At 32.1% G+C, this 72089-nt stretch overlaps 1 long non-coding RNA gene and 1 pseudogene across 1 annotated transcript; one reads left to right on the forward strand and one right to left on the reverse strand.

The window, feature by feature from the left end:
• Window positions 1–6851: 6851 nt before the first annotated feature.
• Window positions 6852–49802, reverse strand: LOC129939069 (uncharacterized). The gene is made up of 2 exons (XR_008780502.1): window positions 48200–49802; window positions 6852–10305 (listed from the first exon to the last, which is right to left on the reverse strand). It is a non-coding gene; the product is annotated as an uncharacterized LOC129939069 (long non-coding RNA).
• LOC129939068 (protein disulfide-isomerase A3-like) lies at window positions 11057–14508 on the forward strand (annotated as a pseudogene).
• Window positions 49803–72089: the final 22287 nt, after the last annotated feature.

Here is a 72089-nt window from a genome sequence, read left to right on the forward strand (position 1 = left end):
TGGTCCAAACATGTCCGGTCTGTATAAAGGGATGTAACAGCAAATTCTTCTGACGAATAAAACGTTAAAATCTGCTCTTCAAAATGATAATATGATAAAATTATTCTCAGATAAACGGTGGGAAGCTCATGTTGCAGCTACTTTGTTCCATCATTAAATCATGTAATAAGTTATTAGATACTTTAAACGACATTTCTGAAGATTTCTAGGAGGGAAGCTGGTGATGTACTAAACAAAATGAATAAACTAGAATTTGCTTTAATGCTTGTGATTTGGAACGATATTTTACAAAGTTTTCAAAAAGTCAGTAAGGTTTTGCAAAGGGAATACTTAACACTTCTGATATGCACGAATATATATATAGATCATTGTTCGATCAACTGGAGAAAATGCGTGATAATATCGACACTATTGAAATGCCTCAAAGGAACTTCTACCTCATGGCAGCTACATGATTACACAAAAACAAATTCGCAAAAAAAAAAATGGGTAACGACGGTAATGCTCCCGATGTAGACTTAAGTCCGAAGGATAAGTTTCGAATAAACGCTTTTTATATTATTATCGATGAGTTAAGAATACAAATGGATTCCACAGGTCAAATATATAAGGACATTTCTGAACGATTTGATTTTCTTTGCACAAGCATTGAAAAAGTCAACGTTTTAGCATGTGCCCAGCGTTTGGTGTTATTCTTGTAACTACCAATATAAATAAAATTAATTTTAGTTTTATCGAATCCGTCGTAATTTGTTTTCTTAAGTAGGTATTTAATTTTGTATGAAGTAAGCCATACAGTATAAGACAATATATGCGATGGATGCACCATTTACTCTTCAAGCCTATCGCCCAAAAAAGCTAAATCCGGCGCTGGGCACAACGCACCACACATAAGAATTGTTAAATATAAACTACGTCGATATCAGGAGTTAGGACTGTCTTACGACAGCCCACACAACAACTGAAACCAGCTGACCATTTATAACGTCTTAAATACGTCAAATGGGTGCTTGAACAACAGGAACCAAATTTTCTCCAGCGACGATCTTAATAAACAAAATTGTCGAGTTTGGGGTTCTGAGAATCTTCAAGTAATTGAGGAGAGGCCATTACACCCCAACAAAATTCACTGTTTTGGGCGCTCTTTGGTCCGGAGGTGTGATTGGACCTTACTTCTTCGAAAATGACGATGGAACGAATGTCACCGTCAATTTGGAGTGCTATGGTCATATGAATATACTTGTTTGGTATCACGTTACAACATTTACTATAAAATTTAATTCAAGTCTCTAGCGTTTCTGGTTCATGAGATGTTTAGGGTTAACTAATATGTTCACCTTTTTTTTTAAACTGCTATGGTAAAAAAAACCACCTATGCAATTTTCTTGAGAGCCCTCTCTGCATCTTTCTGCATTATTCTCTGTATAACAAAATTTATTTGAAGTCGATATCTCTTCTGGTGCTTGAGCTATAGACGACGAAAAAAACGTCGGTACACACGCACGCATAGACATCTTTCTAAAAATCTTTTACTTCGACTTTAGGGGTCTTGAAACGTAGAGAAATGTCAAAATTTTCAATTTGAAAATTTATTTGAAGTCGATATCTCTTCTGGTGCTTGAGCTATAGACGACGAAAAAAACGTCGGTACACACGCACGCATAGACATCTTTCTAAAAATCTTTTACTTCGACTTTAGGGGTCTTGAAACGTAGAGAAATGTCAAAATTTTCAATTTGAAAATTTATTTGAAGTCGATATCTCTTCTGGTGCTTGAGCTATAGACGACGAAAAAAACGTCGGTACACACGCACGCATAGACATCTTTCTAAAAATCTTTTACTTCGACTTTAGGGGTCTTGAAACGTAGAGAAATGTCAAAATTTTCAATTTGACAAATCGGACCCATTACAATAACTTCCTATGCGAAGTTAATAAAACTTTAAATATACCTTTCTACACAGATAAATCAATGTTTTACACAGAAATGTCTCTACACAGAAAAATTTTGTTTTAATAATTTTTGTGTTATGATTTTTTAAAATAAGGAAGTAACCACGCCCCACCTTGTACTTCAAGAAACCTTTGCTTTGTTACTAAGCAACATTATGTGTACCTAATCGGAAATAATAATAATACTAAATTTATACCGATTCCTTTTTCAATTATTAATAACGGATTACTTTTGTTTGTTTAAAGTATATTTTATGCAAAAGTGTAGGTCTTTTTTTATCAATTCAAGTGGTACGAAGTCGTACTTTTTTGATACTGGCGAAAATCATCGTTAACTGCAACAAATCAATTAAAAAAACGATTTGTTCCAAGTTTTAGCGTTATTAAAAACAGCCTTTGTTTTGAGTATTACACTAAGCATTATGCAAGTATACGTTTATTCAAAAAACAATTTCTTATCCAATTGGTTATGACTCTAAGTCATAATAACTTCATTTTAATTGCAAGTTCAATTCAATTCATTATTCAAATTTCTGTATATGCGTTTATAAGTATCTAATATTATGTAATTTTGTATCTGTTGTAAATGCTTTAGAGGTATATTAACTATTTTATTAAATTTTCAACAACAAACGCTTAGATAAATTATACTCAAATACGAACTAAGTTATTATATAACGAAAGGTTAAAGTTCATATCATCAACTTTAACTGAGTATATTTTTAGTATAATTAATTTCAAAGCATAGCGAGTATGTAAATAGTGATGTCAGATACATATTAAATCTAAGAAACTACACTATCTAACTAAAGACTTATTAACATTCATAATTTCATCATAAAAATTAAAGCTCATTTAAAAAATATTCATTAAACGTCAGTTTTATGATAAAAAATGTATGACTATGTGATTTTTTCCTTAAATAGCACTGCATTTTAATAAACTATAGAAGAGTGCAGATTTTTCTTTGTTTAATAATTTAAATATCTAATGTGAAATTTATGTTTAAAAAATGAACAACAACAAAAAAGAAACAAATAAATTAAATAAAATAAAAATATAATTTAAATTTTTAATCGCAGAATATTTGAATAATTTGTTTAAACAAATTTTCTCAACTGTGTGTAGCTAATTTTATGTTAATAATATAATAATAATAAATATAAAATAATTATGTAAGTAAATTCTTAAAATCCTTTGTCCAATGATGTAGCTCAAAGGTATCTTTTTGTTTTGCATAATTTTACTTTTCGCAGCTTGAAGCTAAAAACAGAATAAAGCAATAATATTTAATTTAGGTAAATATATAAATAATTTTATATTTTTTTTTTTTGTTTGGTTGGTTTTGCATGAATATAGTTTTAAAAATATAAAAATACTAATCTAGATGATTGATTTCTTATTTCTCATTTAAAGTATCTTGTACATAATTAAATTTCTATGTAGTTTTTTTTTTTTAATTTTTATAAATTTTGTCTGCAACTGCAATAATAATTTAGCTAAAGCAATTTAAAAATGTAAGTATGAAAAATATAATAAATCAATGTAGATTTATATGTATGTATAAGAACATGTATAAATTGATATAGAAAAAAAGTATATTATTCAGACTTACCCGTGCACAAAAAGCTCTTTTTGTTGAGTGAGTGTGTTTTGGCTGAGCTCACCTTTTTTTAAAAATAAAGCAGCTTTTGAAACGACCTTGAAGTTGAATTGTATGCAACTGCAACTGAGATACCACCAGCTGTGTTCACTAGAAAAATAGCAAAGTGACCACAGGGTGTATCCCGGTAATAGATGCACAGATTTTGTGTTGGATTTTTATTGGTCTTTAATTTTTCTTTTTTATAATTTATTTTTGTAAAAATGGTTGTGTTCTTTGATTGTAGCTTTTATGCAGCTTTTGTATTGTTCTTAGTTTAGAACTTTACCAAATTTATTACAGTAATGTGTAATATTTTGTATTCACTTTTGTTTTAAGTAAACATTTTAAAGAAAAAATGTAATAATAAACACTTTTTTTTTGGCTCTATTAAATTATAGTGATATTAAACTTAATAGAATTTTTGGTTTGAATAAAATGAAGAAATTAACTCCATTTAAATACAAATTTAACTTAAAGAACTTTTTACTTCTATAAAACTTATTACTTTTATTATAAAAAAAAATTCAATCTTTCAATGTACCTCTTTTAATAAAGAAAAGTTGTTTTTATGACCTTTAAACAAATGCTTAAAACAACTAAAAGCGGGGTTTTTAAGCGTAAGTTAAAACTTAAAATACCTTTTGACAGTAAATTGTAAGATGATTTTGAAAAGAATACATCTTTCTCCTTTACATACAATTTAAAGCATTTTAGTATCATACTTTGTTTCTGAAAATTCTCATTATTTATGAGTTTTTATTTAAATCTGTATGAAGTTTCGAGAAAAACTTAAATTTGATACTTGGAAAATAAGTTTTGGGCTTAATTTTTTAGTGCTGATTTAAAATAGAAACTCTAATTTTTAATATATGCTCAATTTATAAAAATACCATATTTCAACATTATTTTTATATTATTTAATAGATTTCAAAAACTTGATGTAATAGAATTGTTTAGACACCAGAATCATTACATGAACCAAAGTTACTCTTAAACCAGCTTGGCTTTTTCTGTTGGAAATTATTTTATTTTTAATATTCCTTTTATAATTGCGTTTTTTTCGTAATGTAAATATTTCAACTGAAAATTGAAGAAAAGTATTATAGATATTGAAAGTCAACACGGATTTTATAAAAAAAACTACATCATAAATGTATTATATACGTTTTTTTTCGAATTTTAAAACTGGATATCTAACGAACCTGACGTGATACATTCATTTTGAAGACAGATTTGAATTAAGGCCGCCAAAACCTATTAAAAAAGCACGATTGCAATACAAGTAAGAAAATCTTGTCGACAAGCGATATGATTAAGGAAGTTGAGATTCAAAAATCTGGATAGTGTGATTAACGGAAAAGTTTAAGTGAGACCATTAAGATTAAAATTCGGAATCTATGTTAAGTATATGGACATTTTGAATTAACACATTTTGGAAATTTGTATAAGCTTCCTTATAGAACATACTGCACTTTTATTTTTTGGAATTCAAGAATGGCAAAATGCTACTATGCGTCAATTCAAAAAAAAAAAAAATTCAAAATTCTAGGTTTATAACCATGGTTTATGGAAACCATAAGAAAGGTTTTTTGATACACTTTTCAAAAATGTATGATCATTAATTTGTGAGTTTAGTCATTAATTTGTTAATATAGCTAAATATAGAACGCACACGAAATGATATATTTTCTTTGAAAACAGTAACTCATTATTGAGTTTAGGACTTAGTCTATAATTATAAAGAATACTACCTTTCAAATGGCAGCTTTGGGAAGTTGTTTATTTACGTTTTAAGGTTTTTAATGGGAGTAGAGTTTGGCTTTATTATTTGTCTTAAAAAGTAGTAATATAAAACTAAATGACTAGAAAAAAAAATCGGTCTCGTCTTGTTGAAACCACACATCGTTTTTATTTGCAAGCCGGTCAAAAAAAAGTCGATAAATTGGGTTCATCAGCAACACTCGCACTTGCATCGGAAATATTTTGTAGAAAAGGTGTCTACGATAATGCAGATGTTGTACAGCTTTAGTAACGCTTCCAAAACTCTTCACAATTTCAAAGATTACTTGAATAAGCCTTTTAGAAAACAGCTGAATTTTTGAATGCTTGTATTGTTATAGCTATTAAAACTTTTAAGAATACTTGTTTTGTCAAAAAGTTTGCAGTGGGTCTGCTTATGACGAAAAACGATAAATTAAAGATCTTTTACACGTACGTAAGTCTTATGTAGAATGCAGAAAAGGTCAAAGTCACAAGCTACAATAGATTTGAATGATTATAACACGAGTCAACAATAACAATGTGATTGTTGGTGGGATTCAAATTAAACTTTTTTTAAGGGTTTTTGATGTCTTTAGTTAGAATGCGAATTTAAAATGAATCTATTACGCAACGTTTATGAGATACAACCTTTTCGAAATGACATTATACGAGATTTTTTAAGGATATGTCAATTCATGAAGTACTATTTTTTCACTACAATTCATGATGGTTTTTAAGACCTTAAATCCTTTCCATTTTAAAATTTTCAGTATCTTACTTATTTTTCAAAAAATTAGTTGTAAGTCTTCACCTGCCCTACTTTTAACTCAAATTAACGCTGTGGCATAAATGATTTAAGGGTTTTTATTAGAAAAAGGGCATGTGATAAGTTTTTTTTTAACCTTATTACGAAATATTTTTATTAAAGTTGTAACATAAAGTTCATGGAGTATATCTATTAAAAGAAATATTTATAAACATAATGTTAAATACGGGTAAGTTTGAGCACATATAACTAAAATCCATGTTTAGATTCTTAATAAGAACTAAAAATGTACTAAAAAAATCACGGTTTTTTAAACTTTAGACAAATTGAAATAAAGACCCGTAATTCAGCTTATAACTAATGAGAAATTGCTAATACTAAATGAGATACTAATATCATTTAAACTGTAAAGAAAAAGAATTGTAATTTTCAAAATTATGATACAATTTATTATTAAGTGATATATAGTATTTTGAATGAGGCTTTTAAACCCCGATTTTGTCTGTCTTTGGCATTATAGAACAATTTAAATATGAGATAAAAACTTATTTTATCCACAAGAAATTGTTCTCAATATTATCTTAAAGACTATTTTTCGTTTCTAACAGAATTGTAACTCAAAGTTATTTAAATAATTAAAATGTTCAGGAAAACTTTTGAACGCTCTAAATTATTATTTGTATATGTACACAAAGGCATTTGAAGCTATATGAATTTTTTATAAAAATATCAAAGTCCAGAATTTCGCACGATCTGTCGCTTCTTTATTCGTAAGTAAACTTCAAAACTAAATTTTTGTACTTAAATTTCGATTTTATTTATCATGACTTTATGCATTACAAGAAAACAAGACAGTAATTATTAAATGGAAATAGTCACTATTTTAAAAGATTTCTCAATCTTCCTATCGGGCTTTTAAAAGAATCCAAATTAAGTCATATAACTTCAATATTCAAAATTGCATTCATTCAATTCCCCTAATGATTGGCATTTTAAAATTTACAATCTCCAATCATTTGATCTTAAAAAGACTGCAATCATTTTAACTTCCAATCATTTGACTGCAATCAATTGATTGCATTCATTTGAGGCTTCATGCATTCACTTGAAGTCATTGCATTTATTTGAAGTCTTTGTTTTTATTTGAAGTCTTTGCATTCTTAAGTAAAATTTCCCTACACACTTTTGAAATATTGATTGCAATCTCTTGGTGTCTGACATCGAAATTCTGTGTAAAATTTGTTTTGACATTTAAGAATACAAAGACTTCAAGTGAATTAAAAGACTTTAAGAGATCGTAAGGATCTAAATGAACGCAAAGACGTCAAGTGAATGCATAAAAATGCATGAATTCTCAAAATGATTACAATCAATTTTTTGCAGATAAAATGATTGCAGTCTTTTTAAGGCCAAATAATTGATGATTGCATAGTTTTGAAGACCCATTCTTATATTGAAATCAATGAATGCAATTGTAAAATTGGATTCAATATATGATTTATAATGACTGAATTCTTCAAATGATTGCATTCTTTTACAAGTCTGCTACCTAAATACATACATACAAAGTTCTTAAATGTTGAAGCAATAAAATTGATTAAAGTTTTAATTTTTCAAAATGCTTTATTCATATTATCACTTCATAAAATATTATAGCTTTAATAAATTTAGATAAAAAACTAAATAAAAAAAGAGTTATATGCACGCCACCATATGTATGCAGGTGTATTATCAATTAACTTTAAAGAAAAGTTCATCAACAGATGATGTTAACGATTAACCTCTGTATCTATGCACACGTTTATCACAAACTTAAAAGCACTTTTTCTACCTTCAGGTAGCTATAAGTCCAAAGGTACAAATTACTTTCAGCTTATTTCATGGAATTCTTTTTAAAAAAAACTTACATATGTATCTATTCAATGCTCTTTGATTGTTAACATTTTTCATTCAAACCTAGGTACCTATGTACATATCTCACTTTTAAAATAAAAAGTTCAAAGTTAAACGATAATCAAAAATGTCATTAACAGCTTTAAGTAAGTATACGTGACAATTCATAATTCAATTTAAAAACAAGAAATATCACACATAATTCAATAGAACCAACATTTTAAATACCAAACAACATATGTTAAGTTCAAATATAAAATAAATAACACTTTGTTTTAAATCAAATTCTCGCACATAAATAAATTTATATCCTAAACACAAAAAAACTTACCAAAGTTAGATTCAATTAAAAAGTGTAATTTAAAAAAAAAAGAAAAACACTTCTTTTAATTTGTTTTATATTTATATTGAAATCAGCACTTTTCACACGCATTCGTTCGTTCTTCAGACACTTTCATCCGGAAGTAAAAATAGACACTTGTGCAGACATAAAAGTGCAATTCAAACTTGCGACGTGATGATAGAGGAGCAAAGAGCGAGAGGGAGAGAGTGAGAGGCGTGAGATAGAGAGAGAGACGAGAGAGGAAAAACGCAATACAAGGCAGCTTTATCAAAATATGGATATCTACATAAATCAACTTTTTCAGGCAATTTTAGATACTTTTTGTTCACACGAAAACAACAACAACTCGAAAAAATGTACTTGAGAATGAACTTGCAACATTTTCTTAAATGTCAATTTGTATTCTTCTTTGTGAAAAGGATATTTGAAAAAGATTCTCTTAGATACTATTCGATTATTCAATCTCATAAATAGACAGAGATGAGCACTTTTTTCAATTCTAATCATCATACCGACCGACCGACGAAACACCTTTACCGGACCACCGAACAACTGACAAAAAAGATGTTAAGGACAAGGCACAGCAAATAAGGCCCAATGCCATGCAGCACAAGTTGTGTGACTTGTGATTGTGATACTTAAACTTCAGAGAGCCAAACCACCTACGCAAAACCTAACCTATACATTTCATTTTTGGTTCGTAAAAATGGAATGGAGAAGTTTTCAATGTTGTTTTGTATTCAAAAAATGATGAGGAAAGTGTACAAGCTGCTCCTAGAACCAAGATAAAAGCTGTTGTCAAGATATGACATACATTTTTGGTCAGCCTTAGAGCTTTGTTTGCTTTGAACTGAAAAGCTTATTCAATATGGATACACATAAGAAGAAAGTGTGGGTGTTGTGAGACTTATACACTGGAAACCGAAAGGAAAAAGTGTACCTAGGTATTGAAAAAGAATATTTTTAACCCTCACTATTCACAGTGAAGAAGTGAGAGGGGTTTCCATAAAACTTTTGCTTTTCAAAAGCTTAACATACCAAAGAAAAAGCTTTTCTAGACGTTCTCCACTCTCTACAGAAAAACAAAAGCCACTCAGCTGAGTGTAGTTTTTGTTGTTTTGTTCTCCAACACAATCAAAAGTACACAATATAATCTCCTCTCGCTATGTACTACTCACAGTGCACACTAATACACACTAACACTCGCTTTACTTTATAAAAAAAAGTGCCTATTTGATTTATTTGGAGGAAGGTTTAATCTGAAAGTGAAGCGTTTTATTGATTTTACTTTTGTGTAGCCTCACTTACCTACCACCATACATATTAAGAATGGAATTTTCAAGTTCAAGTTGAACGTTGATGCGCATGACTTCCTTTTCCGCTGATGAAGCACCACATTCAGTTCTTTTCGATTTGTTTTCTTTTTTTCGTTTTCATTTTCGTTTTTGTTCATTTTTCCATTTTCTACTGATGAAGCACTGGGACTAAAGTAACTGCGCCGTGGGTCGTTCGATTGGACGTTTGTGACACATAATTCAGTTTTTCTGTCTTTTATTTTGTCATTTTATTGAAACGAAATGAAAATCAAAATTGAGTTTCATTGAGTTTGCTTTTGTGAGAGTGTATAGGTTCTCAGTTTGCTGCATCAATCTAAAGCACCCCATCCACTAAAAACGACGTGTTCACCCAACCAACAACCCAACCACCCACAACTTCCGCTTTAGCAGAACAGAGGGCGCTTTTGAGACACGCGTCATCTTTTGTTTGCTGCTGCTGCTTGCCTTGCACATTGGGTACGGTACGTAGGTTAGGTACCTATGTAGGTATAGGTAGATGCATCCTTTGACGTGAATAGCAGCCTTGAAATGTTTGGTTAGGTATGTTTCGTTCTGATTATAGAGATTTTGTGTATGCTTCTTTGTTTGTGTAGGTATACGTTTTGATCTGAAAAAGATATAAAATAGCATGATTGGCATTATAAATAAATAAATAGTTTTCTTTTGCTACAATGTTGCAGAATGCAGATTTTATACAATTAAGCAGGTATTTGTTTTGATTTTGTTATATAAAAATAGTTTTTTCTTTTTGAAATAGAAAATTGCAGATGTTATAACATTGAGGGGGTTGTGGATATTTTTATGAAGTGCACCTGAGGTATTTTTCTTTTAGTTTGTCTCTGTAAGGCACTATAAATAGGTGGGTAATTTTTATACTAGCTAGACTGGCAGGCGTTGTTCTGACCTTTCACGAAAGTACCTACCGTGTAAATGTGACGTTGGTAAATTTAAAAAAGGGAATAATTTTGTTGTTTTTGTTGAGATTTGTCAAATTGAAAATTTTGACATTTCTAGAGGTTTCAAGGACCCTAGTACCTCGTTGCTTCTGTTCGCTGAGACTGGTGAATTTTGTTGGAAGTTTACTGCTCCCCAGTTTAAATGTCAGAAGAGCGTTTTTTTTTAATAAACGGGCACTCAATAGGTTATTAATACCCTTACCATGCTTAAAGTTTAAACACAGTGCGAGCTTTAGGAAAATATTGAAGGATTAAAGAGGATATACCGATGCACATTAGTCTTAAAGTTTTGAATATCAAAATTATAGGGAAAAACAGAGCTGGGTAAAGCATTCCACATTCTTGATGTGCGGTTAATATCTCTATACTTGGCAGTACGTCTGAAATTGAGCTCAAGGTTAAACTGATGTGCATTCCTAGAAGTACGAGTATTACTGCTGAATTGTTTGAGGGGGGAATGCAACTGGTTAATTCAACAGAGCAGTGTTTATAAAAATATCGGTAGAACAACGAAAGGAATGAAACATTGTGGCGGTGTTCAAGTGACGTAATTGCTTCGGTTATAGTTCTATCGCCTATCATTTTCAAAGCTCTGTTTTGGATCCTGTCCAAAATACTTTAACTTGTTTCAAGGGCGCCTGGCCAAATATGAGAGTTATATTCGAATTTTGGACGTTACATTTTTTAAATTACAGCCACATTAGAAGGGATGACAAACTTCTTGCACCGTCGGAGAAATCCTAAGCACTTAGCAGCATTTTTGGCTATATCGAATATGTGATCATTCCATAGGAGGTGATCTGTGATATACATACCAAGAACTGAAAGTTGATTAGTTTCCTGGTTGCAAGTGCCACTCATGGATAGCGGCATCGGGATTGGGTTATGCTTTAACAGCATTGAGTTTTCGAAGCATTAAATTCTACACGGTTTTTGATTCCCCATTGTACAATGCTGTCGAGATCAGAATTTAATAAGCTTATCATACGCTGCTGAAGTTCCACATCCGAAGGACAAGGATGAGAATCTAAAAACGAATTTGAAAAGCTGAGGGTACTGTCATCCGCGAAACAATTTAGTTTAAAAAAATAACACAATTGATTTGTGTTTCAGTTTATTTTAAAAAATATTACTGAAATTGCAATTTGACACAAAATGTCGCTGAAATAAGCAGCCACTTTTTGGCACTCCTTTTCCTTGTTTGCAATGTTGGTTATGCTCTATGCACCATAGTGTGGCCTCTGCAAAAGACTGAAACCCACGAATATGCCAAAGCTGCTGAGCTACTTCGCTGTCACGATCCACCAATTGCTCTTGCTAAAGTCGACTGTAACGAAGGTGGAAAGGAATCTTGTAATAAGTTCTAGGTCAGTGGGAATCCAAATCTAAAAATATTAAGAAATGGAGAAGTTTCTGAAGACTATAATGGTCCACGTGAAGCGGCTCATTGGGACCAGGTAGGCGCAAAAAAAGAAGAAAACAAGAGATCCAAAGGCGTTTTCGCGATAAACTTGGCTTTGATGTGGATAAACAAAAGCAATGGTTTGAAAACACTAATGACGGAAACACAGCAAGAAGATTTTTTGAACAGTCAGATGAAACCGCTCGATTAACTGGAGTTAGTGGAGAAGTTATAATGAGGATAAAAGTAGTATTGAACGTTTTGAGTTGCAGAGAAGTAGTAAATGCAGTTAAATTTGAGCAGTATACTAAGAAAACGGCAGAGCTTTTTGCATGCATTTTATTTTAAAAAACAATCTGTGTTTGTCCTTGTGCCAACTCGTTACTTTTTAGCACTAACAACATGCATTAATAATTCTCCGACAATTGTTAAATACTCTAATCGTATGATCTTTCCGCAAGCTATGTTTTACATAGCTTATTTGAAGCTATATTTACAGTCTTTGCTCAATATTTGTTCTCTTTCATCGAATAAAACTGAACTGGAACAACCTCGAATAAAATGTTTTAATCGTTTGCCTAAGATTATTCCCTACATTTTAAAACTATAGTATCCTGAAAAACTACTCACACCTACTCTACTCAAAATATGGGTTCATTGTCAAAATATCATTGAATATCAATCACTACCACTTGGAGAACTGTCAGAATGAGCCCAGAAATACTAAAATAAAGACTACAAGAAATATCGATTTCAGATTACGTGTAAAGTTTCAAAGATTCGGGAGAATGAGGACCTATTAAACATGCTTGCAAACTCTTCGGATCTACTTATTTCTTCCTTAAGGCATGTGAGAAATTTCCTTGAAGATAATACAAAAATTAAAGCCATATCTTTATTCGTTTAGGAGATATGATTTTTGAAACCAAAAAAGTCAAAACGGGCCACTGTCGGCTCGTCTTGCTAAGTTCATGCGAACACAAGTTAACCCAGCATCAAAGGAAAGAATTAGTGTTAAAAGATTCGACAAATTCTTGGCCGCAAAGGAAGCCGAAATATTTGGTTTCTTCGAACTAGACTTAAATGTGAAGAATGTATGTTCACTAAATTTGCTGACAAGATAACGAAGATGTACCATTTTAGACATTCTATAGCAAATACAGTTCTAAAGAAACGAGGCGAAACTGAAGCCACATTTGAAAAACAAATTCGAAGCATCCTCTGTTAAATTTTATGGATCTTTTGAGTTGGATCTAATACACTTTATCAAAGCTAATTTCCACAGTTAAGTTGGCCACTATACACAAGATGTAGCGAGTGACTTCAAGAAGCCCGTTTTCACTGCCTACTATTCTTTCGACTATGCCAAAAACCCCAAGGGAACCAACCACTGGAGGAATGGTGTTTTCAAAAGTTGCCAAGGAGTTTGTTGGACAACTTCAATCTGACATTGCCGCTAAGGATGAATTCCAACACTAATTGACTTTGTTGGAGATAAACCAGTCTTTGTAGCTCGTGACGAGAAGGGCTTACAATAAACCATGAAGGAAGAGTAAGTGAAAAATCTGATAAAGCCCAAGTCGATAAACATTTTGCAAAACAGGACGTACACTTTTTTTGGGAGCATGAAAAAACCAAGTTGAACTCTCTTGGACCTCCGTCTAAAGAAGCATTCATTAGGAACTTACAAGTGTTTGCCTAAAAAAAATTGATGGAGAATTGGAACCCAATATAAAGTCAGAAAGAACCAATCTCAAAGAGCAATGATGCAGCATTAAAGTTTGCCGTAGCAAAGAACTTTGACGAATCTGTAATCAATAAGAATACAAATATAGACTCATTGAGTTCTAGGCACCATGGTGTGAGCACAGAATTAAGCTCACTCAAATCTTGCAATCAACAAAGTACTTGCCGATAAACTGCAAGGCGAAGAAGTTGCCATTGTTATGATGGATAATTTATACCACTGCTAACGATGTTCCATCAACATTTTTTGTCCGTGGCAGTAAAGTTCCACAAATCGAGTGCAGTAGCATTCTTTTCTATTAACCCGCTCATTCAAAAAAGATAACATATAGTCAAGTCAGTTCTCATTAAGTTTCAATTTTTTTTTTAATTTTCGATAAATTTCGATTTTCTATAACAAAATTCAAACAAACAAAAATTTCAAAAGTTGGAAAAAATTGATTGTTGGTCATCTTGGCAAAATTTAAAGATATTTCGCCCTATCACAAATTTCATCGTTTTTGAAAAAGTGCTACGAATCACGAAAAATATATAATCTAATACGAATTTTGAAATTTGTGGAATTCGGTATCATCGATTCCGAATGAATCGGAAATATAATGTCCTAAAGTGGAAAACGGCTTGTTTTTAATTCAAAACACTTTGTTTAAAATGACAAAAACAAAAAATTATAGCCAATATGAAAGACTTTTTGAACTTTTATGTGAAAACCTGATATAGCCCAAGTCTACACAAATTTAGCAAAACGTAAAAACGGAGTCGAGCTCTCTTCGACATCCTTCTAAAGAATCATTTTTTTGAAGAAAGGTATGCATACATATAAGTTGACTAAATCATTTAATTTATTTTTTTTTTCTAATCCAGACTTGTTTGGATTGGAAAGCATATGCACATAAAACGAAAGTTAGTTTAAACCAAAAAAGAGAGGTGAAGAGTTCGAGAAATACCATATTTCCAAAGAAGAAGAAGGAGTTATTCAACTGACAAGGCTGCAACCTGCAAACCTTTTCAAAAAACACGATTTAATTTGGTTGTGAAGTCCCACAGCTGACAAAAAATAACATAGGCTCGAAATCAAAACGTTGAATTTTTTAAAAATACATATCTGATCCATCCCTATAAGTGTAGTTGTTTTCAGAACGTGGGATTCGACCAAATATCTTATCAACTTCTCGGAAAGCCATTCCACAACATTTTACGAATGGATTTCGTGATAGAGCTGATTGGCTTCAAACTAATTTCATCTTATAAAGAATATTAAGCTTGGTTCTACATTTCACTTTCACTCGAAATGAAATTGAAATTAATTCAGAATATAAATTGGATTTCTGAAATTTACTTTCGCTTTTTTTTTCAAAGTAAATTTCCTGGTTCTACATTTCGATACTTGCGATGATTTTCAAGTGATTTAAATTCGACCAGAATAAGTTGGTGTAAATTGAATACAAGAGGAAATTGTAGTATTTTCACTTAAGTGAAATAAACCTTAACTTCTTTTTGTAATACACTTGGTTTTTAAAAATTTGAATCTTCACTTTGCAGTTGAGCCAATGGGCAAAGCATTTAAAATGATTTTTCGGGAAGTTTCGAGTGAAACAATGTTTTTTAAAAACCGACACATTAAAAAACAAAGTTTGTACACCAGAGTTTTTCCAAAACTATAGTTTTGGAAAGTTCTTATCGCAAAGATAAATGTTCATAAAAATTAATGTTCGATTCTCGATGTCTCGTCAATAAATGAAGGAATTCTTATTAACTTCCCATAAGAAGTTATTGTAATGGGTCCAATTTGTCAAATTGAAAATTTTGGCAATTCTCGACGTTCCAAGGACCCTAGAGTCGAAAAAAAACCAATAATAAGGCAGAAAGATGCAGAAAGAAAGAATTTCGATTCAAATATCTTTTCAAAACTTTTTGATATTGGCTTTTAAATACTTTTATCTTTTTAAATATATTGTTATCAACATTCAGTAAAATTTTGAGAAAAATCGAATTGATAGTTTTTTTTACAAAAAATAAAAGGCTAACAATACTAAAACTTGGTAAAAATTTGCTTTCGACTGAATAGTTTTTCAAAAATTAAAAATATTGGCTTCAAACTTCTTTAATTTCACAGAAAATATTTTATTGATATTCTGTAGTTTTTTATAAAAATCCAACAGTCCGTTTTTTCATAAAAAATTAAATCTTCAAGAAATAGGACGTAAATTTGGTAAAAATTAATGTTCGGTTCTTGATCTCTTTTAAGAAATGTCATGGAAATTGGTGAAAATTTGTTTTCGACTAAAATTCTATTTAACAAAACTAGAATTTCAAACTAAACTATTTTCTTATATGAAAAATATTGTTGGTAATTTTAATTCTTTTAAGAATAATTCAACTGACAACCCAACACGAAAACCTACAAAATTTAAGCAAGACAAATCGACAGGCGGGAAGTTATGCAAAAATAACCAGAATTAAAAAAATCTAATTTTTGAGGAAGCTTTAAACTAAAAATATTAAACAAATTGGCCAACTACTGACTCCATCACCCTAATTGAATTAAAATTCCCGATCTTTCTTCCATCTCTAAACCACTACCTTTAACAAGGCTCAAGTAGGTACTTAAATACATACATGCTCCAAGGTTAAGACATGCTATGCATTTAATATTATGTAACTTTTTATATCTCTTTCATATGATTAAGCTGCATTTCGATAAAAGTGCACCATAAAACAACATTAATAAAACCTAAACAATTTATAGTCAAACAAGTTGCATGTACAAAAGCCTACCTTACCTATCCAATCGAAAACCTTAACCAGTGATATCAAAAGCATAATCAACATACATAAATAAAAATAAAAAAAAAACTGGAAAATAAAAAATAAAAAAGTGAAAACGAAAGAAGTGGGCAATTAAAAAAAAAAACAATAAATAAACAACGAAAAGAAAAAAAAGAGGTTAGGTAGCTTCGAGTAAGTAAGTTCAAGTTCAAGGTAAAGAAGCATTTTTATTTTGCCTCACCGAAACAGCTCTCGTGAGCCACCACCCCTCCTGCTTCGCCCCGAGTCCGTCTTGAGAAGAACCAACCGGCGCAACCCGAACCCAATCACACTAGAACGAGTTTTAGTGCTTTGTAGTTTTTATTTATTTTTTTTTTAACATAAATACAGGGATGGCTACTCTTTTTGCGAATGTCGTACTTAATTGATTCTTTTTTAAACTCTTAGTTTCAATAAATAAGAAATTATAATTAATAACAAACTAAATGTATTACAAAATGAAATTTTTGAAGACTTTGGAGCGAACAATTTTAAAGGAGCTATTGTTAAGGGCCTAACTGATTTCTTAATAATTTTGTAACCCTTTCTCTTGGTTTTGCTAACTAGTAAATTGCTTATTGCCCTTTATTAAAAACGAGCACGTAAACATTTCTAAAAAGTGACAGTTCGTGAAAATAAACAAAGCAACTACGCTTAAACGGACCTATTAATTGCAATTCCCAACTCCTCCTATAAGAATAATTCTACAGATGTCATATGGATTTATGAAATTTCTAAACGTTAAATGTTTACTTTTTTATGATTTTAACTTGAGCAAATTGTTAAGAGAAGTAAGATGTTAAAATCGTTTAAAATTAGCTAAATCACTTTTTAGCCAAGTGAAATGTGAAAAATGGATTGAACACTTTATTAAATCGTTTAAAATATTGGACCTTTTTTAGAATTTCATTAAAAAATACAACAGAAATCCTTGAAATATTCCAAGACATTTCTTTGAAGTTTACATTTTTTACATAATTGTGATTGGAATTATAATAAATGCCATAATGCAAAGCTCATAATAGGATGTTTTTTTTTTAAGTAAGAAATACAGCATGGGGGTTAGTACGTAGGAGTGTCAAGCTACAAAACTTGGGTTCAATCCATGTCTCTGTTTTTTTCACAGGTATTGGCTTTTGCGTGAAATTGGCAAATCCTCTAAGAGCAATTCTTGTCATGAAAAGTACTTTCTCAAATTAGTACTTCGGATTCACTTTAAGACTGTAGGTCCCCTCAATCCCTGACAGCATTTCTAGCAAAAAGAAAACGTTGTAAGGCCCTAGTTCTCAAAGGACTGTAGTGTCACCTGCTTCTAAGTTATTTATTTTATAAATGGTATAGTTAAATCCTGCTACGGATAGAGATTTGGCTTTTATATGAGCATCGGAAACAATATTTTGAAGTATAACATTTTTAGATGTTGGTACGTTTGATACCTCCTTGATCTTTGAGTAATGTGTTCGTAGAATAGTGTCCAACATACAAAACACTATGGCATCATTTTAAGACTTAAGATGAACTCTAATATTTTAATTTATTTTGAATAATGTTTCCTAATTTAATTATTTGTTCCTGTTTTCAAAATAAGCTAACAATTAAAAATGTATTTATTCTCTTTTGTCAATGCATGTTTTCAATTTTTGTATAGCTTTTCAGAATAAAACCTAAAAATTATCTTGACAAGATGAAACGCAAAGTTAGACCAAATCTACAAACAAACCCTTTTCCTTCAGTTCTTATTTTATTTACAAAATAGAAAACATGAAAACAAATTAATTATAAATTATTCGTGTTATTTTCTGAACACATACTTCTAACAATTGTTTATTAAAATAAGTTGACATTAAATATCTCAAGTACTAATAAAGCTAGCGTCTTGAATTAAATTGTATATAATGTAATGTGACGCGATACTAATTAAGTATAATTTTGAGAAAAATTCAACTATCGGTTTGCTTCATAAATCAAAAATTTGAAAAAAAAAACATTTCTTAAATCGAATATTTTTCAAACACGAAATTTCAATAATTTTAAACTAATTTTAAACACAAAGAACAACATTTTTAACATCTGATAACATTTTTAGAAAAATTACTTTATTTACAAAATTGCTAACAATTTATTTCCATTTAAATATCTAGGGAATAAATAATTGTGTTACCTTCGAAATAACTTAATTTTATACAAGATATTGTATTTAAATAAAACCCAACTGACAGTTTTCTTATAAAAATAAAAATCTTCCAAAGATACAAGTTAAATTTGGTAAATAATATCTCGACGAAAAATTATTCTTTTTATTTCAAAATTGTTTTATTCTGCACAGATTATTGTTATTGACCTGTATTAAATTTTTGGTAAAAAGTCAAAACCTCCGAAAAACCACTAACAATTGTTAAAATATTATTTTCGAGTCAAGAATCGTGATAAAAAAGAAAAATACGGAATTCAAACCCTCTGCATTTTAGAAAAATTAAGGCTATAACCAATTGAGAATAACTTCTGAGTTTTTCCATGCCATAGAAATATTTTTGTTAATAATTTGTGATATTTAAAGACATTGATTTTCTATAAAAATGTATTGATTTAACTTCTCGAATACATCTTTGCATAAAACAGCTTAAACCTAAGTTTTTTTATTTATTCTTTTAATAATTTCCTATAGTAATAAAATGGTCTTGTTACAAAAAATACCATTTGCATTGAATTTCACTGATGTATTCATTAAAGATTAAATCAAGTACTTTTTTAATACCAATATACTCCTTCATAGTAGCAAGGTAGCACCCCTGTCTTTTTTCTTATTTTTATTCAAAGAATTCCCATTTATTTATTATACCTTTTATGATTTTGTTAATTTTGCTTTTTTTTCTTGCTTTCTTATATTGCCAGCTGGTGTGAATGTAGATTATAGGGGCTTTACTTAAGGTAGGTTTATGTGGAAGCTATAGTGGTTTGGTAGCTTTGTAATAATTTACCAAGTACAAGGAAGATGTATAGAGAGGCACACAGAGCCTATGCTTTCGGTGGATAGTGGTAGCGATTTTTTAGCATTCAGGTTTTTAGTAGTCCACTTTTTGTACGATCTTTCTTAAGCCGGTTTATTGTACATACCTTTCATACATAAATATTTCTTTTTTATATTTTATATAAAGATGTATTGTATATAGAATTTTTCAAATGCGAATGTGACGCTATTTCATAATCAAACAAATAAGTTGTTTGATTGGAGGGGAAATCAAAACGATAGAATTTATTAAGTCGTGTGTAAAAGAATTTCTAATTTTTATTTTTTCTTGAGGCAGGTACAATAATTTTTAATAAGGTAAGGTATGTACATAAGTATGTAGTAAGGCATACAAAAAATGTGCGAAAAACAAGTTCATCTCAATCACTTATAGGTACCTATGTATGTAGTACCTATAAAAACAAGACTTTTGGGAATATTGCTACTAAGAGAATTCTAAGTATAGGTAGCTATGAAAACATTATGTATACTCAGAAAATATTAATCTGGAAATTGTTTGAAAATGGTTAATTTTATACGACCATTTTCACATTTAAACCTTTTGATGTGAATTATTTCCTTAAGGATACAAAATTATCTTGGGGCTGAAAATTGACAACGGATTTTTGTCAAATGAAACATTTTTTTACTATCTATGTCTTGGGACGACTTTCCACAAAAGCCACTTAAATGGACAAACAAAAAATTAGCTGGGATGCGACCCACACTGATCATCCGTACCGTGTGTAGATTATTTCTAAAACTAACTAACAAAATCACACATTTGTGTTCTTCAACGCAGGCAAAACCACTTCGTAAGCTTTTTCATCTTTTCTGCTCTACAGGATTCTTCCCGAGTCCCTTCCTCCAAGATCATGTAAACGCTGATCAATTTTAGCTAGAAGCACGAAATCTTTTTAATAACCAGCAGTATAGCTTAGTATGCAATAGGCCCATCGGTGATTTGATTTATCTAACCGAACAATGGAACAAATTTTTACATCGGTTTCGAGAAAGTATGATGATTGCACTTGATATTTCAAAGGCATTTGATAGACATTGGAACGAATCTCTCTCTTATCGAAAATGCGTGCATTTGGCACTGTTGGGTTAGAAATTATATTTCGGACTGTTCAATGCAAGTAGTATTAGGCTGGTGCAAATCTCATATCTACAAAAAAAAAAACGCTGGTGTGCCCCAGGGCTCCGTTTTGTCTCCGATACTCTTCCTTATTTTTAAAAACGATCTTTTGTCTGAAACTTCTAATCCACTAAATTGTTTCGCTGATAATAGTACTCTCAGATTTTCATATTTGTTGGAAATTATTAAACGTGTAGAATTGAATGCTTCAAAAACTCAATTCTATCTCCTGTCGGTAAAACGTAACCAACCCCAGATGCCGCTATCCGTGAGTGGCACAAATGTAAACAACTAATCAACTTTTAGTACTTGGTATCTATGCATGTGACAGATCGCCCCTTATGGAATGATCATATATTCGACATTGCCAAAAATGCTACTAGGTGCTTAGGATTCCCCCGACGCGACGGTGCAAGAACGCTATAATTTACAAAGCCTTCATTCGTCGTAAACTTTAATATAACTCGCATTTCGAGGAAGGTGCCCCAAAAACAAGTTTAAATCTCTTTGTGGCTGCAATGTTTCATGCCTCCCGGTGTTATACCGATATTTTTAAAAGTATAGAGATTCTTTCTTAAACCACACATCGAGAATGTACACACGCACGAACAGACTTCTTTCTAAAAATCTTTTATTTGGACTCTAGGGACCTTGAAACGTCGAGAAATATCAACATTTTCAAATTGACAAATCCGACCCATTATAATAACTTCCTATGGGAAGTTAATAGTCAAAGTTGAAAACATGTAGTAAAATGGTAAACACAGTAGGTATACGAAAAGATCATATTTGTAAATTTTAAAACTTATAATACTAAAAAAAAGTAGTACCCCTGGCGTGATCGTTAATCATGCTGACTGCCATGCCAGAGTTCTTGGGTTTGATTACTGCCTCTGTTTTTTTTTGTTCACGGATACTACCTCTTGCGAGGAATTGACAAGTCCTCCAAAATTAATTCTTGTCATGAAAATTGCTTTCTAAAATTAGCCGGTTAGATTCGGCTGAAAAGAGTAGGTCCCCTCCACCAGGAATGGTTGAGAGTTCTAAGTCACTAGTCCCTAGTTCTCAACGGACTGTTTCGCCACCTAATTTATTTATTTAATACTAAACAAAATTCTTAACTACAATTGAATTCAATTCCTGATATAAAATCAAGTAAACGCACGTGTGCCCACTTAATTTCTCAAGATTTTCATTGTTTTTTAAAACTTTATTTCAACGTTTTCATTGTAGCAATATTTTATCATGGAAATGCACACATTCAATTAAATTGTGAATTTTTATAAACAAACTCTCTGCTTACGTTGGCAGGTACCTAACCTAAACATACATATGTATATCGAATGTACCTAGGTACTTATAATATAAAACAATTATATTAAATAGAGGTGCAGCGATCCATGAACTTATAATAAGTATCTATAACTAACATTATGTGTGCTGATGATGTTTCTGACGTATTGAAACCTAACTAAGCTCTGGAAACTATTATTATTTTTTATTACCTTCAGATTTTAAATGTACATAATGTATATACAATGCTTTGTAGATACTTTTCCATGTAACTAAATTGAATGCGTCACGTTTATACTTATATATAGGTACCTATGGAGTATAAGTTAGGGTGTCTCATACTTTTTTTTTAATTTCTTTTATTTATGTTCACTTTAAACTTTCTTTGTTTTTTAAAACGACTAAGCTGATTTTGATGAATTTTTCAACGTAAGTTTTTGTTTTTGAATTTTAGTTAAACCCAGTTTGAACATCATTTTATAGGATTTCAAGACAATGAGAGTTGAGAAGTCATCTCTAAGTGAATGAAGATTCAAAGTCTAAAGCTTTCAAAATGAAAAGAAATTGTTGGAAATTTTGTGGGTTCTTTTCCTTAAACTAGATAGCAGACCATATTTGCTACTCCAATAGTCGGTCACTAACTCTTAAATTTAAGGTTTATAAGAAACTTATACATATATATAGTTTATATGAACTGTTTATTCACAGTTTTTCAACAGCAAGCAAGAAATTTTGGCACTTCATCTTAGGGTATCCGGGCTGGAAAAACTCGTTGGTGTCAAGTTTTTGGTTACGGCTTCAGCCGTAATACTAGTACTTCCGGAAAGCATATCTGTTTAACCTTGAGCTCATTTTCGGACGTACTGTCAAGCATAGAGATTCTTTTTTTAAACGCACATCAAGAATGTAGAATGTTTTACCCAGCTCTGTTTTTACAAGCATGTTGATATTCAAAACTTTAAGACCAATGTGCATCAATATCTCGTCTTTAATCCTTCCTTATTTTCCTAAAGCTCTCACTGTGTTTACATTTCAAACATGTTAAGATTATTAATAAGCCCTTGAGTGCCCATTTATTATAAATAATAAGTTTAAAACGTAAATTCACTTTAGAAAAAATAGGGGAAAAATGTTGTAAATAATAAAATATTAAAGTTGCTGTTTTAAGTACTTTAAGATTATTTATTATCCTTTTTTAGTTCTTGTCCCTAAATTCAAGCTAGCGACTTAAATTAAATTGTATATTCTGTAGGGGTTATGAATACCCTTATAATGAATAAACACAATGCGAGCAGTTGTTAGGAAAGGATGCATATTGGTTTTGAATGTCTGCACATTGTAATGAGTAATGAGGGAAATCTTTTAGTGTTTTGCAAAAAATAAAAGCGTAAAAAAACATCACTAAAACTTGTTTAAAATTGGTTTTCGACGTAAAAAATAAATAAATTAGGTGGTGCAACGGCCTGTTGAGAACTATCGCCTAGAGATGATGATTTTCGACTTAAATAACTAAAAAAGTACACAATATTGGTAAAAATTGATTTTCGATTCTCGATATCTTCTGAACAAATGAAGGTTTTGACTTCAAAATGATTTAATTCTGTGCTAAATAACGTAAAATATTGTTTTTAGAAAGATCCAATATGCAATTGTTTGTATATATAACACATATAAATTCTTAACAAACTTTTTTAAAATTGGTAAAAATTGGTTTTTGATAAAAAAGATCTACATAACAGAATACATTTTCAAATCAAACTTTTTTATCATAATCAAAATATTTTTGGTAATTTTTGGTTATTTTTATTTAGCAAAATTCAAGTTACAAATAAAAAAAAGAGGTTGGGATGCGACCCGCACTGATAACTTTCCATCCTGTCTGTCGTTTTGTCTTGCTTAAAAATTTGTAGTTTTCGTTTCGGGTTCAAAAAGTTGTCAGTTGAATTATTCTTAAAAGTTTCAAAGTTACCAACAATTTTTTTCATATAATGTAATTGTTTAATTTCAAAATCTAGTTTTGTGAAATAGATTTTTCTTAAATTTTTATAAATTGGTTGAATGCAATTAATTTGAAAGGTATCAAGAACCGAACATCGATTTTTATCAAATTTGCGTACAGTTTTTTGTAGATTAAAAAAGTACTGAATATCGAAAACAATATTTTCTGTGAATATAAGTTAAAATTTGTTGAAAGCCATTATCTCAAATTTTTAAAAAGATATTTGAGTCAAAAATAAATGTTTACCAACTTTTTTAAATTTTTTTTTAGGTTTTTTATTTTTTGTAAAAAAAACTGTCAATTCGATTTTTCTCAAATTTTGACTGAATGTTGGGAACAATATTTTTTAAAACATAAAATTAATTTTATTTATTTGTTTAGGTTTTTATTTTTTATAAAAAAACTGTCAAATCGTTGCACAAAGTTGTTTTGGAGATGAAACCAGTGGCCCGACTTTTTTTTGGAAGTACACACTTCTGCAGACTGTATAACGGCGACGACGAACCGAATTGTAAGGCAGGATGATCCATTCAACATACACGATGAAAGCCAAAAATCCCCTCCTCCTGACTTAGACGAAGTAAAGATTGCCATATCTAAGCAGAAGTCTAACAAAACCGCTAGAGCGGATGGCTTGAATGCCCAACTTTTTAAAACACCTGGAGATAAGTTGGTAAGGAGTATGCACCAATTTATTTGTAAAATATGAATTGAACCTCACTATTGTTTGCTCGATCCTGAAAAAAGGAAACCACCAAGACTGCACCAACTATAGAGGAATCAGGCTACTTAGCATCGCTTACAAAATCTTCTCTGCCGTAATATGTGCACGTCTGAAGCACATCGACAACAATCGATCCATAGATCGATTTCAAGGTCGCATATGAAAGTATCTACAGGAACGAGCTGTATAGAGCCATGTCTAGTTTTGGCATTCGTCGTTCGTTTGTGCAGGATGACCATGGAGAATTCACGCTGCTCCATAGAAGCTGAAAACAACTTAATAGAACCTTTCGATGTCAAAAAAGGTTTTAGACAAGGTGATGCGCTGTCATGTGATTTTTTTTAACATAGTGTTTAAAAGAATAGTGCAGAGCTCACACGTCAACATTAGAGGCACTATCTTTCAAAAGTCTGTCCAATTACTAGCATGTGCTTATGACACTGACATAATCAGAAGAATTCAACGAGATGTCAATGGGGCTTTTGTGAGTATTGAGGCAGAGGCGGCAAAAATGGGTTTAACGGTTAATGATGGCAAAACAAAGTACATGCTGTCGTCAAGAAGGGACATATAACACCGACGTCTTGGTCAAAATGTCACAATCGACAGACGTAACTTTGAGGTAGTCAAGGACTTCGTCTACCTAGGCTCCGCAGTAAACGCAGAAAACAACATCAGCGCTGAGATCAAACGCAGAATAACTCTTGCTAACCACTGTTTCTTTGATCTAAGAAAGCAATTGAGTGGTAAATCCCTCTCTCGAAGGACCAAAGTGTCGCTATATAAGACCCTTATCACGTTCATGTCCTGCTATACGGTGCAGAAGCATATACTATGACAAAAGCGGATGAATACACCTTGGGTCGTTTCGAGAAAAAAGTTCTTTGTGTGACCTACGGTCCCGTATGCATCGAAGGGGAGTGGAGGAGAAAATGGAACGATGAGCTGTACGGGCTGTTCAGCGACGTAGACTTAACCAGAAGAGTAAACGTCCAACGACTAAGATGGCTGGGTCACGTTGAGCGCATGGAAACCAATGATCCGATCCGGAAAGTATTCGAATCCACAACCACAGGACAGCGCAGTAGAGGAAGACTGCGGATCAGGTGGCGCGCAGAAGTGGAAAGTGACCTCACCCAACTTGGAGCGTGAATTTGGAGACATCTTTCTAGGGACTGAGCTAGATGGAGAAGATGGAGAAAAAACGTCGCAAACGTACGAACGTCCGTACACACGCACGCATAGACATCTTTCTAAAAATCTTTTATTTGGTCTCTAGGGACTTTGAAACGTCGAGAAATGTCAAAATTTTCAATTCGACAAATCGGACATATTACAGTAACTTCCTATGGGAAAATACACTATAACCTACAAAAAAATAAAAAAAAACGGAAAAGAATTGGAAGTGAATACTTGACACGTTTTTGCTGACTTACGGCCCCAATTGCTGCAAAAAGTAGTAAAAAATTGGGCCTCTCAAATCCTTATCTCTATAAAAAAGCTTAATTTTTGGCAATTATAAAGAATTTATAGCGAGATGACGCCTATACGAATTAGAAAAGATATCGACTAACCGAGCTGCGTCGTATATTTTGCGCATTCCGTAACAGAGTAGTAGCTATGATATGCGAGACTAAACACCAACATTTTTCTCAACAGCTTAGCACAAGTTCAAATGCTCGTCAGTTCTGGAAAAATCTACTCAAAAGTGGAATCGGAAAGACTGAGGACATTGATGGCAATATACTTAATGACAAATTATTTCTTCTCCACCGCGACAGGTCCCACAAATGTGGCGTTCAACTTCTTGATTTTCTTTTACTGACAAACTTGACAGTAATGAGCCTGGTTTTCAATTTTTTGCAGTAGATAGTGCTGATGTAGTCGAAAGTGTTCTTTCTATTAAGTCAAAAGCTGTTGGAATCGATCATATGCATCCTACCTATTTGTGTATGATATTGCCAGTTGTTTTGCCATATAACACTTTTGATTTCAATACTATTTTAACGTATTCGATATACCCTGAGTCATGGAAAGTTGCTATAATCATTCCACTTCTCAAAAATGCTAAAAAAGATGAATTTAGACCTATTTCGGTATTGCCATTTTTGTCGAAAGTTTTTGAAAGGATTCTTCAATACCAAATTAACGTTTTTCTATCTACAAGCTCACTACTCAGCCCTTATCAATCTAGTTTTTGGAAGAAACACAGCTGTGTTACCGCACTTTTAAACGTTACTGATGACATTAGAAAAGCATTAGATAAAGACGAGGTTACGTTTATAGTTTTGTTGGATTTTTTGAAGGCTTTCGATTCCGTAAATCATGGCAATCTATGTAGAAAGCTCACGCAAAATTTTAATTTTTCATCTAGTGCAACTAAATTAATTTTTTCTTATGTAACTGATTGGAAGCAAGCAGTGCAAGTTGGTGACACCATGTCAAATTTTTTGCCGAATACCACAAGGTCCTATACTGGGTCCCCTCTTGTTTCTGATGACGTTCAGCTTTACTTCAGCTGTCCACTTAGCCTTATCGAACATGGAGCTTTCTGCGTCAATGAAGACCTGAAGAGAGTAGCAAATTGGTCTTTGTCAAACGGACTTATGTTGAAGCCTAAAAAATCTAAATGTCTTGTAGTTAATAGAAAATCTCTTGACTTTCCTTATTTTCCACCGATTGTTCTGAGCAATGCTCCAATCGAATGTGTGACTTTAAAAAAAAAACATTGGAGTCAATGTCTTTTTTAAGATATTTGAGCCGAAAGTCACTTTTTAGTACTTTTTAGGTAGGTTTTGGTTTTTGTTGAAACCAGCTAACTACATTTTAACTCAAACTAAAATCTCTATAAGTTATATAGCTTCAAAGCAACTACTGTATCAAACTGTATAGAGTACACGTACAGAAGAAGAAAAATACATGTCAATAAATATGACAACATCAATAAAGAACAGAAAATTAATCATATTATAAGATATTTTGTGGGAGGAAACACACGGGTCTATAGATACTAAGCTTTTCAATATATTCTGAGAACAGAGCGTGTACAAAGTACTTGCTGTCAAAGTTCTGTCAAAAAAGCTTCATACACTTTGTACAGCTTCTTTTTCTTTTAAATCAATAATGGCCGCCAATATTAGCTGTCAATGCACTGAAAAGTGCATTTAAAGCGGTAGAGGTAAGTTTTGTTAAATTCGTTACAACAATCCTATTTTTGAACTTCGGAACGTGCTATAAATGCAAATTTACAAAGGTACATGCATATGCACATAGACATACGTTTATGTAAGTGCTTAGAAATTATGGTGAGATATTTACGTAAGTGCAAACAATTCGCGGAAAATACAAAACAAAAGCCGACTTGACACCCAAACGACCGCCACCGCGACCGTCACCACTACCGCCCGTCCGTCCATCTAACCACACAGAGAGTGAATTTTAATTTATAATTCCATTACGTGTGGGCCGATACAAACTTTCATACCTACGAACCTATAGCTATGATGTAAATTGTGTGAATTTGCGCTTTCTGACAAAGCAGCAATAGAGACGAGAACAAAAATGCCATAAATAGACTAAAAGTTCGACAGACCAACCAATCTATAGTATATAATATGAACGTAAACGGACTTATGTGAACCTGTAGAAAAGGTACTGCGATAGAAAAGTATCTTATTGGCACGTAGATACCTTGTGACATTCTTATTCACTGATGGATATACACTCTGGGCTGTTGTTAGAGTATAGTGATGGCTATGGGAGGGGGTTGACAAAAAGAAAACAGAAAAAAGCGTCAACGTCATTAGCGATTAGGTAAGTAATTGCCCTACTCCAAGGTTTAAACAGTGCGCTGCCACTACTGCTCTGCCACCCCATGTAACTGACGACGCGTTCTCCTGTCCTTGTGCATAATAGATACAATGACTCAGAAAATTTGATATCACTCTATTCCTATATGCAACCTAGAAGTATCTATATACATATATATTTCGTACAGTGTACATAGATATTTAGGTGCTTATTTGTGAGTTGGAAAAAGATTTTATTTATGCTTTCATTTACAGAACAAGTCCTTGAGCGCTATCTGTCACTTTCTGGAATGACGCAATTATTGCCAGGGAAACACCAAGAATAGAACAACAAGCGTAAGCGTTGGTGCGATAGCACAACATTTTCTGGTCGGTCTGGAATTTTTTGTTGTTGTTGTTATTCCATTAGTTGCAATAAATGAAATATTTCCATTTCATGGAGATGAAAATTCTAATCTTGTATTACCAAGAAATTCTGATTGCTTATTGTCACTGTGGGAAGCTGCACCATCATCATCATCATCATCATCATCGTGGGATGTCCGTCGTCTCTTCTCGTATAGTAACTTTGTGATGCAGTACATATATATATAAATATTTACATACATATATATTTAAAAAGAAATATTATTTTGTATATAAATAAAATATCTTAAAGGAATTCGAAGAAAAATGAATGGAAATGAACTAAGTTTCTGTTTCTGTTTTATTTTGATGATAAGAAAGAAAAAACAAGCCTTGTAAAGTTGACGAAGCTTGCTTTTTGTTTTTCTATTAAGACGAACTACATTATGAGACACAAGCGATAGTTAAAGAGGCCTTCCTTGGAAATTTTGTTTTCGTCTTTATAGTAATAGTTATAAGTATGAGTGTTCTTAGAAAATAAAAAGACTATCAGTATTTAGATGCAAAAGAACATGCTTATTATTTAGTAAGCTTGGATAAGTCAAAGGTTTTTGTTTTGGTGGAATTCATGATTTTTTTTAAGAAGTTAATTTGTTTAATTAAAATAAGATTTTTTTTTATTAGTTAAATATATAAAATAATAGGAACTCGGGAGATTTTGTTTTGTTTGAGCTTAAGCCATATTTGCTTTTCACATCCCTTTTAAATTAAGTATAGTTTTGAGAAGAGTACCTAATTATTTCATTTAAATTTATGTGCTTTAATTTTATTTGTTTTCTTGCAAATGATTTCTCTTTGTACTTTCCTTTGAGAATAGTTGCATCTAGCACGTTGCTTAGTAATTTTTTTTTATCGCTAAACCGTGTACCGTGGCAAAGACGCGGTTGGTTGATATTTTTTAACATTATAACTATCGATCCAACTTTTAATTGAAGATTGTTGCTAATCCTGGCAAAAAAAGCGAGTTTAAAAATTCCGGTGGATAGTTGTATCCATCATTTTGGTTTGTAGCTGAATGAACTGAATTATACATTCAGCCGTAATTTCTTCGTGAATTTTGAAATTGAATTCATTTACATCTATGTTTTTTCCAGCTATATAGCTCATTCGCTCAAACCAATCATGGTTTCTGTAATTTTGAGAAACATCGTCTTTTAATTGCGTTAACGAACAAAAACTTTTAGGAAAGGTAATGCAGCCAGTCAACATCTCTATAGGAAATTTGCCATTACCAATGTCAATGAGTTCTTTAGAGAGTATGTTTCCAGTGCTTAATAAAACACTTAAATGAAGCACTTTGACATGTTTCCACAATTTGGATCGTGTAATCACTGGAAATGTTTGACGAAAATCTGCTGCTAATAAAATCATTGCACCACCAAATATGATATTATCACTTCGTAGATCTTTTAAGGTTCGGTCTAAAACCTCCAGAGATTTGTTATGTGCCATCATACATTCATCCCAAACAATCAATTGACATTGCAGAGTTCTTCGAAATGTTGCAGGTTGGAGTTTCAATGATATTTAGTGCTGAGTGGTCGAAAAACCCACCTTCAAGCGAAGTTGCTGCGATTCCCGACGAAGTAAGTGCAAGTGCAATTTTATTTTGTGACCGAATTGTTGCGAACATAAATGAAATCAAAAAAGTTTTTTTTGTACCACCAGGGGCATCTAAGGAGTTTCATCAAGTCTTCCAGTTTCATCAAGTGTTACTTTCATAAGAGTATCAAATACATACTTCTGTTGTTCATTCAACAGTGGAAGATTTGTTTGAATTCATTTGTTCAAAGTGTTGAGATCGTACAGTTTCTATCGATGCAACTGTTGGTTAAAAGCATCATGCGGTCAGGCCTAAAGAATTCTGTGCTCCAACGCATACACCCACACTTTTTTGATAGATATGATCTTGGACGTTAAAAACTCACCTGCATGGCTTAGCCAACAGTGAGTGCTTGTAATTTAATATGAACTACGTTTTAGTTAGAAACAATTTGTAAGGGAAGAAAAGGGGTGATTTATGGTTTTTCCGGCAATTTTTCTCGCCGTAAAAACCATCCTTGAACTTCAACGAACGTTAAAGAAAAGAACTAGCCAAATTGGTCCAGTCGTTGTTGAGTAATGCGGTAACCAACACATTTGGCCATCCATTTTAATATATTAGATAAGTATGAATTGATTTTGTACACAATTATAATTTCATTCCATTTATTTAAAAAAAAAGCAATGAAATAAAAGTACTCATACGCCATAGTGAACATCAATTATAATTTTGTATATTTGAGAAAACTAAAAGGATCTTAAAATGTTTATATTTTTAATTTATATTTTACTTTCTTGATAGAAGAAAATGTCGATGAAAACGTTGGCCTTTATAAGAGTGGAATAAGATCCTAAAGAAAGTTTTTAACTTCCCATCGGAAGTTATTGTAATCAGTCTGATTTGTCGAATTTAAAATTGTGGCATAGCTATTTTCGTCGTCCATTTCTCAAGCAACCAGTGGAAATATTGACTTTAAATAAATTTTGTTTCACAGATAATGATGCAGAAAGGATTTTAAAGGACTCTTGGTTAACCCAAAATATCTTAAAAACCATTAATTAAAAAATTACTTTAAATGTTTTACTTTTAAAATCATCGCTTAAGGAATATACCAAAAAGTAATACTTGTTGTAAACCGAAATCAATTGGTTGACCGCACTGTTTTTGCCATAGTTCGATCTGCTTGGTATAGGTCGTAAAGGGACTTGGCTTCTAATACCTAAACGGCTATACATAAATTTTAATTTTTTCAAAATTGATGGTGATATGACTGACCCATTGATTAACTTTATAATAAAGCACAATTGAATGTACTCTCTGTGTTTAAAAAACGATGGAAGATTTATGAGAGTGAGCCTATGATAATACGGTGGAAGTTCGAGCCTATTGGACCATGTGAAGAATCGATGGCAGAAGCGAATGAATCGTCTTTGTACTCCTTCTATTCTGTTTATATGCACTGAATAAAAAGATAGCCCATATTATACAGCCATGTTCCAATATTGGTCTTACAAATGATATATAAAGAAGTTTAAGAATATAAGGGTCGCAAAAATCATGTGAAAACCATTTTATAAATCCGATTGTCTTATTTGCTTTTTTAATAATAATGATTTCCAAAAGTTTATTTTGAGTCAAGGATAATAGCTCGGTCAGCGAAAGTAGAGAGTTTAATCAAATAAGAAGAGTCTAATTGATAAGTGAAAGTCAAAACATTTTGTTTGCGTGTAAAACACATTGATTTACATTTGTCTATGTTTAGTAAAATCTTATTTATAAAACACCTTTCGTGAAAACTATTAACATCATCTTGTAGGAGTAAACAGACGTCAAGTGAGTCGATACTTTTGAAAATTTTAATGTCATCAGAGTGACTTAAACCCGATGAGTGACTTAAACTAGAAGGTAACTCGCTAACGTAAAAAATAAACAGTAAAGGTCCTAAGTGGCTACCTTTTGGTACGCCAGAATTGGTATAGAAATATGATATGATATGATAATAAAAACTACGCTGTATGATCTAACAAATTTATCGTTTAAGCCTTGGGATTTTAGTTTGGAAATTAAAGTTTTATGGCAAAATTTATCAAAGGGCTAACTGAAGTCTGTGAAGACACAGTCAACTTGTTTCCGTTTTTCATTCTAATCTAAACAAAAAGAAATGAAATGAAAGAGGTAAGTAACTGTTGACTTATTTTGAACAAAACTATGTTAACTGTCACAAATTATTATTATTTCATTTTTACTACCCTTTTTATGTATCGGTGTTATGTACGAACTTTTCTAAATTTCAGGAAAAAGTGAAGATTTGAGCGATTAATTAAATAGAATATGAAGAGGATAGGATAAATAGAATGCGCATTTTCTAAATATAAGAAGGTACACCATATGGACCAGCGCTATAACAAACGTCAAGTTCTGAAGCTTTGAGAACGATTTAATCTTCTGAGATCCAAAGACTTAATGAATTCAAATGAGGGACATTTTGTGAAAGGGCCAATGACTCTTTAAAAGCATCTTTAAACAAATTTGCAAACGTATTTGAAATTTGTTCAGAGTCATGACCAAGTTCGTTGTTGACAGACATGCAGTTTGGATACTCGTCAGTATTTCTCTTACTATTAACATAGCTCCAAAAGTTTTTGGCTTGTTTTTTATGTCGGTTTCAGTATTCAAAATAAAGTCTTCATAAAGAATGTCTGAATAGTCTATAATCATATTTCTTAGCTAATTGTATATTACCAAGTCATTATCAGCTTTTGTTTTATTATATTTAATCCAGGCCTTGCTTTTTTATTTTTTAAGTTTTATCATATAACATTTTTATAAGAGAAATCGAATTGACAATTTAAAAAAAAAATTAAAACTCAAAAAAGCATTACTAAAAGTTGCTAAAAATTGTTTTTCGACTCGAATATCTTTTCAAAAAATTAGAATATTGGTTTTACACTAATTTCATCTAATAAAAAATATAGTTTTCGATATATAGTAATTTTTTTTTAATAACTATCAGTTTTTTCATAGAAATTAAAATATTCAACAGAATAGTACGCACAATTTTTGAAAATTGAAATTGATGAAATGATGATATTGACTTTAGGCTGCACTTAATTGTATTAAAAACGCAAGATATTGTTTTTAGAAAAACTCAATCTGTATTTGTTGTATAAGAAATGTAAATTTTCAAGAAATTCTACTTAAATTCGTAAAAATATGTTTTCGACTTAAAATCTCGTTAAGAAAAACATATTTTGAAAACAAACTTATTTCATCATATCCAAAATATTGTAAAGTAATTTTAAGTTAATTTTTTAGAAAACTTCAACTCTTTAACATAATGCGAAAACCTTTAAAAAAAAACAGTAAAAAACTGATAAGAATTGGTTTTTGACTCAAGTATTAGAAGAACAAAAAAATATCGACTTTAAATTATTTATCTTGCACAAAATATTATGTTCAATATTTTGTTAAAGTCCTAAACAAGACAATTCGACAGACAGGATGGGAAATTATTAGTGTTGGTCACATCTCAGCCTCATTTTGATCCAATTAAGGGTAAACAGTTCTTCACCTTCTCTGTACATGCCCTGCTCTAGCTCAAAAACGTAAGAATAACCTAGAAGAATTCTTCTTTAACGATCTAACCGATCTATGTAAATCATATCAGCATAATCAGCCTCTCACGTTTCGTAAGGTACTCAAACTGCTTCCATTGAGCTTAGGAGGAAGCCTCAAGATTTGTGTGGTATCACAATGGGCCATTTAACTGGCCTAAGTGTGTCCGTTTCCATCATGGAGAGCCACTTTAACCTAACCTTACCTCAGGGTAAATTTTGTTTTTGAAGTCTAAAAAACAACAGATGATAGAAGACAACTTTCAAAAACTCTTTTTCTATTTTAATTATCGATAAGATGTCATATTTAAATTTTGAAGTGCAAAAATGCATAAACTTAAATTTTGTAGAAATCATTGCTTCATTTAGAAAGTGGAAGATTTTCTAATTAGAAAACTCATTACGAAAACATCCGCCATCTTGAGAAAAAATAAAATACAAATCTCAACGAGCTTAAAATAAGTTAAACAGATGCAGGAAAGTAATTCTCTTTTATTCCTTATACCTAAGTGAAGGCCCTGAATATGACTTCTGAAATTCCTTCGTTTAATTATGAGTTATTTGTTTAGTTCTTTAAAATAACCCTCATACTTTGGGTGTGGTCGTTAATTAGTCGGACAAAAATCTTTCAAATATTTCTTAATAATCGCAGGTAAAAATGTTTAACAATTCTGAACACAACATCATTTATGTAGATAACTTGTCACTAGCAAACTTCCACTTAAAAAACGAGAATACTTAATTTAAGTTTGTTTAAACAAAAAAACTATCAACATAAATCTAGACAATCAATTATTAAATGCGAAAAAAACATCAAAAATAATCTTTAAGTTTTGAAAATATATTAATTGATCTAAAATAAATAAATAATTTGCAAAAAACTAAAAATTCAATTGCTATTTCTTTTGTTTTAATTTAAAAAAAAATAAAAAATTAATTAAAAAATTCTCCTTAAAAACCAAGCTTAGAAATTTAAAAGATGAAGGTATGTAGGTATAAAAGTACACTAGTACAGGTAGGATTCTTAAGAACAATAACGCACCACGTATGCAAACTACAAAATCTTACATAAAATTCTTAATGACTTCCCATTTCCATATTTGATATTACTAAAAACCAAAGACTCATAGAATTGAAATTTTCAAAATAGATGAAATTTCTTACAGAACGTATTATTATGTAAAAAGAAAAACAAATAATAATCGTTATGTGTTGAAACTAATTTAAATTTTCACATCAAAAACCGTCAGGGTGTAGATTTTATACATCACTCGTTTATTGATTTACCAAGCCTCATATAAATAGCTATATTTATATATTTTTAGAGAGCTACATACATATATATCATCCCTACCCCCTCCCCCCACCAATCATCTCTTAAATATTGCATCAAACTCAAATTGCAAAATTTAAAAAAAAAATTCAAATCCTTTTTCAAACACTAAACAAACAAACCTAGGCACCTCCTACGAATATAAAACTTAAACCCACAGCAGCACACGATCTTTCAAGAACACAAACTTGGCACTTTGGAAAATTTTCTAAAGTACAAAAACATTACCAAACTATATAAATAGAAGATAGACGAGAACTAGGTACATACATAGGTTTGTATATTCTCTATCTCTATAGTATAGAGTCTATAACTATCTTGAAATATATGTACATATACATATATGTAAAAGGTACAAAATTCTTCATTCCTTATAAAGTATGAATCAGCTTAGCGTTTCTGTAATATTTACGACGTAAATAATGAATTTTTACGTTACGTTGTTGAATTTATCATAGAGCAAGAAAAAAAAATTAAAGCTTGTTTTTCTTTTCATATAAATCGTTTTCAAAGTTTTAACATATAAAATTTATTTAAACTAAAAATATTTAAAAAATTAAACTCACCAAATATGATTTTAAGAATTTTCAAAAATTCTTACAAACACTTTCTTTATTTTTTAAAGTTTTTTGATTTTTTAAGCATTTTTCAAAAAATATTCCTTCTACGACGCAATTTAATATTTTGTATGTTATTTTTTGACTTCCTTCCGTTTTCAACCACCAAAATGTTTCACCATCACGCAAGGCTCTAGACAAGGCCCAAAAAGCACAAAAATGTCACACTATCATATATAATTTAAAAAATTTATTATCCAGAAACAAACAACATATGCAATCAAAAATAGTTTAAAAACAATTTAAATTTGTTTAAACAATAATTTTAAATATGAGATTTATTAAATTTAATCACTTTCGAAGTCTAAACATTTCAATGTTTGTTTTATTTTTTCCTTTTGTTTAATTCTTTTGGTTTTTTTCACAAAGAAATTGAAAAATTGTACATAAATTCTTGAACTTGAATTATGAACAAGTCCAATCACCAGGAAAGTCACAGTCGGCCTATATTCTCAAGCGAATGACGGTCCTCGGCTCGAGCGATCAAAAGTATAAGTTTTCTCAATGCCGAGAGACATAGAAGCAGCCAAAGCCAAAGCCAGCCAAAGTCGACACCAATGACATACAAAAAAGTTCTTTTCAGCACCACCATATACCAGCAAAAGCGCCCATATTCATAGTTCTTATTGATGTGTATGTATTTGTATATTCATGTACCTACATTATATATGGATGTGTTTTGGTTTCATATGTGTTGGAGGAAATAAAGGGGCAGTTTTTGGTGGTATTGGTGTGTTGCATCATGGACATGGACACATTTATGTACCTAGCTATTCGTGGAGATGTAAACATTGACAGAAAGGGATGGAGGATAATATCTCCAGTTTTCCTAAGTTGCACAAAATTAACTCTATACATGTATATTATAGTGCACACACATACTAACACCCTTAAGATCACACATACTCAAGACGAAATTGTTAGCAACAAATGAATAACACGACATCGAGCGACCCATATGTTTGCGGCTGAAACAGGTTCCAGTACAGATATCGAACACTGAAAACCCCCCTATCCTCCCTGACCTTAATTGAGGGTGGCAGAGGCTTGCAGCACAAAATTCGATAAGAAGACAATCTTCAAATGTCAAGTTTTTAAGTGCAAACTCTTTCACATACAAAATAGGGGTTGGTCAGGGAAATCAATAAAAATCGATTGTAAAAAACTATCTATATACATTTTATAACTCAAACAAATAAAAAAAGCACGTACCTATAGACGCGACAATGATTTACAGAGTTATTCTCACGTCATCCCCATTCCCATCCCCGAACGAACGAACAAAGCCCAACAACAAATAACACAAAACATCCCTTATCTTCTATAAGATTTGTATTTGTATTAAACACCTTTAGCTTACCTTATCCTTCCTTTCCTTTCCTTACGTACCTTTTCTACCTATCCAGCGTTTTTTAAAAAAAAGTTTCAATTCGAAACAGCTTAATAACCTACCTGCCCTATCCCAATTTTAAAGCTTTTTGTATTTTGTATTGAACTTGAAGAGAGCTTTCGCTTTCCTTGTTCTTGGCGTCACCTCACTTCTGAACTTTATTTTGTTTTTGTTTATATTTTTGTTTTTGTCGAAATTATTGATGTTTTTGTTTTTGTTTATTTTATTTTTTTAATTTATATTTATAACAAAAGAAAACAAATCAAATTAATAGCAAGTTCTTTAAAAAAGTATTTACCCAATAGCTCTACGACGACGACTTACAGTATAGATCCTTTTCATAACTGGGTTATATTTTTGGGTTTTTTTTGTTGGTTTTTGATATTTTGAGGTGCATACAGATTTGTATTGAAAAATTCATAACAATTTTAAGTTATTTTTGTAAATTGTTGTTTTTAGTTACACGTTACACAAGGGATTACAAAATCAGTCTGAGAAAGCCTTAGAAAATGAGAGGGGGTATGTGTGATTGATGTTGTGAGACGCTTCTAGAATGACTCAAACAAACATTTTCCAATACAAATATTTACAGCGAGAAAATTCAATAAAGTGTATTGTGAGTTTTTGTTTTAGCAAAATTGTGTAAGTTGTTTATATCATCATCCTAGTTACACAAAGAACGATATTATTTTCAAAGGAAACCAAATGAAAAATTACAATACCTCCCTTCCATCCCTCGTAGACCTCTAGAACAAAATACATCACTCGAAAATAATTATTTTTCAATAATAATTACACTTTGTTTAATGTGAGTAGGTGTGTATACTCATGCACCGATGTACCTTAGTTTTTAAATGAATGTGAAATTAGTTTCAATTTTAGTAAGTCTTTTTTTTTTTTTTAATTTTAAACATGATACAATGATATTTAATTCGCTTTTTGAATTAAGAGATATAGAGTGGGATGAGGGTTGGATGAATAAGAGACTTTCGTAATAGGGTATTTTCTTATAGCCATTTTTGTTTTATTTTGTTGTGCTAAAAGTAACACGAGTTGGTGGCATGTAACGTATAGGAGGTAGGTAATACATGTTACACAATTGAGTATACCTTCTTATGTACTACATTGTGATGATTGGTTACATTATCAACAGCAAAAATCGCTGAAATCTATACATAATAATAAGTTAAACAAAAAGAAAATTTAGCCCTGAGAAATCCTTCTTCATATGGTCAAACGTAAAAAAAACCTGTTGTAAAGATAAAAGGACTCCATGTAGCCACTTGAATTAAATGCTTGTTGCTTATTACTCAATTTATTACTTTTCAAAACTCGGATAAGAAAGGATTCACAACGCAGTTTTAATTAGGTTAAATAGTTTGCGTTTTGCAGGATAAAAAGTTTGAAATATGAGACTTAAATGCTTTGGACCACAATCGCATATTTGGGCAGGTGCCCCCAAAATCAAGTTAAAATCTTTTGGATAGGATAGCCAGTTGTATTCCCCCATCAAACAATTTAGCATTAATACTAGGACTTCTAGGAATACTCATCAGTTTAACTTGGAGCTCAATTTCAGACTTGCTGTCAAGTATAGAGATTGTCTTTTTAACCGCACAAAAAGAATGTGGAATGCTTTACCCAACTCTGTTTTTCTTTATCATTTTGATATACAAAACTTTGAGACCAATGTACACCCGTATCTCCCAGAAATTTACTTTTAAGTTTTGAAAAAATATTCATACACCGCAGTGAACAGTTTAGTGTAGGTTTGTTTAAGGTTTTTTTAGAAATTGAACTAAAGTTTGGATTTTTTAAAGTGCATTTTTGATTTGAAGAATTTATTGGAAAAACGTAGTAAAAAATAGAACATCCTCAGTAAAATCACTACATTCGTGTACGAAATCAATTTTTCGAGTTTTTTTTCATTTTTAGACGTTTGATACCTCTTTGAGACTCGATGGATGTGTTCTAAGAGTAGTGTATCTCGTAAAAACAAGACATCATTATAAAAATCAAGATGAACTCTAATTCGATAGTTTCTTTTTAATTTATTTTAACTAGAGTTTGAAAAATTAAATACTTGTGTGTTTTTCCAATGAGTTTTAAATTTTTTTACAGTCTTACATTATTCAAAATAAAATCTAAAAAGTATCTTAGCAAGTCTAGAAAAAAGACAAGGATACGAAAATAAAATCTTACTTCTTATTCTGGTTTTCAACGTTGCTTAGCATAAAATCCATCTTTGAATTCACTGCACTTAGTTGTAATTTTTTTTTAAAATTAATTGTAAAATTAATGGGATGCGACCCACACTGATAACTTTCCATCCCGTCTGTCGATTTGTCTTGCTTAAAAGTTTGTCTATATGTATTTTTACCAAATTTGCGCACTATTTTTTGTAGATTTTATTTTTTATGAAAAAAAACCGACTGTTGGATTTTTATATCAAAATTACTGAATATTGAAAACAATATTTTCTCTAAAATAAAATAAGTTTGAAGCCAATATTTTTAATTTTTGAAAAGCTATTTGAGCCGAAAGTAAATTTTTACCAAGTTTTAGTAGGTATTGTTTTTTTTAGAGTTTTATTTTTTGTAAGAAAACTGTCAATTCGAATTTTTTAAAAATTTTACCAAATGTTGAAAACAATATTTCTTATAAGATAAAAATAGTTTGAAGCCAATATTTAAAATTTTTGAAGAGATATTTGAGTCGAAAATCAATTTTTACCAACTTTTATACATTTTTTTTCAGGTTTTTATTTTTTGTAAAAAAACTGTCAATTCGATTTTTCTCAAAATTTTATCAGATGTCAAACACATTATTCTTCGTTGCACAAAATTGTTTTAGAGATGAAATCATATTTCAGTCGTAAAATTTTGGAGGTGACAATTTTTTTTTCAGTTTTATTGATTTATAAAAAAAACCGTTAGATAGATTTTTTTCAAAAAATATACCTGTTTAGTATCACGTTACAATATATTATTTAAAATTTAATTCAAGTCTATAGCGTTTTTGGTTCGAAAGAAAAGAAAAAAAACCACCCACGCAATTTTCTTGAGAGCCCTTTCTGCATCTTTCTGCCTTATTATCTGTATAACAAAATTTATTTGAAGTCGATATCTCTTCTGGTTCTTGAGCTATGGACGACGAAAAAAACGTCGCGAACGTACGGACGTACGGACGTACAAACGTACGTACACACGCACGCACAGACATCTTTCTAAAAATCTTTTATTTCGACTCTAGGGACCTTGAAACGTCGAGAAATGTCAACATTTTCAATTTGTTAAATCGGACCCATTACAATAACTTCCTATGGGAAGTTAATAAAAATAAAGTTATGTTTTTGTAATGTGACTCGATTAAGTTTTTTAGTATACGGAAATAGACAAATTTTCCAATATTTGTTTGTTTTTTAACAAAAAGTTAGTGTCAGTGTCGACATCTGTAGCACTCGTAGATGTAGTTAGACTACATAGTTAGACTATAATCTACGAACAAAACCTTTTCTTTTAGTTCTTTTTTTATTCAGCAGCAATTAACAAATTTAAAAATATGAAAACGAATTAAATTTGAAAAGTTCCTAATATTCATTATATTATTATTGGTCGACAAATTTACTTTTTTTAAGGATTAAGATGTTCTTAATTCGAATCTTAATTTTTTTTAAAACACATCAGATTTTCAAGTTATGCCCTTTAAAAAATACTAAAAGCAACCAAAAACGGGGTTTTTAAGCCTAAGTCAAAACTCAAATCTCTTAATAATAATTTGTATGACGATTTTGAAAAGTACAAATCTTTCCCTTTTAGATATTTCTTAAAGCATTTTAGTATCTTATACTTAGTTTCTGGAAACTCTCATTAGTTATGTGTCTTTATTTGAATCTATATAAATTTTTGAGATAAACTTTAATTTGATACTTTAATAGTTTTTGAAATAACGTTTTGGGTTTAATTGTAAGTGCTGATTTCGTACCCAAACTCTAATTTTAACTATTTGCTCGGGTTTTAAAAAAATGGTTTTCGAAATTATTTTTCCCAATACGTTTGAAAACCTTGATATAAAAGAATCGTTTAGGCAACTAATTTGTTACGACACTTTTGTGTTTGCCTTTTTCGGTTAAAAACCATTTGAGCAAAAATTGTTTCTTTAAATCTAAAAACCTTTAAAGTGATGCCTGTGATGCGATCCAGACTGAAAACTTCCCAATCCGTCTGTCGATATGTCTAGCTTAAAAGTTCTGTAGGTTTTCGTATTGGGTTAAAAAAGTTGTCAGTTGAATTATTCTTAAAAAAATTTAAATTACCAACAATATTTTTCTAAAATCTAGTTTTGTTAAATGGATTTTTATTTGAAAACAATTTTTTAATAATATTAGTAGCGTTTTTTAAATTTTTACAAATTGGATGAATGAAATTAATTTGAGAGATATCAAGAACCAAAAAATCAATTTTTACTAAATTTGAGTTCTATTTTTTTGTGGATTTTATATTGTATGAAAAAATGGGCTATTGGATTTTTATAAGAAACAACTACTGAATATCGAAAACATTATTTTCTGTGAAATAAAAAAAAGTTTGAAGAGAATATTTTTAATTTTTGAAAAGTTATTTGAGTCGAAATGTTGATGTTTACCAAGTTTTAGTATTTTTTTATTGTTTGAAAAAAATATGTCAGTTTATTTTTTCTCAAAATTTTACGAATGTTGAAAGCAATATTTTTTGAAAGATAAAAGTAGCTTGAAGCCAATATTTCAATGTTTTGAAAAGATATTTGTGTCGGAAATCAATTTTTTCCAATTTTTGTTGAAGTTTCTTTTTTTTTGAAAAAAAACTGTCAATTCGATTTGTCTCCAAATTTTAGAGAATGTTAAAAACAAGATTATTAAGTTGTAAGTTAAAATTAGTTGAAAACTATTCTCTTAAATTTTTGAAAAGATATTTAAGTCGATATTCAATTTTTACCAACTTTGAGTAGTGTTTTTTAGGTTTTTATTTTTTATAAAAAAAAGCTATCAATAGGATTTTTCTCAAAATTTTACTGAATGTTGACAACAATATTTTTTTAAAAGATAAACGTTGTTCAAAGCCAATATCTCAAAGTTTTGAAAGATAATTGAGTCGAAAATTTATTGTTCATTTCTTTGTTTAGGTTTTGGAAAAGATCTATCAATTCGATTTTTCTCAAAATTTTACCAGATGTTAAAAACGTTATTTCTCTAGCACAAAATTGTTTTAGAGATGAAATCATTATTTATATTTATGTCGACATTTTTAATTTGACAAATCGGACCTATGGGAAGTTAATATTCATATCAATATTTTGAAGTCAATGTCTTTCTTCATTCTCCTAATTCTTGAGTCAAAAATGATTTCCTATCAGTAATTTGATTTTTGTGTGGGTTTTCGTGATTAAAAAAAAATTCAGTTGACTTTTTTTAAAAGATTAACTAAAAATCATCAACTTTCAAATCCCAAAATCTATTTTCGTTAACAAGATTTTTAGTCGAAAACTAATTTCTTGAAAGTTTTTCATAATCATATAAACAAATACAAAACAGATTTCCCAAAAACAATATAATATGTTAACAACAAAATTTAGCAAAGAATTAAATCATTTTGAAGAAAATTCATTCATTTATGAACGAGATCTCGAGAATCGAACTATTTTTTGTAGATTTTACTTGGTATGTAAGAACCGATTGTTGGATTTTTATGAAAACTTTACTGAATGTTAAAAACAATATTTTCTATTTGATAAAATTAGTTTTAATCTAAAATTATACATTTTTGAAAAAAACTTGCGTCAAAATTAAATGTTTACCTACAAAATTTTAGCAAATGTTTATTTTTTAGGTTTTATTTTTTGTTAGGAAACTGTACTTCGATTTTCCTCAAAATTTAACTGAATGTTGAGAACTATATTTTTTATAAGGTGAAGTTATTTTTAAGCCAATATTCTTGTTTTTTAAAAAAGATATTTAAGACGAAAATCAATTTTTACCAACTTTTAGTGATGTTTTCTTGTAGGTTTTAACTGTCAACTTGATTTTGCTCAAAATTTGACTAGATGTCAAAAACGTTATTCTTCTTTGCATGCAATCATTTTGAAACTAAAATCTGTATTATTATCTGTATAAAAAATGTATTTGAAGTTTATATTTATGTAGCTAGTTCTTATGATATGGACGACGAACACACTGACATCGCTCTAATGATTCTAGGGACCTTGAAACGTCGAGAAATGTCAAAATTTCGACTTTCCTAAGGAAATTAAAAAAATTAACATTTCCTTGTAAATATAATGTAGACAAAATTAACTCACTAGTTACATGTAATTGAAAATTACAATGGAATTATTCAAGTTCTTGGAGAAAAATACTTTTAAGATATGTATACCTAGTCAAGGTATGTGATGTCCTTATTTACTTGTTCATTCAAAGCAACACACGGAAAAGAACATAGCATTTTAAAATTATTTTTTAATAATAATTAACAAAAATAATATTTACATAAAATTTTATTGGGAAAAGTTATCATAACATTTTTGGAATAAAACTTCAAGGTATTAACGCTTTTCAAATATACGTTTTAAAGCAATTATAATTAAATTTGTAATCATTTTTTCCCAACTTTGTTATTACTAACAGAAACCACAATAGTTTTGTTTAGTATTTACGTTGAGTTTGCGTAATAGAACACGCCAAAGACTGATGGTACTTAACACATATTCTAATAAAGGGTAGACGTAGTTACAAAAATCATGGACTGACAATTAAGTTCAACAATACCACCAACATATTGTTTTAATAAATTACTTTTAAAAAACTTTTTGAAAAATTTCGTGTTCTTAATTGAACAATGACAATATTAAATCTTGTTCATAAATATTACTTGTGCGAAATTATCCTTTTTTTGTAGAAAAATCTTACAATTTCAGGTGGTATTAAATTTAAGATTAGAACTTGACTTCAATCATGCCGCCAGGAATTTCTCACCTTTTCTCACCTGCCTTCAATGTAATTGACAAGGCCTGTTATTTAAAATAGTCCATTTACCTTTAAACTCAATCCTATAGTCGTCAAGTAGTTAGGATCAAGAATATGGCATGATGCTTAATACAAAAGTCTATTTATTGTTCTTATTAGGTGTCAGTTATAGTTTTCATCATTCAAAATTGTGTTTTCAAATTCAAAAGCAGTTAATACATAACACAATTTGAAATATTAAATGTCAAGATGAAGCATATCAGTTTTAAATTGTTTCTACTTAAAAATATTAAATTATTTAATCCAGAACTTTTCTTTTAGTTAATTTTTAAGTTTTCAATGATCAAATAATTTTAAATGAGCAGCTAATTTTACATTTAGTGCCTATCCAAGAGTAATTCTAGTCATGAAAAGTGCTTTCTCAAATTAGCCGTTCGGATTCGGCATATAAGCTGTAGGCCCCTCCCATCTCTGACAAAATTACTCGCTCACAGGAATGGTTGAGAGTTGTAAGTCACTAGGCCCTGGTTCTTCATGGACTGTTGTTCCCCCTACTCGTAATTTATTTATTTATAATTTCCTTCTAGAACTTTTAAGATCAACCAACGATTGCTCCTTGTAAATAAGTATGTTTTTCACCATTCAAAATTCATAAAATTAGAAGATAAATTAGAAACGCATGTTAGAATTGCCCAACGTCAAATATTAAACTATACTAAAAAGCCTATAAAAGGGTGCTTCACTTGCGAGTATTTCCGTGTATGAGTTTACAAGTGCGATCTTTTAAGAACTTTTGTATAAAATATCTAAAAATATGGGAAAAATCAAAAAGTTTAGAAGGCAGAAACAATATCATGAGAAAAGCGGTTAATTCTACGACTTGTCTCAAATTCCACTCTACCAGCGACTAAAATAAGAGGCAAACGATGAGTATCAGCCAGAATAACAACGGCTCAAACGATAATACAAAAACGTGGTACTAACCAGAGAAGAAAAGCTAAAAATGAACCTGTTTTGAGGCAAGCACACAGAGAGCATCGGACCAATTTTGGCAGGAAACCATGTTACTTGGATCAATAAATAGAAACGTATTGTCTTTTCGGGTGAACAAGTTTAACATTGACGAACCGATAGTTCCAACTTTGTTTCCATGATCTGAGAAAGGATTAGCTTATTTTGGTGTGGGTGGGGAGCTAAAACCTACTATGTCACAATAGACTTTTATTTTTGTCCACAATAACGAACGGGGAAATCTATAAATGTTTTCTGGTACGATCATTTCCAAAAACAAAAATCATTTAAGCACCTCTGCCTTGGATTTTCAAAATGACAATGCCATGCCCATTCACACTTAAATTGTTGTTACAATTTGAATTCAATCAGAAGACGAGGTGAAACTTTTGCCATGGTCCCCATATTTATCGCACTTTGACATAATTGAAAATGGCCATGGCTTTCTCACAAGTTTATGAAGGTGGCAGACAATTTTAAGACAAGTACACCTTAATTTAATCTTTTAATGATTCCTGGCTCCATATTTCCTGTGATTAATAAGAACAAGTTGAATGCTTTAATTCTTATCCGTCTTTGTTGAATGCTTTAATTCCAATCCGTCTTATAGACGTAATATCCAAAAAAGGCGAACATAATCATCCTATTGACGCACTTTTGTATCCCCTTTTTTAAATACTTTATTTTATTATTTTAAGGAATTCTAACGCTTGTTTCTAATTTACACTTTGATTTTATAAATTTTGTATGGTGAAAAAAAGTCTTATCCATTAGCGGTTTCAAAAGTATGTGACTGGAAGTCGACATCCGTCAAACTATGTTGTTAAACCAATTTTTGTTTTCAGTTGAAAGTCTGACATTTACGAAAATGGATCGTTTAACTATCGCCCAACGCATACAAATTGTTAAAACCTATTCCAAAATGGTGATTCTGCCACAGTCACATTCTGTACTGAACAACAATTCTCAAAATTGTGAAGAAATTTGAAGAGACTGGATTGGCTACCCTCATACCACTGAAAATATCGATCGGTGCTGTAAGTGAAAGTCTTGCCGAAACCGAGATGTGTAGATTCATTGTCGTTCACTCGAATTAGGACTGTCTTACAGTATACTATGGCGTGCTTTGCATTTGGATCCAGCTCACACAACAACTGAAGCCAGCTAACTATTCACAATGTCGTAGATATGTCGAAAAGGTGCTTGATCAACAGGCGGATGGATGCTCGGCGGTTTTTCGAACCAAATTTTCCTCAGATACGAAGCACATTTCTCACTCATTGGGTATGTTATAAGACAAAATGTTCATATTTGAGATTCTGAGAAACATTAAGTGATTGAAGAGAGGAGGTGTGATTGGACCTTACTTCTTCGAAAACGACGATGGCGATGGAACGGCTATCACCGTCAATTCAGAGATTTATGGTCATATGATAACCGACTTTTTTCACCTGCTATTGAAAAAACCGACTCGGAAAATATGCGGTTTTAACAAGGCGGTGCCACATGCCTCACAAATCGAGCGAAAAAGGTTTTATTTGAAAGACACACTTCCAAACCGCATAATTTTTCATCGTGCTGATATGAACTGGCCGCCACGATCATGCAATTTGACATACCTGGACTTTTTATTTTGTGAGGCTAGTAGGTACTGCAGATTAACCTTTAATTTAAAAAACAATATTCGTCAAGTTATGGTTGAGTTACCGCTCAATAATTGTCAAAAACTGGTGGAAAATTACCTCAAAAGAATCGATGCTTTCAGCAATTCGAGTTGTGATCATTTAAATGATGTACTGTTTCACATATAATGTCAAAGTTCAAACTTTATAATAAAAAGAAAAATATAAAAAAAGTGGATAACTCTGTACATACTCGTACGTCGTCGTTAACGTTTCCAAGTAAAAAAGCTTCTATACCATCTATAAAAATCGAAACCCGCTTCCAAAATGTGAAGCCTCATTCCAGTGGTTGGCAGTGTATCATCTAAAATAACTGTAGAATTTTCACCAGCAACTGTAACATTGCTTGATTTTGCTTACGTAAGCAACTTACGTAGATGTAAGTAAGTAAGTAAAAACTAACTTGCATAATACCTACCTACGTATGTAAAACTTGAATAAAACTTACAACTGTACAATTCTGATCTAAATGAATTATTGAAGTCATATAAGCCATAATAATGTTACATACTTAATGCTAGTTTAGTAAATACAATATAAAAATTTTAAAACTTCTTGATCAATTTTATGGTCTAGAACACCAAAGCTTTATATTCCATCAAACAATGAAACCATTGTTTTAAAATATCCCACTAATCTGAGCTTTAAAACTGTAAAAATATTACATAAGCTTTACATTGTCCATATAACATCCGTTTTATACAATTTTTTTAAAAATAAAAATCCCACAAAATTTACAAACAAAGAAACTAAAGTTAAACAAAATAAAAATCATCTCAAAACATCTGGTTCCTGGAAGTGCAGCTTATTATTTATATTTTTTAAGATTACGTAACCTTAACTATACACAAAGTAGCTTTAAAAAATATACAAAACAAACTTGAGATAGCAGATGTATACCTTACCTACCCAAAAAACTTTATAAAAATATCCACCTATGTACAAGTGTTGTACATAGTCAAAGTACATATTTACAATAATATATAATAAAAATATATAGAAACAAACAGAACAAATAAATTACCTCTATTTTTGCATGATTGTTAATATCCGTCGATCATTGAAACTGGTTTCCATTTAAAATAACAGCAACTATTAGGAAGGTACAAAAATCACTTAATTTTACTTTATTATTGTTAATAATAATTAATTGCGCACCGATAGATATATTAGAATTTCAACTACAAGTATAATGGTGATAAAATAAAATTACAAAATTGTTCTTAAAACATTTTTGCGCACCCAAAGTGTGGTGAGGTCACTTTTGTATATTTTATATTATTCTTCGTTTCAAGATGCACTCAGTAGTTTTTCTTATGATCTTATTAATTTAAAAAAAAAACACTTTTAATTAATTTAAATTTATTAACTCAGCAGTACCTAGCAGCAAGTTTGGTAGAAATTAATATTCAACTGCACTGATGGTGGCGGTCGGTTCGGTGTAATATCTGTAATGAGCCAAGTCAGGGCCAGCGTCAGATCAAGACCAGGCTAACAACCACTAACCACCATCCATCCAAAACCAACCGTCGACCAACAATAATTCTGCTGCGGCCTGCGACTGCGACTGCATCAACTGTACCACTTCAAGTTCAAGGATATTATGTAACCAAGCAACCAACCAACCAAGTTTTGAGTTGTTGTTGCTGTTGTTGTTGTTAGTGTTACGCTTATTTTGTTTGTTTGCATTTTATAATTATTGCAAGTCACATTCACATGGGTAGAAAATTTATTACAATTGTATTGGAAACAAAAACAACAATTTTCCTATATACATATAGTTTTACATAGGTACATCATATGTACATGTATTTATGTAGATTTGTAGGTATATGTGTTTTTGGTATACATATATATTCAACTATAGAAAAGGTACACTCTCGCTCTTAGTATGTTTTGTAATTAAATTAAATTTCCACAAATAAAATTTATATTAATTCACTCTCTTAATCAATTTAATCCAAAAACTTCAAATTTCAAACAAAATGTTTAGTTAAATTTTTGTTTATAAGAATTTTTTGCGACCAGACAAACAGAAGGTATAAGTTGGGTAGGTATAGAGTATAAGTTGTAGATCGCTTGTGGCACGTTTATTTCTGTGGACCGTTGAATTCGAACTGCGATGGTTGCCCTATGTAGGTATCTGAAGCCTCTTGGCTTCGCACAAATGGCGTGTTAGATAGGTATTCTGTTTCTGTTTTGAATTCTGAATTATTGTGACTTTAAAAATTGAGAAGACTGAAGCCTTCTTCGTTGACGTTGTCGTTTTCGTCTGATTCTGAATTGTGATGTTGGCCAACTCAGAGCTCACGGCCGCGGCAGCGTCCCCAAAAGAGGAGAGGGCTTAGCACAGGCATACAAAACAATTAAATAAACTTTATTTGCCATATTTTTGTTGTTGTTGTTGCTGAATGCCTGTGGCCGTGCTTAATTTGTATGTACTGAGAGTTGGCTTCAAAGCGGGAAAAGAAGGACGCGAAGCAAAGTGAGGAATGTTTCAAAACGTTGTCGATGGAATATAACTTAAGGCTGGAGGAATGAGTAGTTTTTGCTACCCTTATTTTTGTAGATTGGACGCCCTAACTTGATATTTCTATATAAAACCTACATAAACCTATCTACATAGAGACACTATATTTTATAGTTAGGTAGGTATAAATATACAAGAGGTAAAACTACTGTACCTAGTGGCATGTTTTTCTTCTTCTATTTTCTTTTATAGAAATGTTGTAGCTTTGACTTTTTATTTGTCTTAAAAGGCAAAGAGGTGAAAAAACAACGAAGACGACAGCTACAGCTAAACCGACTGCGACAGCTAAAGCTACAGCTATAGCTACAGAAACTGCTAGCAAGCCCATCTGTATGCCTGCTGCTACTGGTGGCCGAAAGGTGTGTTCTGTTCTGTTCATGTTTTATATCTACCTACCTACCATCTATGATTGTTTAGGAATAGAACAAAAGTGTATTTTTTGTTTTTCATATTTTATATTCATATGTAGGTACACCGATAGGAACCAGAACCAGATGCGGTGATAAGTTCTCATATGTACCTAGGTAGGTTTATAGATAGGTACAGTATAACACAGATATTTGTTTTGATATAAAAATTAAGAATTTTGTGATGCACTTAGATTGAAAATTGAAAATACTAATAACTTTCCATCCCATCCCGTCTGTCGATTGGTCTTTCTTAAATTTTTACAAAACATTCATAACAACAATTTAAAGTCAATATTTTTCTTTATTTTCTTTCTACTTGATGCGAAAATCATTTCTTGTCAGTTTTTTGTTGTGTTTGTGTTTTTTAAAAAAGTTGTCAATTGAATTTTTCTAAAAAAATAACTTAAACTTACCAACAATTTTTACATATGATGAAATAAGTTTGATTTCAAAAGCTGTGTTCGCTGTTTTTAGTCGAAAACCAATTTGTACCAATTTTAGTAGCATTTCTTGAAAATTTGTTTTTATAATACCTATAAACAAATACAGATTGGATTTTTCCAAGAACAATATCTTACGTTAACTACGAAATTTAGCACGGAATGAAATCATTTTGAAGTCAATATCTTCAATTATTTATGAGATATCGAGAACCGAATATCAATTTTAACTGATTTTGAGTACAATTTCTTGTAGGTTTAATTTTTATAAAAAAAACTGTCTGTAAGATTTTTATAAAAAATTTACTGAATATTAAAAACAATATTTTCTATAAGATACAACTATATTGCAATATTTTTTGCATACAATTATTTTCGAGATAAAATCGTTTTTTGTCCGTAAAATATTCGAGGTGACACTTATTTTATAAAGTTTTTTTTGATTTATTATAAAAAACTGCAAATTGATTTTTTTTTTCAAAATTACATTAATTTCGTCACAATATAATATAAAATTAAATTCAAGTCGCTAGCGCTATTGGCGCGAGCGCTATTTTGGATTAACCATCATTTCCAATTTGTTGATCGTCCTTTCTGCATCTTTCCATATTTCTACTGATTCTTGAGATATGGACGACCTAAAAAGCTTCACGAACAATTAGACTTGCACGCACAGGCGTCTCCCTAAAAATCCTTGATGTAGATTCTAGGGACCTTGAAACGTCGAGAATTGTCAAAATTTTCAATTCGACAATTACAATAAGTTCCTATGGGAAGTTAAAAAGACAATAGAATGCTACCCACACTGAAAAAAAAAGTTTGTTGTTTTGGAAGCAATAACATATTATTTGCGTCGAAAACCATTTTTTTGTTTTTGTAGGTTTTCGTGTTTTGCTAGAAAAGCTGTCATTTGGATTTTTGTAAAGAATTAACTAAAAGTTAGCAACTATAGTTTGCATAGGGTCAAGTCTTTTATAGTCAAATACTTAGAGGTTTATACGAAAGTAATCTTCAACTATGAGAAAACCGTTAAACGTAAATTTGAAATTTAAGTTAATTACTTGCTGTAACTCAAATAGTTTTTATTAAATGTATGTACTTTAACTGTTTTTTTTTTTTAAAAAAAACTTAAAGCTAAATTCCCTTGTAATCGAACATTTGTATCCTAAATAAATAAAGTTTCCCAATTTCGAAGGATAAATTACACGCATATACCAAAAAAAATGTTGAGACCTATTTTCTTAATGCTTATTTCAGTTTTAATGATAAAATATGCTATGTTATTTTGGTTTTAATCAATTTTATTGAAAACAGGTACAAAAAAGGTAACAAAAGGCAAAGTAATTTTTTGGAATTCATTTTTAAATCTAGAAACTAAAAGAATAAATGCAAAATAAATCACAGTAAAATTAAAATCCAGTCTTCAAGCTTGTGTACAAAATCTTCATTTAAAGCATCGTTAAATGTCATTCTACATAGAATGGTACTACTTATAACAACTATAACAGCCTATATTTTTTAAGCCATCGTTATTTGTGTCGATTGTCGTCTCAAACTCCACAAGATTGTTTTCGAGGCTTGTTTGTGTTTTTCTTAAGGGTAGCCTTTGGACTTTTAGGTTCCATTATGAGTTTTTTTGGCATCAAAATCATTTTTTCGATTCTGTTTAATTTTTGTATGAGTTTTTATAACATTATTTCCATTTTTCAGAAGATATAAACGTTGGTAACCTATTTAAATTCAGTTATTTTCTTAATTTTTTTTGTATTGGGTCATGGGTATGTCAAATGTTTGTTAAAGCCAGAACATGTGCTACTTGGTGAGCTTACTGCCTTCGTTATTGATGTAGAAGTGGATGTTCTGGGGTTATCCTTTGTGAGTCCCTTAGGTTGCTTTAAATCCCTTGAATTTATTGATGTTCCACACTTCATACCGAAACTTAACCTACAATCAAAATTAAGATTACATACCGTCAGGAAAATAATCATCGACTAAAATTTTCGTTTATAACATCTTAAAGCCCTTCAAAGTTCACAAATGCTACGTCAAGCCTGATGGATTCATTGATTTCCACATTCTGAAATTGCTTTAATTCTGCAAGTGATTGTGAAGATTCGAGATCGGTGTTAAGATATGTTGTTGGTTTAAAGGAAATATTAATCTTATTTAAAATGATATCATATTTTTTAGAAATTCTGATATGATTCAGAATCAATGATTTCCTCGGTGATCTCGAAATTGCTTGTGTCCAATATGACGATTCGGCAATTATTCTAAATTAAAAGTTACATGAGTTGATGTGCCAAACTGTAATTCCGATTCAGAGGATTCGGTTATTTTGAAAGCTCAACTAGTATTTTTGCATCTGATACAATTTCAAGCAAAAGATCGATGATGAAGTTAACACTTCAATTGCTGTGTCGAGCTTTTTCGTAGTTCGGTCATTCTCTGTTTCGAGCATAGTGTCTGCATAGTGTTCTCTACGCATTTACTATAGTCTACTGCATTTGGATTGAACGGATAAATACCGTATTTTCTAAATGCGTCTCGTACAACTTCACTACGATCTGATTTGTCTAGGACCATTTAATGTAGTTTACAAAAGTTGTTTCTTGTCACAGACTTACCAGTGTTTTCGGCAAATTCTGCCAGACTCTCATTGATACTTTATAATCACTTTTACTGCTTTTAAACACTCTCACATCAGCGGGCTGCATTGCAATAGGTTGTATTTGGTGGTAATGAATATATAATTATTTTATTATTGGAACAAAATTCGCGTATGACCAATTTTCCACAAGTTTTAATGGAGGAGTTCTCAAATACGCGAATACAATTTCTGTTCGGTAGTGTTACTCCGCTGGTGTTACAGACTAAGAGTACCGTTAGGTTTCCTTTTTCATTTGATTTATATAGAATAAGTTTTTATAACCCTTGGTCGATAACTTTGCCTGATTCTGGTAACAATCTAAACGATTTCTCGTTCCTATTAAAAATTCTAGCTGGCTCATCCAAAATATATCTGGCATTAATTTCTGTCAAGGGATTTTCTAATTCGAATATTTTTTTCAGTTATATTTAGTAGCCCTGGCTTTACAGACGTCCTTAAACTAAGCTCTTTTTGTGCCGGTTCAAAAAATTAAATTATAGTTATGATGTAATAAGTTTGATTTTAAAATCATTTCAAAAACTTATTTTAACTAATTTTAGTAGCACTGTTAAAAAGTTTTTTTTTTCGTAAAAAAAAACTGGTTGCATTTTTCAAGATCAATTATTTAGTATTTGGGCGTAATATTATCATTTTTCACCATCAGAGGGGGGATCTATCTTTCTTCGTTTAGACGGGAGGGGTAATTTCATCAAAATTGACTTAAAATCTTACAAAAAATATTTGAAACAACCGCATTACTTACAGTACAGTTATAAATTATACCTTTTTTAAAAGACAAAATTCTACACTTTATGAGACATAGAGTTGGTTTAATCAATTATTTTTGAAATAATTGACTTAAAAGTCAACATTTATAAAAAAAAAGTTTAAAAAATCACTTTGAGTACTTTTTTCCAATATTTTAAATAGCAATAAAGCAGTTATTGATGTAGAAAGCTGCTCTTATTAATTCTGTATCAAATACTGAAAACTATTCGTTTCTATGCTTTCTAGTTTTTTTTTTTTAATTAAAGAACAAAAAAATGCTTTTGTATTAAATAGATGCATGTTGATTGATATTTTTGAAAAAAACCGATACGTGTCGTATTACAGAATAAACGATATAGAAAACGAGAAAAAGCAGAACAACACTGCACATCCATCAATGATGGACTAAACGAGTTCCACAGTGACAGTTGTACGGTCTAAGAATTCAATGACGAAACTTGAATATCTCTAACACATTGGAAATTGATGTTGCTATTTTTAATAACTTATAACTTACTAAAACACTGGCCGACTGGGACGCGGAATGCAATGCCTCTTCGTGGTGCATTCTGGGATATGCTAAATTAATTGGATTAATTGCTTTACTTGACTCACAAAGATGAACTTATCACTAAAATTTTTCCTGAAATAAAACACCAAAAAACTTTTAAAAAAGTAATTTTAATAATAAATAAAAATAAAGCAAACATCTTTTATTTAGAGAATAAAATCTTGTTGTTGCAAATAGGAGCCTTGTTCGTATAAAAATAAATATTTCCTGCATTTTAAGACTTAAAAACGTACCTATAAAAAAAAAATTATTTTCAAAAATGTACATCTATGCCCTTTGTTTTTGATTTGGTATCTAAAAAAATAAAAGAAGCTGGGATGCGACCCACACTGATAACGTCCCATCCCGTCTGTCGATTTGTCTTGCTTATGTACTCGTATAATTTTTTACCAAATTTGCGTACTATTTTTTGTAGATTTTTAATTTTTGAAAAGTTATTTGAGTCGAAAGTAAATTTTTACCAAGTTTTAGTATTGTTTTTTATTTAGAGTTTTATTTTTTGTAAAAAACTGTCAATTCGATATTCGAATGTTAACAACAATATTTTTTGAAAGATGAAAGTACATTAAAGCCAATATCTCAAAGTTTTGAAAAGATATTTGAGTCGAAAATCAATTTTCACCGACTTTTATTAATTTTTTTTTAGGTTTTTTTTTTTAACTGTCAATTCGGTTTTACTCAACATTTTTCAAAATGTTGAAAACAATATTTCTTATAAGATAAAATAAGTTTGAAGCCTAAATTTCAAGTTTTTTAAAAGATATTTAAATCGATATTCAATTTTTACCAACTTAGAGTAATGTTTTTTTTTTAGATTTTTCTCAAAATTTTACCAGGTGTCAAAAACATTATTCTTCGTTGCACAAAATTGTTTTGGAGATGAAATCATATTTTAGTCGTTAAATTTTGGAAATGACAAATTTGTTTTTGTTAATTGCATTTTTTTCAAAAAATACACTTCTTTGATATCACGTTACAATATATTATATTAAATTTAATTCAAGTCTCTAGCGTTTTTGGTTCGTAAGATATTTAGGGTTAACCAACATTTTCACCTTTTTTTTTTTGAAGTCGATAGCTCCTCTGGTTCTTGAGCTATGGACGACGAAAAAAACGTCGCGAACGTACGGACGTGCGGACGTACGTACACACGCACGCACAGACATCTTTTATTTCGACTCTAGGGACCTTGAAACGTCGAGAAATTTCAAAATTTTCAATTTGACACATCGGACCCATTACAATAACTTCCTATGGGAAGTTAAAAAAATTTTTGTTTGAAAATCGTAAGAGCGTTATTTTTTAAATTAATTTTTTTATATGTCAACAATTTTCAATTTTAGTTTGATAATATTTTTGTTATGCAGTTATAATAGACCTTATCAAAATATGTTTCAGATTTTAATTTCGCAAAAAATGACACATGTTCAAGATATAGGTTTTTGAAATATAAATTCTAATATTTTTTTAAAAACCAAAAATAAAAGCAATGACATTTTTAATCATCAAATATAATTGAGATAATATTTGATGCCAACCGACCCAATGCTTTGTCCTGCAGGGGCAGAACAGACAGACAGAATATAATGACGGAATAGGAGGACACTTTTTTCGACTTTTCTATCATCGTAATGTCATGTTTAGTTACAATTTTGAGTTTGAAATTTTTTACGCATGCAAAAGAAGTAAAAAGAAAAACCAAATAACCGCATTAACTATATTCAAATTACAAATAAAATTTTAAAAAACGTTTGGTTTTAAAGAAGAACTATAGTTTTACTATTTTTCAATTATCTCAAAAACATATTATTTGTTCAGTGTTTGATAAAGAATTAATTAGAGCAGCTAACTAAATCAATTATTTCTTTGTTTATAATTTTCATCATGGGAAAAATAATCCTCAAAGAAATTATTCTTCTTTAAAAACAATTATTTGAAAAACTATTGACTAAAACGGCTTTATTTAAAATTTATTAAAAAATGTAGAATTCTGAAAAAGTATACTTTATAACTATAAGTTATTATATTTCCAATATTTCAAACTTACCATAGGAAGTTATTGTAATGGGTCCGATTTGTCAAACTGAAAATTTTGACAGTTTTTCGACGTTTCAAGGTGCAAAGAGTTGAAAAGATGTCTGGGCATTCGTGTGTTCGTATGTTCGTACGTCCGTATATCCGTACGTTCGCCACGTTTTTTTCGTCGTCCATAGCTCAAGAACCAGAAGAGATATCGACTTCAAATAAATTTTGTTATACAGATAATAAGGCAGAAAGATGCAGAAAGGGCTCTCAAGAAAATTGCGTGGGTGGTTTGTTTTCTCGAACCAATAGAGTTGAATTAAATTTTATATTATATATTGCAACGTGATACCAAATTAGCATATTTTTGGTTTCGGTTTTTTTATAAATGAAAAAAAAACTAAAAGAAAAAATTTGTCACCTCGAATACAAAATGATTTTATCTCCAAAACAGTTTTGTGCAACACAAAAAACGTTTTTAACATCTGGTACAATTTTGAGAAAAATCGAATTGACAGTATTTTTTATAAAAAAAATAAAACCCTAAAAAAACATTACTCAAAGTTGGTAAAAATGGAATTTCAACTCAAATATCTTTTCAAAAACTTAAGATTATGGGTTTTATTTAATTTCAACTTATAAGAAATATTGTTTTCAACATTCAAAACAATTTTAAAAAGGATCAAATTGACAGTATGTTTTTTACAAAAAATAAAAACCTGAACAAAAATTAATAAAAGTTGGTAAAAATTGAATTTCGACTCAAAAATCTTTTCAAAATGTTGGAATATTGGCTTTAAACTAATTTTATCTTTTAAAAAATATTGTTTTCAACATTCAGTCAAATTTTGAGAAAAATTTAATTGACAGTTTTCTTACAAAAAATAAAAACCTAACAAAAAAACCAATACTAAAACTTAGTAAAATTTTACTTCTGACTCAAATAGCTTTTCAAAAATTAAAAACGTTGTTTTCAAACTTTATATTTTATGTATTTCACAGAAAATATTGTTTTCCATATCCAGTAGTTTTTTTTTTTTATAAAAATCCAACAGTCCATTAAAATCTACAAAAAATAGTACGAAAATTAGGTAAAAATTGATGTTCGGTTCTTGACATCTCTTAAATTAATTTCATTCATCTATTCATTGGTAAAACTTTGTTTTCGAATAAAAATCTATTGAACAAAACTGGACTTTCAAGCTAAATTATTGTTGGTAATTTTAAAATTTTTAAGAATAATTCAACTGACAACTTTTTTAAACCAACACAAAAACCTACAAACTTTTAAGCAAGACAAATCGACAGACGGGATGGGAAGTTATCAGTGAGGGTCGCATCCCAGCCTCTTTTTATTTAGATTCTAAGTCAATTTTTATAAAACTGCCCTCCCGTATATATAAACCCCCCTCCGACAGTAAAAAAATGTTTGTATTAAGCTCCTTTACCAAAAACTGTTGTTATATCTCAGGTAGCACCTTTCCTAAAAGCTAGTACATGAATGATTTCTGATATCCGTAAGATACTGTACTCCTAAAAATGACGGTTTGAGATACATTATTGCCATTTTTTAATTTTATTCAGTTTCTTCGTTGTTGCTGTAATGAAATATGAAAGAGGAATAGGTACATATGCGATATATAAGATGTGACTAAGCATTGTTTATTCTTGAAGTAAGTATCTTCCAGATACAATAATTTGTATTTGTCAATTTTAACTCAAAAGATACAAATTTATAACAGAGTATAGAGAAGATTCAAAAGGTATAAGTCTTCTTAATAAAGAGATAAACTATCGATTTTCAAATGATTACACATACATATATTTCTAACTATATAAAGTACATAATATCTACCATAATCATACCTACATTTTTCTCTCCAAATACATACTAAACAAAACACACCGCCCCATAAACGATACGATTCAACAATGAAAATGAAAACAAGTGCGCTGCTATCTGCTTTCATTTCGCTTCGCTTTGCTTCGCTTCTACCTCCTGCTGCCTTCTGGCCGCCGCCGCCGCTGGGTTTAAAAAGTACGACGCGATAAATATACATACAAACATACATATATAATAAAAATAAAAACAATGCACAAAAGCAATATAAACATAAATATGTACAACAAAAAAGAACACTTAAAGTACACATCACATCACTGTTCGTTGGTGTTGGTTTCTCTTTCCAACAGCTTTGCATTTGTATCTATCTATCGAATTGTATATTTATTTGTCTTCGCCTTGTGCTTCTGCATTGCGGGGCGAGCGCATGCTGTCTAAAAGCGACCTTGACAGTGAACTTGAAAATTTTCTACAAGGATTTTTCACTCTACGAGTCATGTACTTTGGGTACACACTGTTTCTGTTTCCCTTTCTGCTCATTTTCGTTTGGTCTTCGGATTGGTATGGGGAGACATTGTGTCTGTACACGTGACTGTGTGTTGTGCTTTTTTGACTATGTTTGTAAGAAATATAATTTTTCAAATTTACACACACAGTCTCATACACAGCCATAGATGTTGAGAGAAAAAGGGGATGATATAGTTTTGGAAGCTTTTTTCTTTGTGCTTTATTTTGTATCCACATATACATAGGCATAGTAGATAACTATATAACTACATTTTGTTTTTGTAGTTGTGTATAGGCTTGCCAGATTGAGCTATTTATGGCAAATTGGTCTATATATTTCCAAAATCCCCGAAATTTGGTTAAGCCTTGTTCAGCATTCCACATTCATGTAGTTCGGCTAAAGATAGAATCCTGGTACTTTGCAGTGTGTCAAAAATTGGGCTTAGGTTAGGTTAGGTTGGAGTGGCTGTCCAGATGTCATTGACGCACGTAGACCACAAGGGTCCGTTTTGATACCACTAATGAGGTTACTCATGGGAGAGTAATGAACTAAAACAAACCATTTCGTACTTTTAATAAAGTTAGAGAGACGTTTTGTGTCAATCGTTGACAGTTCACTGGTGTTATCGAAGAATTAATTACCGAGAAAGTAATTCCTTCTAATGGAGAGTGCTGGACGTGTACATAGAAGGTATTGGACCGTTTCCTCTTCCTCCTCCTCCATGCAGCTTCTACAGAAGTCATTTGTGTAGACCTCTAGCCTCAGAGCATGTCTTCCTATGAGGCAGTGTATCGTTATACTCCATCAAGCCTTTTGATCGTTTTAAGTCAATACTTGGTCATATTTGCTTGGTTGCTAGGCAGGTGGTACTTTTTGACCATCTAGCATTTGTTGTTTCTAGAGCATATTGCTTGAGAAGGTTTTTGTCTAACATAAGGCAGAAGTGTTCCTTTTTTGGCGAGCTCATCGGCTTTGCAATTTCCCGGAATGTCTCTGTGGCCCGGCACCCAAATGAGGTGAATGTTAAACTGTTCCGTCATCTCATTCAGAGATGATTGACAATCGTGGACTGTTCGAGAGTTTGTGGAGACAGACGCGAGAGATTTAAGAGTGGCTTGGCTGTCTGAGAAGATTCGTATATCCTTACAAGATATTTTTGTTTTCTTTGAGCCAGGATAGTGCTTCTTTAATCGCCATTACTTCTGCCTGGAATACACTACATTGATTGGGAAGTCTATAGGATAGACTGAGATTCAGTTGTTCAGAAAAGATAGCACTTCCAACTCCATGATCGGTCTTTGAACCGTCAGTATAGAAGTGTACCGCATCGTCTTCCAGGGGTCTCTCTTTTTCTCAGGAGGATCTTGAAGGGATGAACACATGGAATCTTTTACCAAATACCATTTTCGGGGTGGTATAGTCTAAGCGATCTGGGATAGATCTGAAACTGTCAATAATAGTAGTATGTCCAGTATTGTTACTGGTCCATTGAGAGGTGGTTCTAAGCCTTACACATGAGTTGGCAGCCACCTTTTTGGAGAAGATGTCAAGTGGTGTTAGGTTTAAAAGCACTTCCAGTGCTGCGGTTGGTGTTGAGCGAAGTGCTCCTGTGATGCACATACCTGCTGACCGCTGGACTTTAATGAGCTTTTTTAGATTTACCATCTTGTCCATTGCGGTCCACCATACGACGGCTCCATAAATGAGTATCGGCCTGATTACCGAAGTGTATAGCCAGTGGGTTATTTTTGGGGAGAAGCCCCATTTTGATCCTATGGCCTTTTTACAAGTAAAAAGCGCTACAGTCGCCTTTTTGACTCTTTCATCAATATTTGCCTTCCAATTTAGTTTTGTGTCTAAAATGAGGCCCTAATATTAAGCTTGGTCGGAAAAGCTTAATGGTATTCCTTTAATCTTGGGTGGGCTAATCTGAGGAATTTTATATCTTCTCGAGAAGATTATTAATTCTGTTTTGTGTGGGTTGACGTCCAATCCACATTGCTTATCCCATTTAGTTAGAAACCCTCTGTTTCCAATGCTGTAAGTAAGTCGTTTACTACCATGTTCCATAAAAGAGGCGAAAGGACTCCACCTTGGGGAGTGCCTCGATTCACCGATCTGGTGGTAGTAAAACTTCTCATGTTAGAAATTATTGTCCTGCTTTTGAGCATGAGACTTATAAGGTCTATGAGTGACTTCTCTAATTTCAGCTTATCTATTGCTGTTGTGATCGCCTGGTAACTGACGTTGTTGAAGGCTCCTTCAATATCTAGGAACGCTACCAGGTTATATTCTTTGTATTCGAGGGAATGTTCAATAGTACGTACCAGTGAGTGAAGTGCTGATTCTACTGATTTTCCCTTAGAGTAAGCATGTTAAGCTGTGGAAATGAGACATGGTTTTAATTTATGTCTGATATAAATTTCAATCAATCTTTCCAAGGTTTTAAGAAGGAAGGATGATAGGCTAATTGGTCGTAGATCTTTAGGGATAACGTGTGAGGGTTTTCCTGCTTTGGGAATGAAGACTACTTTTGACATTCTCCATTCTTTGGGAATATATCTCAACCTTACACAGCTTGTCAGAATGATTTCCAATGGTGGAATAATCATGTCTGAGTATTTTTGTAGTTCGGCCGGAATGATTAAATCTGGTCCTGGAGATTTATATGGATCAAAGCTGTCTATGGCCCATAGCAGTTTTTCCCGCGTTATTAGATCAACTAAATCGCTTGTATAAGCTAAAGACTCTGATGTTAAGTCATTGATTATGTTAGAGCTACCTGGAAAGTGGGTGTCTAATAACAGATTAAGAGATTCTTCATCTGTGATAGTCCACGTGCCTGCTTCTGTCCTTAAAGCACTCGGTATTGTTGGACTTTTTGAGAGAATTTTCCTGAGTCTTGAGGCGTCTGAAGTATTTTCTATTTTACCACAATAATTTCTCCAAGAAGACCTCTTCCTCTTTCTTAATTCTTTTTTGTATTGCTTAAGAGCTCGTTTGTATAAGTCCCAGTCAGAAGGAGATCTAGTGTACTTAGATCTGTTGAAGAGTTTGCTACAACTCTTTCTGAATGGTTCTAGTTCTTTACGCCACCAATGAGGTTTCTTTTTACCCTTTAAAATGGTTACAGGGCATGAAGATCTCATTGATTCATTTAAGGCTTCGGTGAGATGATTTACAGAAACGTCTAGTTCATCTTTACTGGAGGAGCTTTTAAGAAGGTTGTGATCAAGCAGTGGTGCTAGTACCTCCATATATCGCTCCCAGTTTGTATTCCGGTGATTTCGAAATCCCGTAGATGTATTTGCTACATCTTTGAGCTCAAACTCTTTTGAAACATGCCACTTTGAAATCATAGTGTGGATCGAGTCAGAGGTAAGTGTAATATCAAGTACCTCTTTCCTATTCTTGGTTACAAAAGTGGGTTCATTACCAATATTACTTATGAGTAGGTTAGTGCTTAGTAAATAATCAAATAAGTACTTACCTCTCTCATTTATAGGAGACCAACTTTTTTCGATTGCGCGTCCGCAATTGCCTTCCTCAAGGTGTTTCCTTTAATTGGGCTGACGTGGCCAAGGTATTAGGGTATGAGCCAGTAGGTGGCTTTATCCGTTGTTAGGACAGCGGTGGTGGTGTCCTTGTTGCTGGAATTGGGGAGTAAAAATATGTTTAAGTCATTTTTTACTAACATGCATGACCTTGGTTCACCTTTCTCCGATGCATACAATATTTTATAGCCAGAGTATCAGGTTGTTCGTGGCCATGATGGCGTGATGGAGATTAAACTGTACTAATCGCAGCATTGCTACTTTTAGTCAGATCAACCTCCACCACTGTTTTGTCGGCGTTTTCCTCGTCTGAGGAGGACCTAAGCAGGTCTTCCTCACTCCGAGTGATGCCTAAGGTGGCGTCTTCAGTCTCCATGTCCACTGTAGTTTTAGCCTCCACGTCGGATGGCTCATTTGGGGCTGTGGATGTCGATGGTTCCACTTGTGGGTCCATTTTTGTTGCCAATGAAGCGTTTCCCTCCGCTGAAGTGGCTTCTGTGGGGGGAGTGTTTAGTGTATCTTCATCTTTTTTGTATATACGGATCATGATTTCATCAAAACCATACCTAATGACGCCTTTGGTCGCGGCCAGTGGAGCCAGTGATTCCCTATTGATCAGCACGAGAGCCGATCCATAGTGACCCACTGTCTCCTTCTCAACCTTTGGTACTTTCCAGTCGTGCGTAGGCAGGTCCGGATTACTAGTTCTGATCAGTTTCATGATCATGTCTGGACAGTTGTGAAGAGCCGGGACCATTATACGTGCTCTTGGCCGGCAAGGAATATTCTCCCTTGCAACAACCTCGAGCTTGGCACCCGGCCAGACTTCTGGCAAGCCATTGACAGCAGCCCTGTATAGATCGAAAGATCTCTGATCACCACAGGCGATGAGTTTGATACGATTTTGGTACCATCCTGCATCGGCTGTGTCTGGGAGAGGCCCCGGATTTTCCTCGATAACAGATAAAAATCCGAAACCGAGGTGAGCCTTGACCTCTGCCCAATGATCATGAGAGATGTTACCATCCACATGACTCCTGTCAATGACCGCGGCAATGATCTTACCTTTGAGCGCGTCGCTGAAGGAGAGATCTTTGTTGACGGCTGATGTGCTGTTGGAAAGCACCTTCTGCCTTTTTGGTTCGGGCTTGTCACCCTCGAAAGACCTATCTCGCTTTGACGTTGAGTCGCCGCAGGTCGGTTTAGCTTTTTTGCTAAGAAAGCCACTAGCCCACTCGAGTTTACACGATTGCTCTGGGGTTCTTTCCGCCGCCTGTATGACACCGACTGCGGCTAGAATCCTTTCAGCATTGCGTTGGTCTCGATTGGACTGTGACTTCTTGGACTTCTTTTTGGCCGGCCCAGAGCTATGTCCGTGTGTCACAGATATGGGTCCACCTCCAGATTTAGTCGCTACCAATCCGGGTGTGCCATCACCCTTCGAGTCAATTCCACATGTCGCAGATAAAAATTGGGCTTAAGGGTTAACTGAAATCAAAGTTAATTTAAGTAATGCACCTTTTTCTCCTTAAAACGAATCCATTCATCATAAGGAATTATTCTTTGAAAGAGAGTTTTACACTTATTCGTTAAATGGTGTTAAAAAAACTGTTAGATCGTATAATTTTTCTAAAACTAATTTTGTTCAACTAAATACTTATTTCTCTGACATTGATTGGTTAAATGAATTTATGTTTCTTGATTTGAATAATATGTACAACGACTTCATTGAAATTTTATTATTGGGTTTTGAAAGATTTGCTTGGATTAATAAGCAGCTCCGTGACTTAAAAAGAAAAAAACGTAATGCATACGTGAAATACAATAAATCACAAAATCAAACGGATTATGATAATTTTAGTAAATTACGTAAAGATTTTGTAGTTCTTAGTAAGTTTCTATATAGAGCTTATATCTTGAATTTTGAAAGTAATATAAAAAAGAGGCTGATAACTTCCCATCCCGTCTGTCGATTTGTCTTGCTTAAAAGTTTGTCTATATGTACTCATATAAATTTTTACCAAATTTGCGTACTATTTTTTGTAGATTTTATTTCTTATGAAAAAACGGACTGTTGGATTTTTATATAAAAGTGACTTAATATCGAAATCAATATTTTCTGTGAAATAAAATAAGTTTGAAGCCAATATTTCAAATTTTTGAAAAGATATTTGAGTCGGAAATCAATTTTTACCAACTTTTGTTAAATTTTTTGTAGGGTTTTTAATTTTTTGTACAAAAATTGTCAATTCGATTTTTTTCAAAATTTTACTGAATGTTAAAACAATATTTTTTGAAAGACAAAAGTAAATTAAAGCCAACATCTCCAAGTTTTGAAAAGATATTTGAGTCGAAAATCAATTTTTACCAACTTTTGTTATTTTTTTTAGGGTTTTAATTTTTGGTACAAAAACTGTCAATTCGATTTTTATAAAAATTTGTCCTAATGTTGAAAACAATATTTCTTATTAGTTAAAATTAGTAAGAAGCTATTGTCTTAAATTTTTGAAAAGATATTTGAGTCGAAAATAATCTCTTACCAACTTTTGTTATTTTTTTCGGTTTTTAATTTTTTGTAAAAAAAAAACTGTCAATTAGATTTTACTTACTTACTTACTTAAGGTGGCGCTACAGTCCGAAGCGGACCTGAGCCTCAACCAATAAGCGTCTCCAGCCAGGTCGGTCCCTAGCTAGCGGTCTCCAGTTTCGCACGCCAAGTTGGTTGAGGTCCTCTCCCACCTGGGTGCGCCACCTGAGTAGCGGTCTTCCTCTACTGCGACGTCCCTCGGGATTAGATTCGATGACCTTCCGGGCTGGAGCGTTGATGTCCATCCGCTCTATATGACATAGCCATCTAAGCCGTTGGACTTTAATTTTGCTAACAAGATCAGTGTCGCTGTACAGCCCGTACAGTTCGTCGTTATATCTTCTCCTCCATTCTCCATCTATGCGTACGGGACCAAAAATCACCCGAAGAATTTTTCTCTCGAAGCATCCTAAGACGCTCTCATCTTTCTTTGACAGGATCCACCCTCAGCGCCATAAATGAGAACCGGGATGATGAGTGTCTTAAAGATGGTGATTTTACATGCTCGAGAGAGGACTTTACTTCTCAATTGTCTTCTAAGTCCAAAGAAGCAGCGATTTGCAAGAGTTATTCTTCGTTTGATTTCAGCGCTGGTGTCGTTGTCTGCATTAATAGCGGTGCCTAGGTAGAAAAAGTCCTTACTACCTCAAAGTTATAGCTGTCCATGGTGACGTTTCTTGTCGTTTTTTGATGACAGCATATACTTGGTCTTGCCCTTATTGACTTCTAAACCCATTTTCTTCGCTTCCGTCGCAATGTTCAAAAACGCTCCACTGACATCACGCTTTGATCTTCCAATTATGTCAATATAATCTGCGTATCCGAGTAATTGGATGGACTTTGGAAGATTGTGCCGCTAGTATGACGGTTGAGTTTTGCAGAATTCTTTCCAGAACGATGTTAAAGAAGTCGCATGACAGTGCATCGCCTTGTCTAAAACCTTTTTTTTACATCAAATGCATCGGTTAGATCTTTTTCGACCTTGATAGAGCAGCGTGCATTCTCCATCGTCATTTTGCACAAACGGATAAGTTTGACAGGGATGCCAAAACTCGGTAGAGCTCTTCCCTATAGATGCTGTCATACGCGGCTTTAAAATCGATAAAGAGATGGTGGGTATCGATTTGAAGTTCCTATGTTTTGTCCAAGATCTGTCATAGTGTGAATATTTGGTCGATAGTGGACTTTCCTGGTCTGAAACCACACTGATAAGGACCAATCAGGTTGTTGACGAATGGCTTCAGACCTTCACATAATACGGCAGAGAGGATCTTATATGCACTATTAAGGAGACTGATGCCTCTGTAGTTGGCGCAGTTTAGAGGGTCTCCTTTCTTATGCATCGGGCACACTATGCTGAGATTCCACTCATCGGGCATGCTTTCTTCCGACCATATTTTGCAGATGAGTTGCTTCATGGTCCGTAGCAAGTCATCGCCTGCTGCTTTGAATAATTCGGAAGCGGTGCCGTCAGCTCCAGCAGCTTTGTTTGACATAAGTTTAGATATAGCTATCTTCACTTCGTCAAGGTCGGGTAGGCGGAATTGTTGATCTACGTCGCCGAGGTTGAGTGGTTCTATCTCCCTTACAGCGGAATTCGGTTCGTCATCGCCGTTTTTCTTTCCATATTCTCAGCATCGACTGCGGTTCTACTACGATGTTCCCCTGATCGTCTTTACAGGCTTCGGTTCGTGGCTCATGTTCAAATGGTAGACATGTGTATTCAAGAGGTCACAAGCGTCCACAGGTTTTTCTTAAAACCCACCTCTGTCTATCAACTCCTACTCTCACCTCCTGGCGGTGAACATCGGGTGCCTAGTACCCCAACTGGAGATTGGGTTCCAACCCCAGTATAAAGTTGTTGGGGGCAGCAAACGAGAGAGTGTTTCCACTAATCCACCTCTCCTTATCCAGACGGCAGCGGACGAATTCTCGAGATGGAATCAACGGTGGCGTCTACAGTTCCAGTAAGGTTGAACTACTTAGTGAACACCTTATAGGGCTTCTTCGATATATTCGGAGCCCAGGCCTGTAAGGAGCGGTTTATCAGGCTCCCCTTCCTTGGAGTTATACTAAGGATCTGGCCCTCCAGGTTGGGGGTTGTGCCGTCGGGGTGTCTTCCTGGCCACGTAAAAATACCTTAAGTTTCGAAGCACCAACAAGCCTCGGATACGGACGGATTCACTGTTGACAATTAAATTTTATTCAAAATTTTATCATATGTCAAAAACATTATTCTTCGTTGCACAAAATTGTTTTTGAGAGGAAATCATATTTTAGTCGTAAAATTTTGGAGGTGACAAATTATTTTTTTCAGTTTTTTTGATTTATAAAAAAAACCGTTAAATGGATTTTTTTCAAAAAATATACTTCTTTGATATCACGTTACAATATATAATATAAGATTTAATTCAAGTCTCTAGTATTTTTAATTCGTAAGATATTTAGGATTAACCAAAATGTTCACCTTTTTTTCAAACTGCTGTGGTAAAAAAAACCACCCACGCAATTTTCTTGAGAGCAACAAAATAACAAAATTTATTTGAAGTTGATATCTCTTCTGGTTTTTGAGCTATGGATTACGAAAAAACGTCGCGAACGAACGGACGTACATACGTACAAACGTACGTACACACGCACGCACAGAACTTTCTAAAAATCTTTTATTTCGACTCTAGGGACCTTGAAACGTCGAGAAATGTCAAAATTTTCAATTTGACAAATCGGACCCATTACAATAACTTCCTATGGGAAGTTAAAAACAACAGTAAATCGTTCTGGTCATTTGTCAATTCTAAAAGAAAATCGATAGGGATTTCAAATACCATGATTTTCAGAGGTGTTGAGTCGTCGGATTTAGACTCCATAGTTGAATTGTTTGCTAATTACTTCAAATCCGTTTATTCTCATTCAGGATCTAATAATAGTTCACTAAATAACATAAAAAGTAGGTTTGATATTGGTTCGATCCAGTTAAGTTTTGAAGAAGTTAATTCCGGACTAAAATCACATCAGTCTAATTATAGTTCTGTACCAGATGGCATTCCTTCGGCAGTGTTGAAAAATTGTTGTGATTCCATCTGTGCTCCTTTACTAAGCATATTCAACAAGTCCCTACAAGAAGGTATTTTTATTGATGAATGGAAACATTCTAACTTGGTCCCTATACATAAATCAGGTTCTAAAAATGATGTGGAAAATTGGAGGGGTATTTGTAAACTCTCCGCAATTCCCAAATTGTTTGAAAGCATGGTGAATATATAGCTTGATTTTCTTACAAGTGAATATTTATTAGAAGTACAGCATGGTTTTGTATCCGGTCGATCATCTATTACCAATTTAACTTATTTCACTTCGTATGTCACTAATGCTATGGAACACAAATTTCAAGTGGACGTAGTATACACTGACTTTAGTAAAGCCTTTGATTCTGTGAACCACCAAATACTTCTAAAAAAAACTTGAGATTTTTGGTTTTCATTCTCACTTTCTTCGTTGGTTATCGTCATATTTATCTTGTAGAACACAACAAGTTAAGATTTGAGACACATACTTTTAGGAAATTTAGTGTACATCAGGTGTCCCGCAAGGTAGCCACCTAGGTCCGCTCCTTTTCACAATGTTCGTTACGATATTGTCTCGGTCTTTAATTATTGTGAATGCTCATTATATGAGGATGATCTGAAAATATTTTCAAAAGTTTCGAGTTTGGACGTTTGTCAACTTTCGCAATCTGACATTGATCCTTTATCTAATTGGTGTCACATCAATAGCTTTAAATTGAATATAAAAAAGTGTTACAGGATTTCTTTTTCCAGAAAATCTCACATTTTTTTATTCAACTATGCAATTGAATCTGTGGGTTTAGATAGGGTTTCAAGTATTAAAGACTTAGGAGTTATTCTTGATTCCCAACTTTCTTTTAAAGCTCATTTCGATTATTTGGTTTCCAAGACCAACTCGCTAGTAGGTTTCATAAAACGAAATGGAAAAGACTTTAAAGACCCTTTCGTGTTATTATCCCTGTATAGATCTCTCGTCAGATCAATTTTGGAATATGCTGATGTTATTTGGAGACCTATTTAAATAGTCCATTCTGATCGGATTGAAAAGATTAAAAGACGATTTACAAAATATATATTTAAGAAAATTGGTTGGAACTTTAGTCCTAGGTTTGAGGCTAGATGCCAATTACTTGGAATAATGTCGTTACAATCAAGAAGAAAAATTCATAGTGTAATGCTTATTAGAGACTTACTATGCTACCATATTAAATGTCCGTCTCTTCTTACCTTGGTACCAATCTATGTTCCCGCTAGGTCTATGAGAGTTAGATTCTTCTTATTCCAAAGAATTCACTTGACAAATTATGGTAGTAATGAAACTTTATCAAGATCTATTATATATTTCAATGAAGTGTCTTCAAATATTGACTTTTTTAATCTTAATCGTAATCAATTCAAAACTGAAGTATTATATTTATTCACTTTTTAATTTGCTCTTAGAGTGCTTATAGCTATTAGTTCTAATATTGCTTTTAGATTAAATAAAATAAAAAAAATAACTGATGAGGATTCTTTGAAGTACGTGTTGAATTGTCAGATTGGGCTATTTTCGGAAATTGGGCTATTTTTCTTTAAAAATTCCTGACAACAAGTTCAGTATGACCGCATAATCCTAATTGGGCTACAATACCCGTTTAAGAGCTCATATTTAATCTCGTAAAGATAAATCATATATTCAAACAAAACGTAGACGCTAAAACGAAAACAATATTTCAATAAATTGTTTTTCTGGACATTGGTACATATTGTCATATATTTCATGTTATTGTTAATAACTTTGCACACTATTTGTAGATGGGTTTTTAATAGCTAAATACAATTAATGTTATAATTTGGTAGTATTTTTTCTTTAATTTTTCTTAGGCTTAGGTTTTTAAATAGAAGCATTGGCATTGGGTTAGGTACTTTTGGGCTATAAAATATTCATTTACTTGAAGACATGGGAACCCTGGTTGTGTGAAAGGATTGTTTTTTTCAAAGAAGCTGTTTTTAATCCCTGATAATTTTTTAGTAAAAAAAATGTATATCTACTGCTGAGTAATAGAGATATTATTATAAAACGTTTAAAGGCGGTTATAAAGCTCGATATACATGACATAAGGGTGCTATTTGAGAGAGATGAATTGTTGTTTTATTTATATTTAAGTTTATATCATAAATAAGTCGATATACAAACTAAAGGTTTACTTACTTAAAAGATGGTTCAGAATTTATGAATAAACTTTTAAGACTTTTAAGTTAATTGGGAACAAAAAAGCTTTTTTTTAAATGTTTGTTTTTGTTAAGCAAGTGTTGCTGTGACAGGTGGAATGTACACATTTTTATATATGTACGTACTCTCTTAAAACAACATAGGTATGTACATGGAAATTGATATGTTTATATGTTAGAAGATGAGAAATAAGGTAAAAGAGCGTGGGAAAACCAATCTTAAATTAAATAGTTCAAAAAATAATTACTTTATTGTATATATATGCAGTGTTTCCTTTAAATTTGTAAATGACTCCTTTTTATATTCTAAATGCATTCTTAAAGTAAAACTAAAATTATCCGCATGGGTATTAATTGGATGGTTAAAAAATTAGTATAGCAACAAATTTAAGTGTGTAGATATTTCTAAACCTTTTACAAAATATTTATAACAGTATTTTGTGTAATACAAGGGTACATGAAAATCTCCTGATCAATCAACTGGAAACCAGATTGAGCACATTGCGATCGACGCACGACACTTCTCCACTATAAGTACTGTGAGAAGTTTCGACGCTGGACGGCTACAATTGTAAGATACTGCCGTGTCCTTTTCCGATCGAGTCTCTAATAACCTCCTAAGGAGTCCTATGCTGCCTGCATTAAGCATTGAAAACCAGTGGCAATATTGTCTTGCAGCCAACAGAGATGCCGCCTCTTAAGTGCAAGGTTTCAAACGGCCACCACTGCGAAACCATTGGTTTGACGACAGGCAGGCCCTGCAAAAAAGGACCAAAGCTGCTCGCAAGCTCTACGAGCAGAAGGGAACACCGACTTCTTAGATGGAAAAAAAGAGAGCATGAGAAGCGCACGATCAAGGAGACAGGTCACACAAAAAACCTCCCAATGGTACCAGCAATGAACCGAATCCTGTAAAGACGATCAGAGGAACATCGTAGTAGAAGAACGGTCGATGTTGAGAATATGGAAAGCCAATTCTCAAAATTATATGACGGCGATGACGAACCGAATTCCGCTCTAAGGCAGATAGAACTACTCAACCTAGGCGACGCCGATCAGCAATTCCACCTATACGACCTCGACGAAGTGAAGATAGCTATATCTAAACTTAAGTCAAACAATGCTGCTGGAACGGACGGCATTCCTGCCGAACTATTCAAAGCAGCTGGCGATGACTTGGTACGGAGCATGCACCAACTCATCTGCAAAATATGGTCGGAAGAAAGCATGCCCGATGAGTGGAATCTCCGTCTCCTTAACAATGCAAATAAGATCGTCTCTGCCGTATTATGTGAACGTCTGAAGCCATTCGTCAATAACCTGATGGTCCTTATCAGTGTGGCTTCAGACCAGGAAAGTCCACTATCGACTAAATATTCACACTACGGCAGATCTTGGAAAAAACCCAGGAGCTTCAAATCGATACCCACCATTTCTTTATCGATTTTTAAGCCGCGTATGACAGCATCTATAGGGAAGAGCTCTACCGAGCAATGTCTAGTTTTGGCATCCCTGTCAAACTTATCTGTTTGTGCAGAATGACGATGCATAATGCCTTCTGCTCTATCAAGGTCGGAAAAGATCTTACCGATGCATTTGATGTCAAAAAAGGTTTAAGACAAGGCGATGCACTGTCATGTGACTTCTTCAACATCGTTCTGGAAAGAATTGTGCAAAACTCAACCGTCAATACTAGAGGCACAATCTTCCAAAGGTCCATTCAATAACTCGGATACGCAGATGCTATTGAAATAA

Source organism: Eupeodes corollae, chromosome 1 (genome assembly GCF_945859685.1).
Source record: "Eupeodes corollae chromosome 1, idEupCoro1.1, whole genome shotgun sequence".
NCBI lineage: Eukaryota > Metazoa > Arthropoda > Insecta > Diptera > Syrphidae > Eupeodes > Eupeodes corollae.